Raw genomic sequence first — 72089 nt, 5'->3', positions numbered from 1 at the left:
ACCCTCAAGTGCCAAACTTGATGACAATGATAACAGATCCTCAAATCCCGACCCGGGGCTGCCTGCCGACAATCCCTCGCATAGTGTCCCTCCTTTCCGCACTTGCGGCATGCACCACCGGACCTAAAAACTCCGGTGTGACCCTTCCCACACTTTCCACAAGTGTGGCTGCTCTGATCTCCCAATCTAGAATCGACGGCTGCTGCGATTGCACTGGAGCCTACCTCTGCTCTCGCAACTGCAACTCAATCTCCAACTCACGCCGCCTGGCGGCCTCCTGCAACTCTAACAAGGTCTCGCACCTCTGCGTAGACACAAACTGCCTGATATCCCTCTTGAGCATACTCAGATATTGGGACATCTGAGCATGCTCCGAAGCAAACTCGGGGCAAAACATCACCCTCTCAGTGAACATCCTGGTGATCTCCGTCACCGACTCCGAATCCTGCTTCAGCTCAAGGAACTCCTGGGCCAATCTCTCCCTCTCAACCCGCGGAACATAACGAGTGCTGAACATCTCTCAGAACTGATCCCATGACACTGCAGCCCTCTGCGCATCCGAATATGACCCCGTGGTCAATCTCCACCAATACTTCACCCCAAGCCTCAACAGGTTCATAGCACACCTCACCCTCTGATCAGCAGGGCATGAACACGTGAAGAAACACCCTTCCACGTCTGACAGCCATCTCATAGCAACAATCGGTTCATGAACTCCATTAAAGGTAGAGGGCTTCGTATTATCGAAGTCCCGATACTGAAAGCCTCTACCAGCTCCTCCCCCTGCCGCTGCTACAGCCGCTGTAACCGCCGCGGCAGCCGTCTCTGTGAGAGCCGCATAGCGTTGATCAAAATACTCAACCATGGCGGTCTTGATCGACCTAAACAGTTCTGGCAGCTCGGCCCGGAACAATGCAGCAACCTCATCATGCAGGATCACGCGTTTGCCTTGCCACATACTTATCAGTTATGGGCCTTATGAAATCATGGGTGGGTGTGGAAGGTAGTATGGGCCCGTACTACTGAAAGCACATGACCCATACGCATATCAGGGAAACCATGACCTCTAGGGTTGAGTTGGGAGTTGGTTCCCGGGTTAGTGGGAAGTATCTGAGATTTTGTGGTGTTTTTCAGTATGGTGGTCACGAGGCATGCTGGGAGCGGATCCGGGTCAGGATCGGGAGCAAGAGAGGGAGGTCAGGGAATACTCTGATAATAAATGTATTGAAAACCTTTTTGTAAAAACTTAAAGAAATTGCGAGGTTTTTGAAAAGTTTAAATTGGCTTGAATTTATGGTCGGAGATGTTCGGTTTTATTAAGACCCCTAGGGTTGAGTATTTCGACGAGCACTATGTAGCACTTGCTGAGACGGCTGCCGCTGCAGCTGTATTGATGGCAGGGGGAGGAGCTAGTCGAGCTTTCCAGTATCGGGGCTTGTTGTTGGGACATATCCTGATGAACAGAGGATTTTAGTTACTTGAGATCAGGGAGATATTTTGTACTCGTTGCATTCCGCGGGTTGAGCGTGAGAGGCTAGCACATGAGTTCTAGATTTGAGGCTCAGGGACTTTGATCAAGGTTGAAATGCGAGTCGCATGGACTTCGGAAAGGAGCGATGATCATGCTCATCTGGGGTTTTGCAGTTGGAAGTGGAATGGCAAGTTGATGATTTGGACTGTCGTTTTATAGGGCAAGGATTTTGCTTTTCAGTTTTTCGAGCTCGATGGAGTGAGTAGGCTTGTGACCCCAGGATCAGGTTGTATTCCAGCTCGGGGTTAGTATTGCAGGGATTGGCGACATTATTTTAGCGTCGGTGAGCGCAGGTGCGGTCAATGTGGCATAAGTATTTTGTGAGGTTTGGTTTGCCTTGGATCTCTTGTATTGGGGGGTAAGGATTGATTATGCGATCTATTGCAGTTTTTGGATTGTAGACTATGCCTTGGGAGTAGTTGTAGCCCAGTTTACGGTAGAAAGGTTGCTTCAGCTACTTCAGTTCAGCTATGGACGATTGAGCTGGTGAGTGACTCAGGGTACGAACATTGAATGGAATAATTTCTAGAGCCCGAGAGTGGGAAACTCGTTTGGAGGATCTTGGGAAGAAGGGTATTATGTGGGAGGTCTGCAGATAGGGTCCCACATGATGCTTATTCAACATTGTCAGGATTCGGTGGTTTTAGTAACTGTTGTAGATTGGCGGATGAAGGGGCTAAAGGAAGTAACTCATTATTGAGATATTAGTTAGGCCATATATCCTTTGGCTTCAAGGTTGAGTGGGAGATTATTCAAGTATTAGAGACTGTCAGGTTCACTAGTATTCAGGAAGTGTTCATCCAGCTCTTAAGAAGTGTGTGATCATTAGGATTGGCTAGCAACGAAGCACTAGTTGGGAAGAGATGATTGTCATCGGATTGATCATTGGAAAGTGAGAAGGATCGGGAATTCTCCAAATTATCATGTATTGTGAACACTTAGGTGTTGTTTGACTTTCTGAAGCAAAAATTCATGAAGTCTACGGACCACCTCTACAACCCTCTGCAGTAGAAGAGGTGGACCAAACGGCTGCAGGCTATAATAAGAAGCGTGTTTGTTTTTTTAACATCTGCATACTGCTGCAGATATTAAAAAATTAAAATAAACTAATTTTATAAACCGAAAATAGCTTTTTAATACGTAAAATTTAATAATGTATAACATTTCGGTAGAAATTAATGATATTTCAGTAAAAAAAGAATGATATTTCAACAAAAAATAAAGATATTTTCAGTAAAAAATAATAATATTTCATCAAGAAATTATCATTATTGAATATAAAAAAATGAAAAATAAATTCAATAAGAATAAACGAAAAAAAAGGGAAAAAATGTGAAATAAAATTTTAATAACATATAATCAAAATTTCAGCAATAAAAAAAGAAGAAGAAGAGGTTGGAAGAGGCAGTACAAGTGTTGCGCCAAACAGAGCACGCACAGAGGTTTTTGACTCAGAAGACTTCTAAAAAACAAAAAACTGCGAGATGAAAAGTGTTGCGCGTGTGCTGCGCCGCGCAACAGTAAGAGGTTTGAAGAGGTTTTTTCCAAAAAACAAACAGCACCTTAGTCGAATCTAATTGGGGGAGAATCGTCTCGTGATAAAAAAGCAGGAGCAGTGTTGAAAATGGGATAAGTCTCGCATCGTTTTCAGGAAGGAGGATAACCCAAGTGGCTGTTTGGTTTGAGGGTTGTGTGAGTTGGGAGTTCGGTAAAATATCCCAGCATGTGTATCACGTCTTCTTGGTGCTTGATAGCAGAATTCGGGGAACCAGGTTGGAGTTCTAGTCATGAATTAAGTTCAGTTTGAATATTCGGTTGAGGGGGTGCTCAACTCTGAGAGTTTTTGGATTAATAGATTGAGGGTTTGTTTGGCTGCTAGGGCTCGATAATAGTTTCTTCACGGTTGTGCGGGTTATTTAGCGTATGTGGTAGACACGCGGGTCAGGGAACAGACCACAGATTTCCGAGAGGGTGGACAATCGACATGAGGCCTAGGGTTAGGCTGGGAGTTAGAGTCCACGGAATGGATCAAGAGTTCGGAACCCCAATTGGGTGGGAAAAGTCATGTTAAAGACTTTGTATGTGTTTGAAGATCTATGTGCGGGTATTGAGTATGTTGCTATGCTATAGCAATCAGTAGGTTTGTCCCCAAGTATTGAACACGCTGATGGAGTATGATGAAGACATTGTGTGGGTTTTGTTAGTTATATGATCAGGTTCTGAGAATATATGTGTTATGGGGGTAGCAACTTGTTCTACAATTGGATAGTGTGGGGTGAGGTTTCGGTACTGTGATGCTTGTTGGTGTTGTGAAGGACATTATTTAGGCCTCTTGGGCAATGGATGAGGTGTGAATCTCCAGGACGGAGCATTAGGACAATTGAAGTGACAACAACAATATCGATAGGTTATCAGGAGCATTCCAGTTATGAGCTAAGGGACGGAGAGGGATACCAAACTCATGTTGGGGGCGCAGAGGCAATCCAAACCTATGTTGAGGACCATGTAAGGGTATTACATTCATTGGCTATGGGCATAGAGATTGTGTTGATTATGTATTTTATAGGAGCGCGTTCATGTTAGATCTTTCTCCTGATCGTCTCTTGCGACACATTATATGTGGGTAAGGATGAGGCGGTCCTACACTATGCAGTAGGCCAAGATACATGGTGTGGGCCGACTGAAATTCGTAGGCACGAGGGCTCAAGAGGAGCGGTAGGGTTGAGGTGGTATGCCAACAAACCCTGAGAGTTTCAAATCGATGGTTGAATTGATTTGACATGTTGGTATTCCAATCTAGGGTATTCCATCACGAGGATGACCGGACCCTATGATCAATTGGACTTGGCATATTGGTATTCCAACCCGAAGGGTGGTATAGGCTAGATATGAGTGTTGTACTGGTTGGTCGGTAGTGGTAGGTATGATGTTGGTGGTAATCGCTTGCGGAATTGTATTCTATAGAAGTGGTGGATGGCAAGGAACAACATGGTAAATTATTGTTGGTATTATGTGGACATCTTTCTCTGATGGTCCATTAGATGCATGTTGTGCTTGATCGGGCTGAGGTGGTCCTGATCTATGGAGTAGTCCAAGATATCTGGTGCGGGCCAACGACGAGTTGTAGGGGAAAGGATTCAGCGGAATATGACCCATGGTTCTATTTCAAGTAGGAACTTCAGGTTCCAAGGGCTGAATAGTCTGTTAGTAGTAATGGGAAGAGAGCTAGTGATGGATAGTATGAGTGGTCGGCCACGGAGTCAGACCGAATCCAGGTTTCCAAATTGCGGGTTTTAGGTGGTGAAGGGTTGTGTGTCACATGGGATTGTGGAATCGTCTTCTCTGGAATAAGTGTTTGTGTTCATTAGTGGATTGATTATGTGTGATATTTTGGGAGCTAAAGGATGCTTTATCCTGTCAGCACCAAGGATTCTCAATTGTATCGAAGCATCGTGAGAGGTTACGAGGTAGTTGGCCGTAGCATATTTCCAGGAGGAAGTCTAATTTAAGTGGGGAAGAGTTGTAACACCCCATTTTGAAAAGCACTTTATGTTGGTCTCGGAGGCCCGTGGTATGAGCGATTCGGTCTTTTAGGGTCCAGGATTTATTCGGAAGGTTTAAGGCTTGGGTGTGTGGTCAGAAGCGTAGGGCTTCTCGCCACCTTTTCATGGATATAATCTTGTCGGAAACGGACTTAAATGGAAGAAGTTTTAGCACTTTTAAAGCATTTAGCATAAATGGTCCCTAATGGAAATGTTTGGCAAGCAAGTCCCATGCATGCAAGGGAAGCATGCACGTGTCCGGTTGGGTATGCCCATCGTAATCTGGTGTACACCCAACGTAATGTAGTAAATGATCACGAGTATGGGGAGGAGTACGCCCAACGTACCCCAAAGACCCTAAACCTTAATTTTTAAAGCATTACGCTATATAAAAAACATAACACCCCAATTATCAGCCTCCCTCTCATCTTCATACAACCACCACGAAACCCTAACCCTCCCTTGAGTGTTCTTGGAGCTTTGGAGGTCATTAGAGAGCATTTTTGTGATTGTGAAGCCATTTCCAAGCAAGTGAAGAGTATAGCAAGGTGGTAGATCAAAGGGGAAGCAGTAGATCCGAGTTTAGGGTTCCATTTCAGATCACTTGGAGGTATAAAGCTATAAACTTTATATAAGAGTGCTTAGATCTAGTGTGATTTAGTTTTGAAGTCATTTTGGTCCAAAGGTTGAAGTTTTTTAGACCAAATTAGACTTCTAGGCTAAGGGTTTCCACCCTTAGTGCTAAATGACTTCCTATAACAGAAAGTTGTCATCCTCGTGGTCTTAATGGCTTCATGCAAGAGTTAAAGACCACTTTCATGGAAGTAGAATATCATTTTTGGAGTTTGGACTTTTTTGGGGCATGAAAAGTCACCAGGTCAGTGACTTTATGGATTAAGACGTTGGAAAAGACTTGGATCTGAGATTGTAGCTTCTGAATCTGAGTATTAAGCACTAAATGGGAAAATGACTAAACAGGGGAGTACGCTGAGCGTACAAGCAGGTACGACCAGCATATGCACCATTTGGCTAGTACGCTTAGCGTACATAGGAGTACGCCCAACGTACTCATCAGTTATGGGCCTTATGGATTTTGGGCCTCAGGTAAGGCCCATAAGAGGGATTGGGCCCAATTTAGAAATTTGGGCCATTAGTGGGCTACTAGTAGGTTTGGGAAGCCCATCCAGTGTTGGCCTTTTTATATTATGATTTTGAGCCTTAGATATGGACCAAGTTGGACTAGGGGTAAAATGTTCATTTTACGTTAAGGAGGGTTATTGTTCTAGACTTATTGATATTTTGGTATTGATAGCTTTGGGAGTCGAGAGATCAACAGTTCGGGATTTTTTGTTGAGGCAGCGATTCGGGAGTTCGATTCTTCAGTTCAAATCGGTGGTGTGAGGTGAGTTATCCTCACTATATCAACAGGGTCTAAGGCACAAAGGTTGGCCCTTTATCTGATTTGTATCTGGGTATTTGCTTGATATGTTTATTGATCTGCTAGATTTGCATCCTGGTAGTTAGGATGGTATTATGTTTAGTGACTTGGTTTAGGTCATGTACTTTTGTAACAAGCTCGTGATTCCCCCACCAAGTTATTTTTTTATGACGAAGAACAAGGAAAAGAAAGAGAAACAGGTAACTTCACCAACTTTATCCAAACATGGAAGGCTCATGAAAATCCTGCATTGACAGGGCAACAAAGCTTGGGATGAAACTGAAATAAAATAGGAATACAACAATACTAGGTTTGACAAAGAGAGTAGCTCGAAAAAATGGTTCAATAATCTTGAATTGGGTTATAATGATGTAATTCTGGAGCTCTATAAGGGTGAGGCTATGGTAATAGCTTGGAAAAAATGTGATTTTTTTTGGTGCGGTTTTGTAACCACACCATTAAATAGATGTGTTTTTTGATGCCATATTTTTTGGTGTGGTTCAATACCCGCACCAAATAATCAATTTAATTGCACTATTAAATGTTTTTACTACTAGTGAATGTAAATTTTCAAGGTTTTATGTGAACATCAATATCTTGTGTTGTATTTCACACTTAACAATCAAACAATATGATAATTAATATTATAAACTAATATCAAACCGTTAGTAATATCAAAACCAAACGAATAGATAATTATTTGATTGTTCAAGCAAATAAACCAAAAAATATTATTGAAAATTAAGTATCGAATCGTTGCAATATTAAATATGATTATTATTAAAGAAATTCAATCCTTTAAAGGTTTTTCGGGTACTCTATATGTGACATCCCGAAATTTAGGTTTAAAACTATAGACAATCAATTCACCGCTAACCTCTTTATAATCTGACATATTGAGCTTTAATGCATATTTTGGAAAATAAATAGTGTCATTACAATTAAAATAAGATATGAGATGTTATGTTACTTTCAATTGTGAAAAATCTCAAACGAATCATACAACACAAACTGTAACGTAGTTAATACATCTAAAAAACTGAAATTTCATATTAAGTAGTTGAGAGCAAAACAAACACTTTAGTCTCGTAGTACGAGTTCACTTGAATCCGAAAATATAAAGAATATCTACAACGTATCTTGTATGCAAAAGATACGACCGTTATAAGAAAACAAACCAATATAATACTAATTTTCTTTAAACTTCATAAACCGTTTCGATCCATTGAGCCAAGAACATTTTGCACTCAGACTATGGTCTATTATTTGATTCTATACATGGAATTTTTTTAGCAAAAATATTTGTAAAAGTCAAAAAATCGAACGAATCGGGCCAATTAAACGTGATTTCATGGAGTAATTCGTTCGGGTTTCTGAAATCAGTGCATTAGACTCTATAATTCCCCACTTTCAAAAAAATATTAGACGTCGGGATCTTGACATGTAAAACTAGAAAGGTTTTGAGTACTTTTGAGAAATAATGACATCATCATGTACATACAAGAAAGAGTAGAAATCAACCATGGACTTCCTTCCCCAACCTATGTGCACCACCACCCTCTTTCACCACCTTACCTATTTTGTGTGTACTCTTACTCCATAGTACAAGCATGGTTGTGTTGGTGTGTTTGACTAGATTAGAAAGGATGGTGCATGGATTGCATTAGAGTCTTGTTACACTATAAATAGAGCCTTGGTCTTGCTTATTTTAACACACAAATCAGCCACAATAATCTCAATCACTCCCTCCCTTGCTCTCCTTCTCACTCTCAGTCTAAACACCCACCGGAGGTAGGTATTGACCATCGTAAACCACCACAGCCGATCACCCCTTTTTATTTTCTTGTTTTTCCAACCAGCCATCATCCAAATCCCCTCCACCATTGTTCGTTGTTGCTTTTGTTTCCTCTTCCCTTCATCGTTCACCGTCGGACAGAATTGAAAGCAGGAGCATCAAAGCTGCTGGAGCAGCCCACTGCCATGTTGTTGTCATCGTTCAATCTTCCCTCGATCACCAACATTTCCCACCTCATGCTCCATTTCCTTTTTGTGGTGTTTTCCAAGTTCAATGTCCAAATTTTAATTATTATTTAGTGGGATATTTCCATGTTCAAACTCGGGTTAAAAGATTGTCGTTGTGTTGTGTCATCTCGCAGTGCTTCCCGAACCCGATCACATCAACAAGTCTAAACCACATTCATGCATCAAGGGAGAGTGTTTACGACCCCATTTTAACTCTTATATATACTTCAGGTGAAAATACATGTGCAAAATCATATTTTGTTTATGATAAACTCTTACAAACTCATACCTAGTTTATAAATGTTATTTCGTCAAGTAGCATGTTATTTACAAATAAACTAGTCACAAACTTGATATATGATATATTATAGCTGTTTTATATAGGTACAACTAATAAAATTAATGTATCATCCTACTACAAAAAATGCTATGATTTTATGTGGAAAAAGAATGTTATAAATCTTATGTCATAAAAGGTTGCCACCTTTGTAGTATTTCAAAACCCATTTCAGGCATGCATATATATATATATATATATATATATATATATATATATATATATATATATATATATAAGTTATAAACTTTATAACTTAAATTTATACATGTACTTGTGTACACTACCATGAGATTTACCACTTATTTAAGCGAGTATCACACACTTTTACATATATACTCACTCGACCTTTATAGAAAAACTTTATCCTTTTACATTAGTTAATGGCTTTTATAGTGAGACACAATTCATTATCTAAGTATAAACACTTAGTATAGGGGTGACAATTGATGACATGACACGACAAAAATACATGACTTGAAACGAAATTGGGACGAAACTGAAATTCAAATTCATGTTCGCGTCGTTTTCGTGTCAGGTGTAAAAAACATAATGTTGTGTCGTATTTGCGTTCAAAATTCGATATGAAATTGACACAATTTAGCATTTGTATGTCGTGTTTTTTGTGTTTCCCGTGTTTGTATTGTTATATATGATTAAGTATTAATTAAATAAACAAAATTTATTTTAACTTTTCTTTATCGTGTTGTGTCGTGTTTGTCGTTTTTTAATTGGTTCGTTTTCGTGTTATTTAAAAAAAACACGGCATTGTGTTACTTAAAACCTTGTTGTGGCGTGTCGTGTTAGACAAAAACATGACACGATGGCCCGATTTGCCACCCCTAACTTAGTATATCCACACAACTATAACCATTAATCCTCATAGCGAGATACATACATATAGATCTTTATGGGTTGACACCCCACCTGCGGTTGCTAACTACAACCTCGACGGATCAATCGAAGCGGGTGATAAGTATCTTAAGTCTTTATCCACGACATCCAATGAAGCATCGTAAGGGGTTATATCTAGTTACAATGTTTAGTTAAAGGACTCACTATAAACATTAACTGTATCTCTCTCTCGCTCTCTCTCTCCCGCTCTCTCTCTCTCTCTCTCTTCCCCCCTCTCTCTTTCTCTCTAGAAACCACATATTCAATTTCTCTCATTACAAAACATTTTAAGCATGGTTTTACCTACAAAAGCAATACTTTTTGGTCATTATAAAAGTATCTTTATGCACTAGTAGAAAATTTGTAACTCTCGCCAACATTGTGTTGACCCTCAAAATTACATGTATTCTCAAAAGATCACTAATCAAGTTTTCAGACGAAAGAATAGTTATGGATTACATGCGACCTAGTTAGCTAGTTTTTGTTATATCTGCCTACATGTTTAAGATAATTCATGTACTCTATTATTATCTGTAAGAACCTTATATTCAAACTTCAAGCTGGAATACAACTTTTGTTTTGCTTATCGCTGTACTTATACTATATATTTAATTGCTTACAATCCATGAACTAAGTTGCACAGCCCGACATGTTCCCCTCGATGTCGTCGAAGTCATCAAGGAGGTTAAGGCTAAAACCCACATCCGATTCGAAAGTTCTTGGCCTTTTATTGGAGTCAGTGGTCGATTCCTAATGCACCATCTTCGTATTAAGGGTCCATTTTGGATCCTTACGACAAACATCCCATGTTTTTGGTGGTTGAATGGTTTAACATTGTTGGTAACTTTTTATTGGTAACATGCATTTGATAAAATATTGAAATCATTGCTACCACTTTTGTGCATATTTTAAATATTTTCAAATATGTCATTAAATTTTGTGCAAGTCGCTCGTATGTCACGTTATTTTCCATTGACCGCGTCGTACATCCGATCTGTTTGACTTCCTAATTGTGCGTGAAGTGGTTTAAAACATGATTCCAAAAATTTGACCGGATTACGCGTTGTCGGTTTGCGCATCTTGTGATATGAAAATCCAAGCTTTTGATAAAGCTTCATCCTCGTCTTTGCACCAAGCCATAACTCTTTTTTGTACTTTTTTCCTTTTTGTTGCCTTCTTCTAGCTAGATGGTGGTTGTGTTTCTTGGACCATTTCGTAGTCGTCATTATCGAGGTTTATAGGTTGGGATTTAGAAAATGGGAGTTGGGATGGTTGTGTTTGAAATTGTTGAGGTTGAGAATGTTGTTGTTGAAAATAGGGATGTTAATGGAGACAAACGAGACGGGGGTTGCATCCCCCCTCCAGCCCCGAAATTCGTCCATCCTCCCGCCCCCAACCACAAAATCTCTAGCCTCCCCACCCATAAATTCCTAGATTATCCCCCGCTCCCGCTCCCTTTTCCCCGTCCCCGATTGATTTTGGCTAAAAGAAACTATTTTTTGCGCAAAAAAATAGTATTTTATAGCATAATTTTAAATGTTAAAAACAAAAATGCGATGGCATCTCAAAAAATTTATACTAACAACTTAAAAACATGATTGGTTGTTGAACTTTGCAGCTCAAAATCATGTTATAGTTTATTATATTTATATAATTAATATATATAATATATTAACGGACCCCCATGGGGATTCAGGACGAGACTGTCCACCCTCATCCTCTTCCCCGAAATTAAAACGGGGGTTACCCATGCCCCCACCCCCGATTTTTTTAAATAAATACCCCATCCCATCCATATGGGATCAGAGTCACACAGGTTTGGGGTCTCATAGGACTTTTTTACGTTCATAGTTAAAAATATTGGAATCAAGGTTGATTGAATTGTTATGATCATTGTTGTTGGTAGTAGTTTTATGGTATGGAAGGTTGGTGAATCGTTGGATTGGGGATGTTAACAATTACATGTAATATAGATCATTTGGAGTGTTTGGGGGTGGTTGGGGTGTTTGAAGTGGGTGGAGTACTTTAATTTGGATCTAAAAAATATAAAGATGTGTGTTTTGTAGTGTGAAATATGTATAAAATGGTTGATATTTATAGTTTGAAGATGTATAGCTTAAATTTGAAAATTCAATATTTTTTTAAGCATAAACATATACATATTCAACATTCAATGGTGCATTTTTTGACCGTTTAGAAAGGTGTTCGCTCATTGGTCGTCTTCACACGTAGAGGGGATCACGTCACAACACATCCACCTTCTTTGGGGGCGGTGTTCACGCGTGGATAAAGGTGGCACATCGGATATCATGCACGCTTTCCTCTCCCATGCTAGACAGTCGTACCATATACGATGGTCTGACATTTTTGGATAATTATAAGAGGTTAAAAACAAATTTTATGAAATGGAGGTGTATCTCCTAATATACATGAGCGACATATGGTTTTGATGTTAGAATGGTTTTGTGGGTATAATGGTAATTTCTAACTTTTCTCGTTAGCAAGGAATTGATTCCATCTTTTTGTCGAAGGAAAGTATTTCACCTCCTATAACGAATGTTTTTTCATTTAGGATTTCTTTTCCTTCTTTAAAGTTGAACCAAACGCAAAAATTTGAAGGTGTTAGAATCATTTTCCCTCAAATTCAATTCCAATCCTTCCAAAGGGCCTTAGAGTCCATAGATTATTGGGCCGGCAAAGACTATGCGACCTATCTCAAATGGATATTCAAGCTTACTTTTGCGGGGTTGATATTTTAAGATAGGGATAATGACTTAAAAGGGTTATATATTTTTTGATTTGTACATATTTGGTCACTGAGTTTTTTTTCTTCCATATTTATCCCTTCAACTTGTTAAACTGTACACATTCATTCATTATGACCAGTTACTCCAAGTTATCCGGAAAAAATGACTTAATAGGCAGTGGCGGAGCTTCAATATTTTATTTGGTGGGGCCGAAAACATAATTTGTATAAAAATTGGTGAACAGGGGAGGTGTAATCAAAATTTTATATTTTTGGACTAAATATGTATAAAATTAAAGCATAGGGACTATTAATGCCAAAAAAATCAGGGGGGGCCACAACCCCTCCTAGCCCTTGAAAAGATCCGCCCATGTTAATAGGGTAATATATTTTTCATTTTGTACACATTTAGTCCTTAATATTTTTATACATATTTAGTCCTTCATATTTTTTTGTTTCAAAATAAATCATTTTTGTTTTTGTACTTATTCAGTACTTATGAATGATTTCTTTAGTTTTTTCTCACAACATCTTATGTGGGACAATCATTGATGAAGTGTGTGCGGTTGTTGATGTTTATGTGTAACGTCTCATTTTCACAAACAAAAATTTTCATTTTTAAATAAGGCAAAAGTCCCTAATTATAAATCTATTATTAAGAAAAAAACGTTTATTCCAAAATACATTTATCGAAAATCAGAGTAATATAAGAAGCACGAAATCTGTTGATGAGTATATATAGTCATGTCTTTGTCTTCCCACGATCAATGATATAATCTAAAAACATAAACAATTCAGTAAGCACAAAGTTTAGTGAGTTTCCCTCAAAATATCTGATACAACAAACGTATTATCATGCATAACGGGCCCATACTCATCAGATTGGAATACCTTGGCCCAATCAGTCATCAGACTGGAATGCCAACATGCAACATGTCCAATCAGTCATCGGATTGGAATACCCAGGGTTTGTCGGCATGTTGCCTTAACCTAACTGCTCTTCTCGAGCCTCTATGCCTACGGCTTACAGCCGGCTCGCACCAGGTATCTTAACCTACAACATATATCAAGACCACCTTAACCTATCCCACCACCATATGGCTATCTGTAAGAGTTAAAGTATGTTGTAATTAGTCGAAGTCTGTCAAATACCCTTCGTACGTTTTGTAATGAATTTACTAAGGTGCTTTTATACGAAGCTTAGTGTCAATGCCTTAGTATTTTTTGTACGCTTTCTGTTTCCTATAAATAGGGACATTTACTAGAGTTAGATAAGAGTTGTTTTACAGAAATCTGTCTTTGTACTCTGTAAACATTCGGAAGCGTAATAGAGCTGAAAACAAGATCATATTTACATCCGTTGTTCAATCTCGCATTCATACATACTCTGATTTGTTACTTACTCGATTCATTGATTCATCAATTGGTATCAGAGCAGGAATCATATTCCTTGATCTGATTTTCACATTATTCAAAAAGTTTTGATCGATTTATTGGTTCAAAAGTTTCCGCACTTTTTGAAAGCGAAAAATTCTCTTAGATTTGAGGTTGTGATTTGATTCTGCATCAGAATTGTTGAATCGGGTGTTCTTTTTTTCATTTCTGAGTGATTCAGGTAGCTTATTATCAAATTTTCAATTCTCATTAAAAATTTTCTTCCATACAACAATGGCGAGCTTCAATCTCAATTCGATGACCTCGTTTTCTCATTTATTAGGATCATTGACCAAAATTCCAATGCTAATTCCTGAATACTATGATCAGTGGGCTAATTGTATGAAGGATTATCTGAATGGTCTTGATGAAAAATTGTGGTCGTGTATCTCTGAAAATGTCAATCCTCCGGCGAATGTTCAACCAAGTGGATCATCTTCTGGAAGTTCTGTTGTTGAATATCAATATGGTCGTCTGAAGAAACTTGAGAATAGGTGTATAAGAGAATTACGAGGAGCTTTACCTCCAGTTGTGTACAATTACGTAAGGAGTTGTACAACTGCTAAAAAGATCTGGAACAATCTGAAAGATAAGTTTCAAGGAAGCGAGAAGACGAAAATTAATTCAGTCAAATAGTGTTTGGTTGAGCTTAAAGATTTCAGACAAAAAGAAGGTGAAACAATTGAAGCATACTATGATCGTCTGAACGAGTTAATCTATCGCTGCAATCGCTATGGTATCACCAGGACTTTAATGGAATTCAATCTCATTTTTGTAATTGGTCTTCGAAAACGTAAGATGTCGTGAAAAAAACTAAAGAAATCATTCATAAGTACTGAATGAGTACAAAAACAAAAATGACTTATTTTGCAACAAAAAAATATTAAGGACTAAATGTGTACAAAAATATTAAGGACTAAATGTGTACAAAGTGAGAAATATATTACCCTATCAAGTCAATTTTATCGGCTAACCTACAGTTTAACAAGTTGAAAGGGTAAATGTGGACGAATAAAAAAATCAGTGACTAAATGTGTACAAATCAAAAAATATATTACCTTTTTAAGTTATTATCCGAAGCTGTATATTCAAAGTTTATTTTTTGCCATGTTGATCTTCTAGGATATTGTTGCTTTTTTTAATATGTTTTAGGAGTTATTAATTTTAGTAAATGACTTGATTTCAGATAAGGACTTATCTCGCCAATATTATACGATTAATATCATTTGATTTTTTTTTCTAGATATATATAGGATGTGGTTTTTTTAAGATCTAATTTGGATATCAAGTTCCATATGCTAGAACTCGTGGAGATGTTACCGACAATCTAATACCACAATTATCCATTTTTTTTTTGCCCCCTTCAGTTTTGTTTCAACTTAAATATTCCAAGTATTCAATTCTTTGTAAAACTTAATCAATTTAGAAGTTCGAAACTCTAACTTGTAAAACTTAGTCAATGTTTATATGTTTTTCTCTGAAAATATTTCAAACCTATATAATAATTTCTTAATTGGGGCAATTATAAATTGATACTTATTTTATACTATTATTAAAATAATTGATCAAAGATAATATCGTCATTTTTAACAATATCTATTAAACAAATCATGTGCAAACAGCCGAACAGGACCATACATGAAAATCCATGAAGATAATGTGCAAAAGATAGACTCGGAACATTATGAACCATAAACGGAAGTTTACTGAATATCAGGGACTTTGAATGGAAACTTACTGAATAAGATGGATTATAAATGTAAAGTATCTAAATCATTAGGATATCATTTGTCATCTGACAGCTTCTTTTTACTCATATTCCCAAATTTAACTACGTAGCGTCACCGGTACGGACAATCGACATCTCTCACTGACAGAGAGTGGCCGTCACTCCAACGGACCACCGCTCGCCGCCATGAGAGCCGCAACAAGCGTCCCTTCACCGGATCACATCACAAACCCCAACACATTCATAAAAATTATAGTCCTGTCGTTCCTCTCCTTATCCCTCTTCTTCGCCGTCAAACACTTTTCCTCCGACACTACCTACTCTCATGAATTCTCTCTACCATTCTCCTCCACCATCAACACTACCACAGCCGTCCACGCCGATGTCAATTCCACTGCCAACAGTTCCACCACTTATTTGCCCTCACCGCCAAACGCGGTCTCTCCGCAACCGCCGCGTCTGCAGCCCGAGGATGTTATTGAGAGGACGGGAATTGTGGACGAGAACGGCGCGATGACGGTTGACTTCGTGATAGGGGATTACGACTCGAGTTTACTTGAGAGTAAGGTTAACGAAAGTTTGGTGGAGAGTGTAGTAGAAAGCGATCAGAATTGGGAAAAAATTGAGAAATTTAGGGTTTGTGATCAGAGTAAAAGAGAGTATATACCTTGTTTGGATAATGTAGATGTGATTTCTAGGTTAAATTCAACTGAAAAGGGAGAGAAGTATGAAAGACATTGCCCACCAAAAGGAAACGAATTGGATTGTCTGGTGCCCAATCCCAAAGGGTACAAAGACCACATTCCATGGCCAAAAAGTCGAGATCAGGTATGCTGATTTACATTTCTTTACCTAATGCTTGTTCTTTTTTGCTTGTTTTAGTTTCTTACGCTCAACTCAAAATAGGTATGGTATGATAATGTACCTCATACACGTCTGGTTGAAGATAAAGGAGGACAAAACTGGATATCAAGAAACAAAGACAAGTTCATATTTCCAGGAGGTGGAACACAGTTCATACATGGCGCAAATCAGTACTTGGATCAAATCTCCAAGGTTTTCTATCTTCAATTACTGTAGATTATAAATTAAGTATCCATCCCTTTGATTCCATCTTTCTACCAAATGTACAGATGGTTCCTGATATAGCATTTGGTCAACATGTTCGAGTTGCATTGGATGTTGGTTGTGGTGTAGCAAGCTTTGGTGCTTTTTTACTGGATCGAAATGTGACTACTCTATCTATAGCACCAAAAGATGTTCATGAGAACCAGATTCAATTTGCCCTAGAGCGTGGTGTTCCTGCCATGGTGGCAGTATTTGCAACACACAGATTGTTATATCCAAGTCAAGCATTTGACTTAATACACTGTTCAAGATGTAGAATAAACTGGACTCGTGATGGTATTCCCCTTTCAATTGTGTTTAGGTTTTTCTTAGTATTTAGTATTTACTGATATTAATTGTCTCTTTACCTTTTGTTGGTTTCTGTTTAAGATGGAATTTTGCTTCTGGAGGTGAACAGGATGCTAAGGGCAGGAGGATACTTTGTCTGGGCAGCACAGCCTGTTTATAAACATGAAGATAAGCTTCAAGAACAATGGAAAGGTGACATGACAATATGACATCTCTTTTTACAAAATTCAATAACATATATATGTTATATGAATAATGTAGTAAATAAAATACAGAAATGGAGGATCTTACTGGACGCATATGTTGGGAACTGATAGCAAAAGAAGGATATATCGCCACATGGCGCAAGCCTCTCAACAACACCTGTTACTTTACACGTAATCAAAACACACAACCTCCAATATGTGAAGAAAAAGATGATCCAGATAATGTTTGGTAAGTCATTGTTTTATCATCATCATCATCATCATTTTACAATGTTGTATCATGTAGGTATGTCCCACTGAAGGCATGCATAAGTAAATTACCAGAAAATGGTTATGGAGGTAATGTTACAGAGTGGCCAGCACGCCTTCATCATCCACCAGAGAGGCTTCAAAGTATAAAAATGGATGCTTTTGTATCCAGGAAAGATATATACAAAGCAGAGTATAAATATTGGAAAGAAATAACATTAAGTTATGTTAATGTTTTTCGTTGGAGGACATTGAATGTACGAAATGTGATGGATATGAGGGCAAGATATGGAGGGTATTAATTAATTATTAAATATTCAATCTATTTCTTTTTCTGATATATGTTATTATAAGCATGTTGATGTTGTGTATGATATGATATGATATGCTGACAGATTTGCAGCAGCATTACATGATCATGGGGTTGATTGTTGGGTTATGAATGTTGTTCCTGTTAGTGATACCAATACTTTGCCTGTTATCTATGATCGTGGACTTGTAGGGGTTGTGCATGACTGGTATGTAAGAAATAGCAACCTACTTTCATTTATTTTTATTTTTATTTTTTATTAATTAAATTTTTTATTTTTTGGTAAGGTGTGAGGCATTTGACACATACCCTAGAACATACGACATATTGAATGCTGCTGGGCTCTTCTCCATAGAGCAAAAAAGGTAAAATTTGTAAAATGTTAGGACTTGATGGATAATATAAAAGTATTTAATGATAAGTAACGAAAAGGGTTTTTGTTTTGTACTTTTGTTTTGATTGAAAAGCAGGTGTAGTATGTCTAGCATAATGCTTGAGATGGATCGAATCTTAAGGCCAAATGGGCATGTGTATATTCGTGATGTTAATTCTGTGATTTATAAACTTGAAGAAATAGCAAAGGCGATGGGATGGATGACACATGTGTTTGACAATGGTGAGGGTCCCAATGCTGGGGTCAAGCTTTTGACATGTGAAAAACGCCTTCTATAACACAAACAGACACTTCTCTCGTATTCATATTCCTTAAAAGTATATACCAGATAGCTGCTGCAACAGTTATAGCCTTAAACCTTAAGTTGATCGTTGGAAAATTCGAGTAGGAAGTTTGTTGATGAAGGAAAAAATAATTCTAATAAATAGGTAGATTTACTTGTATTCTTTATATGGATAAACGTTGAATTGAATATATTAATTGATTGTAAAATTAAAAAGATAAGACAAACGGGTGTTGGAATGGTAAAAGATGAGTCATGAGTCCAATCCATTTTGGCATTTACTAAAACTTTTATGTATAATTTATTATATAAACAAGGCTCAAAAGTCGAAACAAACTTTCAACTCCCAAAGCTAAATAATGAGAAAAAGGTTTCAACATGATGTGGATTATTCAATTAATTTTACTTTATAGATGATTGATTTTTATTTCTTGTTGTCTGTTACAATATTTTTATTATTATTTGAATAACTTTTCAGTTCCTTTTTGGCTTTCTTTTAACCAATCTAACACAACTTTTTATTATATATTAGAAAAAAAAAAAAAAAAAAAACTTCATTTTATGAATTTTTATTTTGAATGTTATTAAAAAAATGTGACATTCGTATATGTGATAGAAACAAAATAGAAAGATATAAAAGTCGAATCAAATTTTTTTCAAGTGGATTAATAAAAAAATATAAATTATAATAACACCATTTATCACAATTAAATTGACGGAAATTATTCTTGGTGGGCGTAAATCATCATTTCCATATATATGGAGAGACGACTCATAGTGAGTTAGCCCATCTTGAACTCCTGTCCAAATAACCATATGTTTTGGTTTAATTAAGTTTTTCTCATTAACATTATTTATATAATTAAGATATTGCCTAACCTAAACACATGCATATAAAAGCAAAAAACATGAAAAGAAAAAAAGAAGACAATAAGATGGCTTAGTAAATCAATTACAAATTTCATAAAGCCTCATCAGTTTGCTTCTTATAAGTATCTCTCAAATATGTTTGGAGTGACCCTGAATTCGACACTGATATACAAGCCAAGTGAGACGGTTTTTGAGGTGTTGGTTTTCAAGTCTTAGCCGGTTCAGCTCTTCTCTTAGTTCCTCTAAATGCCTCATCTTTCGTTGCCTGGATCGCCTGGCTAATTCACGGTTGGAGACCATCCGTAAATTACGCCTTTCTTCATTGACATCATAACCAATGTTGGTTGACATGTCAGGAGGCTCTGACCGGGGGTGGGAAGGTATCCCATGGATTTCAGCCGTGGTTGTGTTATTGGTGAGTTGTGATTCGCTTGGGTCCAACTCACTTGACGACATAACGCATGCTAATTTCTAACTTTTAAGAGTTTTGAGTTTTGCTTTTGCGGAAGAAATGGAAGAATGGAAGGCGTTGGGTTGGAGCCAAGTATTTATTGACGATGCACCATGTGAAAGTGGGTTCCACCAAAAAGTATTTCAACACATCTATCTATGCCTTTTTTTTTTTTTTAAACTATTCTCCAAAAAACAGTGGACATCTTTGATTGATTTATTTGATTAATCGCTAACATGTTTTTATCATATGGTTAATAAATCATTCAACTATTTTTTTTTTAATTGCTAAAGAACAAAATCTTGATTACTAGTAAAAATACGTTTATGTTCCTTTAATCCTTTTGCCTTCAATTAAAAAAAAAAAAGATGGACTTTTTTAAGAAATACACGCGGACTATAAAAAGAAGCGAGTGTGATGTGAGTTGGCAAGGTGAAATCAATGCCAAAAATTAAGAGCTTAATAGCTAAGGAATCAACCTTAAAAGTAAAGCACATTTCACCTTACCCAAAAACCCAACGTCATATATCCACTTTGTAAATTCTGTACACATAATAAAAATAACAATAACAATAAATTTAATCAATCAAAAAATCAAAAAGCCGAGAAAGGTAGGCATACCGCATACATACAATCAATCAAAAAATGCCCTTTCCAAAAAAAAAAAAAAATCAAAGACAAAATGAAAAATGGCAACACGGGTTGGGTTGTCATATATCCACTCTGCTGACATCACCAACTTTGCAAGTTGAGGTATGCATTTTCTCAGCTCTTCATAAAACTAAAACATGTCACTGTCGTATGCTGCATTACCAATCTATAAATAAAAAACGTCAGTTTATTATTATTTACATATACAAATAAAATAAGCAAAGTAAAAATGAAAATCGCAACGTACTGCAAAACAAACAAATTTACGAGTGCGTTTGTCCCCATCAGAACACCTATATATATATATATATATATATATATATATATATATATATATATATATATATATATATATATATATATATATATATATATATATATATATATATATATATATATATAAGAATGAATAATTTAAAATGAATCATTTTAGATGGAATACAAAGTTATTATCTTGAAACCCAACAGATAGGAAAATAAATTTCCCATAAAAGAAAAGAAAAAAAAAAAGTAAAAGCTTACATAAAAGAGTAGATCCCTCCAATCCATCTCTTTAAGCATTAGAAGTTAAGCTTTTTCATCGACACATCATAAACACCATCTGTGAATCGTTGGATGGTTTTTACCTTGGTTCATCAATCACCGATAGTTCCTTTTTGTGCATATATAAGAGCAGGGGGTGACGGTTCAGTGAGAGAATAAAGAATCAAAACCCTCAAATCACCCCAGTTCTCCGAAGCGAGTGCTATTTAGCACCTAACAACTCCAAATGTATGAAACCCATAAGAAATCCACATGTAAGTAAACCTATAAACTTGTTGAAATCTTTTTTTTCTTGACCAATCAATTGTGATTCTCGCCTTCAATTTCTATAGATTCCTCGTTGATGAGTGTAAACCGAAATGAGAAGAATTATAGACATGGAGTGAAAAGAAGGAAAGGTACATAAAATATTTGTTGATGTTGTTAAAACGATCTTTTCGAGCGGGTATTAAACCACACTAATAAATATCACATCAAAATATACCTTTATTTAACGGTGTGGTTATAAAACCGCACCAAAAGATAACAAAACCGCACCAACAGGCAATGAACCGCACCAAAAAACAATAAGCATCTTTCTTCACTTTCTCGATCAGAGTAACATCATCATGAACAATCGAAATGTTCTCAGCTCCACTTCCGCCAATTGATACTCCAAACTTTTCTTTCAAGGACATCATAATCTTAACTTGTTCAATGATATGTATTGAGTTATGATATAAATCGATGACTAGTGGTTTGAGTTTTGATTCGTTTCAAATTAAAACAAAACTTACACTGTAAAGAGAATCAACACCAAGATCCACGTTTGTGCTCTAATCAATCGATAAGACCGGAGGGTATGGAAGGGATGTTTCCCTCACTTTTTGTGGGCCATACTACCATTTCCCACACTTTCATTTCCCTCACCTAAAACCCAAGTAATAAGTGGGAAGCTTCCCTTACTATTTTTTTTTTTTTAAATATATTTCATACATATATTATACTTATTTTGTAGGAAATTAAAAACCATGAATTTTGATATATTTTTTATATTTTTTAGTAGTTATATAATTTTATAAATATTAAAAAATATTTAAAAAACTACCCAATAGCATGAAGAGAGAGAGTGTAGCACCCCTCCCCCACCTCTTTCCTGCGGGTTGCTTCCCTCACCCAAGTGATGGTGTTCCAGTGTGAGGAAAACTTCTCTCTCCCCTTTCCTGCTATGGTAGCATCCGGGCTAACCGGTTAGCAATGGTGGCATGAACTATTTTGAGTGTCTCAGGTTGAGCCTGTAAAAGATAACAATGATTATTACTTTTGAGTAACATATGATAAACACACTCAAATAAATAAAATTTAAGTTTTGTTAGATGTTAATCTTACAATGAAGCATGAAATCGTGGTCTTCAAGCAGTGAGAAAGTGGTGATGATATTACGCTGCCTTTAAGATCATAAATCTTTGTCTGACCTGCAATAATAAAAAGATACAACACAAACAAGTTTTAGAACAGGTGGAATTCATAAAGATTTAAACTGAATAGCACATGGAAACATGTTACAAAGATCATAGATTCTAGACGTGAAGAAGAAGGTTTCTATTTGAGATGGAGGAATGTGGGAGAAGAAATAAGTGGGAGGGAAACAAAAACTTAAATGAAATAGATGGAAGGGATCTCTAAAAATTTAGAGGATCTTACGCCTAACGAAAAATTTGAATGAAATAATATATTTATTGGTGTGTAAAAACCACAAAATATATATATATATATATATATATATATATATATATATATATATATATATATATATATATATATATATATTAGTACGGTTTAGGAAAACCACATCAAAAAATGTATATATATATATATATATATATATATATATATATATATATATATATATATATATATATATTAGTACGGTTTAGGAAAACCACATCAAAAAATGCATTGATTATTAGTATGGTTTTGGAAAACGGCATAAAAAAAATACATTTGTTAGTGTAATTTCAAAAAACCGCATCAAAAAATACATTTATTAGTACGATTTTGGAAACTCGCATAAAAAATGCATTTATTATTAGTGTGTTTTGGAAAACAACATTAAAAAATACATTTATTAGTGCGATTTTGGAATACCGCATCAAAAAATGTGGTTGTTAGTATGGTTCCTTGATTTATTGATGTGAAAGTGTTTTAGTGGTACGGTTTTAAGCTATACCGTACCAACAAATAAACTTCATCGCACAAAAAAATACGTTTTGTACTAGTGTCTCGTCATATGTCGCTCAAAATCTTTACCAATCAAATAACATGCAGCACATTTATAAAAGAAATAAGGGAAAATGCCTTAAAAGACCAATTAAGTTTCAAAAACGTTCATATTACCCCAATTACGTTTTTGTTGTTCAAAAAAAACCAACGACCTTATGTTTTTTATTATAAATCCAAATAAAGTTACGAATATAAATAACATTTTTTAATGGTGACCGGCATGTTGCAGGTAAACGATGAGTTGGCATATGTGTTGTTGAGTTGGCATATGGTTGGCTACGTGGCATTTGTGTTAGATAGATATAGGGCATAATGGGGGATACGACTCCTTAATCAATCGACTTCTTCAATCGACTTCTTCAACATGGCTTCGGGGGATACGACTCCTTAATCAATCGACTTCTTCAATCGACTTCTTCAACATGGCTTCTTCGTCTCGATCCTCCAACTCATGGTCAAGATCAAAAATTTCCAAGTCAAAAAGCACAATTGATAAGGCACATCCTTGTGATTGTGGGTTTCCTTCTCGCATCTGGATATCAACAACAAAGGCAAATCCTGGTAAAAAATTTAGGGTTTGCCCTAACTCTTTGGTAAGTATATATCTAAAAGCTTGTTCTTGTTTGGGTCCCTTTTTGTTTTTCATGCTACAATATTGTTTGTTTATGTTATAATTGAAGATGAAGGATCCAAAGGATAAATGTGATTTCTGGGAATGGGTTGATGATGATGAAGAAATTATAACCAAGAACGAGAATAAGAAAGATGAAGAACATGATTTCAATACTGAAGTGAAGATTGCAATATTGGAACATGATTTCAGTGAGTATAAGATGAAGACTGATAAGGAATGTAAGAGTTTTAGAAAGGAATTGGATAAAATGAAATGTTTAGTGTTAATGTTTGTTGTTTTGTTTGTAGTGAAGTACATGATTTAGTGTTAAGTTTATTATGTAAGGAAAATGTACTTTGAAATTATCAGGATATGTATATTCAAAGTGGTTGCACTGTACTCATGTAAAATGGTTACGAAGTGGGAATGAAAAGAAGGTATTTGTGAAGACTGATACACATAGAAGGTGTTTATGAAGGCTAATAGTCCATAAAAGTAACATACTTTTTATTGATTGATAATAGGAAGGGCAAAATAGTCCATAAAACCTGTGCACTTTATCAAATGATAATAACAGGGACAAAATAGTCCATAAAACATGTGTTTGACATTATGCATGTAATTTGTGTTGTAAATGATTTTTAAACACAAGGGCAGTTTTATTGAAAACACACATAATAGCAACATACTTTTTATTGATTGAAAATAGCAAGGGCAAAATAGTCCATAATAAGATTACACTTTATCAAATGATAATATGAAGGGCAAAATAGTCCATAAAACCTGTGTTTGCCATTATGCATGTAATTTGTGTTGTAAATGGTTTTTAAACACAAGGGCAATTTTATTGACAAAATAGTCCCACAAAACAGTTTTTACCAATTTTAACATAGTTTTAACAAATAGGGGCAAAATGGTACATTGTTATAATATGCATAAAAGGTAATAAACTACATATGAAAGCATAATTAAACCACATAATCAAGCATGTGCACATGGCACTAAATGTTGGTAAATGTGCACAACACCAAAAGATAAGCCTAAGCATCAAAAAGACAAGCCTAAGCACAAAAAGATGTGCACTAAGCACCAAAAGATGTGCCATTTCAAAGTATCTGACATAATCCTAATAGAACACACTTATCCTAGTTTATAGTACTGGATGTTCAGTACTTTCCCCACTTCCATCTTTTGTTACCACCTTCTTCCTTAACTTCAGTTTCGTGATCCTCTCAGAAGGTAATCGCCTTTTGTTCGCAACAAAATGCTGAAAAAAAAACAGGTTGATGCTGATGGTGATGATTTTCTTGATGGTCAATCTCATCCTCTTGTTGTTCAATTTCATCCTCCTGGTGGTCTTCAATATCGCCTTCTTCAACAGCCTCTTCTTCACCAATTCCAACTTCACTAACCCCATCTTCATTGATCCTATCTTCATTGACCCCATCTTCACTAATCCCATCTTGACTAATCCCTTCTTCAACATCCCCTTCACTAATCCCTTCTTCAACATCCCCTTCACTAACAGTTGCTTTATTTGCTGCATTGTTAAAACAAAAATAATAATTATTATACAAATGTAGATGAATGAATAATCAAAATAAAAACGAACCTTCTTTGAGCAATGGACATCGCCTCTTGTTGTGTCCTTCTTGATGACAATTACTACATCTTGAGATGGACATACCTGTCTTGTTAATTTTATGCTTTCCTTCATTTTCTGTAGGACATTTCATTCTGTTTACTTTGGGCCTTCCTGGCATTCTCCTACGCCGAGGTGGTAATATGGGATCAAATAGAACATCAGGCCACATGCTAGCTCCATTTATTGGTTTGACTGGATACCTATAGCAACTTCCAAACATGCTTGTTTTAAACCATACGGCTACATAGTCCTCTGCATTTCCATTCAGGTATAATATAGCAGCAATGGCATGCACACAAGGGATACCACTGAGTTGCCAGGCTCTGCAGCCACAAGTTTTGCTTTCAAGGTGAACAGCATAAACTTCATGGGCTAATTTCACTTCATATTCTTCCTCGCCACTTGGAATAACATCCCAGTACCTGAAATCATATTAAGAAGGTAAGTTATTTCATATTAAATCACTTACAATTAAATAATATACCTTTGTTCTTCTTTCATCTTCTCAATCCTCTTTTTAATAGAGGGGCAGATTTCCATGTCCCACTTATGCCCCTTAATCTTTTGATTGTACATCCTCTCCATCACGTACAATCTGATTTCTTCCAGCATTGTTATTATTGGTTTCTTCCGGGCCTCTACAATTGCTGCATTGAAAGATTCAGATATACCGTTTTCCACCGCATCACAACAAGTCTGAGGTTCAAAGAATGCTCTGCACCATGTATTTGGGTCTCTTTCTATCAGGTGCTCATAAGCTTCTGTGGACATTGTACGAATTTCCCTCATGTATGATCGGAAATTGGAATCGGTTGTAGCCTTTGCAGCACTCCAAAATAACCTCCTAAACTCAACACCCGTGAACCCCTTCTTCTTAAAGTTGGCATAGATGTGTCGGGCACAATTCCTATGCTCACATGATGGTGCCCTTTCCTTAACAGCCTCCATTAAACCCTACAAGGTGATAACAAATTTCAGTTTTAAAGTACATAATAACACATAATAAAGTAAGTAAAATGTAAACTATAACATACCTTGTGTTGGTCTGAAATAATTGTAAGACCCCTACCATCTCCCATCTCAATGTCCTCAAGTAGATGATCAATGAACCACATCCAAGTTTCCTTGTTTTCAACTGGCACAACAGCCCATGCTAGAGGATACATTTGGTTGTTTGCGTCCCTACCAACGGCTGTTAACAACTCACCTCTACAAATACCCTTCAAAAAACAGCCATCAACACCGATAACCCTTCTACATCCTTCAATCCAGCCATCCTTGATAGACTTCAGGCAAATATACATCCTTTTGAAGTAGTGTGTAGCATCAGGCGTATGATTTGTCTCGATCAAGACTGTTGACCCAGGATTAACCCTCAATAACTCAGCACCATAATTCCACAGTTTCTCATAATGGCTTACCAAATTGCCTGAAATCTCATCTAGTGCAAAGTACTTGGCATTTCTACACTGCCCAAGACTTACCTTGAGACCATAGTCTTTCCTAACCACTTCTGCCATTTTCCTATAGCTAAACTTAGGCCTTTCCAAAATGTCAGGTATTAACATTTTTCCAATCCACTTATACGTAACAATACAACCCAATTTTTGTTGTCTAGCACAATTATGTTTATCAATTAGTGACTTGATCTGGAATGAATTTTCCTTGTTCATGGGACTAGCCCATAGTCTAAAAGGGCAAGATGGCTTCCCTTTTTCATTTTTACTGCACCTTACTAACAATGCTTTTGCCTCATTTTTTTCATACCACAATGAATAACCCTTAGACACAGCATAATTTGTTAACATATGTTTCAGTTCATCTCGATCAGAGAATTTCATACCTAACTCAGGCATCATAGTGTCCCATTTTTGGTTTGGATCGTGAATAGGATGTTTTTTTACCTTACCACCAGCTTCTTCCTCTATGCCTCTTTGTGGAATAAGGTTCTTCTGTGACAAAAAAGGATCAACAACTTCAGGCAATTGAATGTCCTCATCATCAGCTTCATGGTCCACCGATAGATCATCCGATAATACCGAGTCCACATCATCTTCATATGTTTCAGTACCACTATCCCATTCTTCATCTTTTTCTTCTTCAATCCAATCTAGTAAGGGTTCATGATGGTCATCAATGTAGATACTTATTTGATTATCATCATCATCAAACCCAGCATCAACGAACCTAACATAATCATCTTCATCCCTGAGCTCCCTTAACCCATCTACGAGGGGCCGATTTTTAAGACAGTAATACATATCCCGACATCTATTGTTGATCAATTTTTGGAGATAGGTCTTGAACTTCTTGAAATCCATGTTACGTACATCTAGCCCCATAACAGGTACTTTATCAGGATGAAAGTAAACCAAGGGATTAGGAGAAAAAACACCTTGATGGTAGACATCAATGTTGAGTGAGTCACGAGACACGCTGGCTGCACGAGACATCAATGTTGAGTGAGTCACGAGACACGTTTGCTGCTGAGAACCCTTGCTGCACAATCGACTAACTTTCCTTCACCTTCTGTAAAAATCAATTTCACTTACACGAGTTCACCGTTCCATTATGTAAGAACCCTAGATATCGATAACTTTCCTTCACTGAGAACCTTGATGGTGAATCGATATCTTGTGGCTATTATGTGGCACTTATGTTTGATGTAATGTGGTTTAATAATCCACGTCAGATTATCACCGGTAAACATTCGAACGTAACCCACAAATGCCGGTCACCATTAAAAAATGTTATTTATATTCGTAACTTTATTTGGATTTATAATAAAAAACATAAGTTCGTTGGTTTTTTTTGAACAACAAAAACGTAATTGGGGTAATATGAACGTTTTTGAAACTTAATTGGTCTTTTAAGGCATTTTCCCAAGAAATAATCCATTGCCGAGAGATCCAGTTGTTGACAAAATTTTCAAAGGAAGAACTACCGACTTGGAAGTCATTATAACTATAAGTTTCTGATTATATGCGTTTTTCTCAAGGAAAGCTGGATAAAAAGGAAGGTGGAGAGGAATATAATTTAAATTTTAAAAGCCCTAAAATTACGATGTTGATTTTATGGTCGAATTATGTTTCATGATTCAGTAAATTGCACGAATGGTCCTTATGGTTAGGGCAGTTTGTGTGTTTAGTTCCTAACTTATTTTTTTAACTTGGAATATCCCTATTGTTTGTTTTTGTTACGTGTTTGGTTCCTGCCTTACCTAAAAAGACTATTTTTCCTTTGATTTTTTAATTTATCTAAATAAACACTCCCCCAAGCTCATCCCTCTAATCTTACATTGTCTACCCCACCATTTTTTTCATATTCAAATAATAGTTTTTTAGGTAAGACATGGACCAATAGCGTTACAAAAACAAATAGTCTGGACCAAACGCATAACAAAAATAAACAATAGAGATCTTCCGAGTTAAAAAAATAAGTTAGATATTAAGCATGCAAATTACCCCAAGACATAGGGACCAATCGTGTAATTTACTCTTCATGATTTAATGGAATTCTAATCAAGTTTGATTTTTTTTTTGGTTGCAGATTATGTTTATGATTTCATGCAATGAGAGTATAAAAAAATTGAAGATGCAGATTACACAATTACACAAAATGATTAAGTAGGGAGATATGGAAATGAAGATGGAAATGGTTGTAGATAACCTAGGAAATGATGTATTGTATTTGGATTCCAATAGTATGGATAAAGCATGCTTGTGGCATTGTCATCTTAGACATGTTAACAAGAAACGCATAGCCCAACTCCAAAAGGATGGAGTGTTGGAGTCATTTAACCTTAGGGACGATGACATGTGCAAGTCTTGTTTACTTGGAAAGATGACCAAGTCACCCTTCACTGGCACTTGTGAAAGGGGTGAAGGTCTATTGGATCTCATACACACCGATGTGTGTGGGCCCTTTAGATCCACCACAAGGGACGCGAACCGCTTCTATGTGACTTTCACTAACGTTATAGTAGATATGGGTATATCTATTTAATTAAGCACAAGTCAAAAACCTTTGAAAAGTTCAAGGAGTTTAAACAAGAAGTGGAGAATCAATTGGGCAAGAAAATCAAGATGCTTCGATCCGATCGAGGAGGAGAGTACCTAAGTCTTGACTTCCACGACTGCCTCAAGGAATGCAGAATAGTTTCGCAATTGACGCCACCTAGGACACCGCAGTTGAACGGTGTGGCTGAGAGGTGTAATCGAACCCTATTGGACATGGTTCGTTCCATGATGAGTCGTGCATCGCTACCTGTCTCACTATGGGGGTATGCCTAAGAGGTTGTCGCCCATATCCTTAACTTAGTCCCCACAAAGAAGGTTTCCAAAACACCTCACGAGATGTGGACAGGCAAAACTCCCTCGTTGGCACATATCAAGGTTTGGGGTCGCGAGGATTTCGTAAGACGAGAGACTCACGACAAGCTCAATCCTCATAGTGAGCGGTGTATTTTCATCGGCTACACGCATAAATCCTTTGGATATCTCTTCTATAGACCGAGTGATAATGTTGTCTTCATTGCGAGGAGAGGGGATTTCCGCGAGCGAGAACTCATAATCCAAGGGGATAGTGGGAGGCAAATTGATCTTGAAGATATTGAAGAGTCGAGCGATGAAGGAACCTCTAACGTTGGCGCTCAACCCGAAGAGGAAACTCCGGTTGAACCGATGGACGAATCCTTACCTCTTAGACGTTCTGAAAGAGTTAGAGTTCAACCCCAGTTATATGGCTTTCATATTACTACAGAAGGGACACGTATATTAGTGATGGTACACTAATAAATCTAGATGAACCTAACAACTATAAGGAAGCCATGGCGGCCCGGAGTCTGCGAAATGGAAAGAGGCAATGGATAGTGAGATTCAGTCCATGTACGATAACCAAGTTTGGAATTTGGTTGACCATGTGCCCGGACGTAAGACGGTTGGGTGCAAGTGGATCTTCAAGAAGAAGACCAAGATGGATGGGAATGTTCACATGTATAAGGCGCGATTGGTTGCGAAGGGCTTTACTCAAACTCCCGGAGTTGACTATGATGAGACCTTTTCACCAGTTGCCAAAATAAAGTCTATTAGGGTGATGCTAGCCATTGTTGCATTTCATGATTATGAAATATGGCAAATGGATGTTAAAACCACTTTCCTTAATGGGAAGTTGGCTGAGGATGTTTACATGGCTCAGCTAGAGGGTTTTTTCAATACGAAGTATCCCAATAGAGTGTCCAAGCTTGAGAAGTCCATTTATGGACTTAAGCAAGCATCTCGCAGATGGAATCTTTGCTTTGATGAGAAAGTCAAAGACTTTGGGTTTGTACGAAGCGAAGATGAATCATGTGTATATGTCAAAGCCAGTGGGAGTATAGTTAGCTTCCTCGTATTGTATGTCGATGACATACTACTCATAGGAAATGACATCCCGACATTGCAGGAAGTTAAGTACTGGCTCGGGAAGTGCTTCCCTATGAAGGACCTCGGAGAGGTTTCCTATATTTTGGGAATAAGGATAGTGAGAGACCGAAGTAAGAGACTAATAGCACTTAGTCATAATACTCACTTGGAGAAGGTACTAAAACGTTTTAGTATGGAAAACTCAAAGAAAGGAGAATTACCAATCCAAAGTAATGCCAAGTTGAGTAAGACTCAAAGTCTGAGTACCGAAGCCGAGATAGAAGAGATGAGTCTAGTACCTTACACTTCTACAGTTGGCTCGATCATGTATGCTATGACTTGTACTCGCCCTGATGTGGCCTTCGCTTTGAGCATGGTCAGTAGATATCAAGGGAACCCTGGCAAAGCACATTGGACCGCAGTCAAGAATATTCTTAAGTACCTTTGGAGGACAAAGGAATGGTTTCTAGTCCTTGGAGGGAGTGATGACTTAAAGGTGCGAGGGTATAGTGACGTCAGTTTGCAGACCGACAGGGACAACTACCGTTCGCAGTCGGGCTGGGTGTTTACCCTTAATGGAGGAGCAGTGACTTGGAAAAGTTCCAAGCAAGAAACCGTCGCTGATTCAACGTGCGAATCAGAGTACATTGTAGCGAGCAAAGCGTCAAAGGAGGCAATATGGTTGAAGAACTTCATTGGAGACCTTGGAGTTGTACCTTCAATAAAAGATCCTATGGAAATTTTCTGTGATAATGAAGGAGTGGTTGCCTTGACCAAAGAACCAAGGGATCAACAGAAAAAGGACTCCTCGTAGTAAAGAGGGTATCGTCATAGGATAACCCAGTAGATCCGCTTACGATGGGATTGAGTAGGGTTAAGCACTTGCAGCACGCTAGGAGCATTGGGATGAAGGATGATATTAGTTTAAATTAGATAGTTTAGAAATGTGTAATAGATAAATGAAATTGATATTTGATGATTAAATAAAGAAATATTATTTATAAGTAAAGTTATTGTCTTATGTTAATTGTTTAACTATTGTTTCACTTTGCATGTTTTGACTTCATGAATATTTGAGTTAATTAAGAATAATCGAATTATTCAAACGGTCCACAATCGTTCATATGTTGGAAGTAGGTATGAATGAAGACTGTCATGAATTGGTGTGTAGATTTTCTGAAAGGTATTAGACATAGCAAAGGTTTGCTACAACGTTCATGAGTGCTTATGAACAAGTTTTGAGCATTGGAATAAACCTGCGCTTGCTGAAATCACTTCATGGAATTTATCACGAGTGATCGCAAGACGATAATATCATATGGTCTTAAAACCAAGATATATGGTTTATTGCTTGCGAAAACGCAATTGTTGTGCATTCATAATGCGAAAACGCATCAGTAACTTGATGTCATAAAACGCATTGTTGTGTATAATTTGATTAGTGAATAGTAAATGCATATAAGTCGAAGTTTATTTGTTCCTTTTATCCTAAGAGGGTAAAAGCGATATCAGGGCCCATCGATGATTTGATTTGACTTATGTGTCGGGCCCGGTCAGGACTGAATTGATGTGTTCAATTAAGTTCTATGTCAAATGAATCTAAGATCGAGAAACAAACCGCTGGACCATACGTATGACTATGTTCCATGTGATTGTCCGTACGATATCTAAAACAGAGGACCGTCTGATCCCTTATCTAAAGGACAGGTTGCTGATAAGATCAGAGTTTGACAACGTCTTTGAGAGCTACGATTGCTAATCGAGTTATGCTTGCATTTATGCTTATTAGACTTATCCAAGTGGGAGACTGTTGGATTAGTGTCTAAGCTCGTAACTATGTTTGGTAAGTACTTGATCCGGTTGTGCATGGTCCTTTTGGGTTGCCCTCACCAAAGCAATTTGACTGGAGAAATAATAGAGAAAGAGGTTATTATGATTTATTAATATATTATAAGAATAATATATTAAAAGAGAAATCATATTTGTTTAATTAATATTGGTCAATAATTAATTAATATTTAATTCTGTGATCAAAAGTAATTAATTAAACTAGAGGGGTTGAATTGTAATTATGTGATAGTTGCAAATTAGGGCAAAGGATGCCCTATGGATAGGGTGGACGAATTCAAGGGGATAAGGCCCTAAAATTCGTCCAAGGATAAAGCTTCTAGACTTATCTTATGGGCTGTTTAGTAGGCAAGCAACCAAATGAGGATAAGGACTAAAACCCTAATCTCTACCCTATTTAATTACCCCTTGGCTAAGGGATATCGGCCACTTGATCCCTAGTAGACCTAGAGCCAATTTTCTGCCTCTCCCCCCCCCCTCTCTCTCTCTCTTGCCTCTCCATTTGCTTTTGGTGTTTGTGAGTCATTAGAGGTACTACATTTGTGGTACTTGCTTTCAAAGACAAGAAGATTGAAGATTTGAGTTGTCCTTACAATATAACAACAAGAGGTATGTAATCCCTTCTACTATCTAGATTTCGAAATACCTAGGAGCATGCTAGGGCTCTTCTTGTGTTCATAATGTTGTGTATCTAATAGTGAAAACATAGATCCAAATCTAGGGTTGCATGCACACATAGGATTGTTTGTATAAAAATCTAGGAAGTAAAGTGTTTTAATTTGTTTAGAATTTCGCACTGATTGAAAACTATGATATTTCTCATAGAATAGATGTATAAAAATCCAAGTCATTATAATTATCGAGGATGAATATGATCTTGACACACCAAATAAAGTTGTAAGAGAAATATCACCGATAAATATCAAAATGACGATAGAGATCATTTATTAGAAATTTATTCATATACATAAATATGTATTGGTTTTGTTAATAAATTTGTAATTAACCCTAATTCATTATATATGAAAAAATTACTTTTTTTTTTCAATTGTCGAATAATATAATTTATAAAGTTATTGTAATGAAAAAAATATAGATTATATATTTATTAATAGCTAATTCGTTAAAGATGGGTTTTATACAAGTTATAAGAATAAAATATAAAATGAAATATAAAAAATATATTTTTAGGTAAAAAATGAAATAGAATAAGAAATTAAACACTATTTTCTTATAATTATACTCTATTTTGCTTAAAATAGATATAAGTCAAGACTAAGATAATTTTCCCTAATAAATAAAGAACTTTTTGTCATATGTCACCCTCCCATTGATTTGACTACATGTCATTTTGTGGTTATTTTCAATTAGTTTTTTTTTTCATATGACATTTTATGTTTTTTTTTTCATTTTATTAATTTCCACATAATATTTAAATGTAATAAATACAATAAATTTAATAATAAATACATATTAATTTCATTAATTGATTTTTTTTTTAATTTCAATTTTTCAAAATTAAAGTTTCATTAGTTTCTTTTGTTTATTTATCTAAATTATTTGTTTAATTTAAAAGAAAAACAAACAATTTAACTTTAATAATTAATATTTTTCAATTTTTTTATAAATTTAAACTTCTCGTATGTTTAGAATTTTATATTTTTTTTCTTTAAAATAAACTCATATAATACATTGGTCTTACACCTACTAATACAATATATGACTACTTTTGCACTTTGACTCTCTTATAAATCCTTGGCCTATTTGGGCCAATCCCACAATGATGAATAGTTTTCATTTAAATCTCTTTGATCCATATAAATATTATAGAAACAGAATCATCAAACGTGGCTGTTGGTAGTCTTCTTCACCGGTCATTACCTTGAAGACCCCATTAATTCCGGCAATCATCTCCTTTATCTAATTTTACTTTTTCTAGCACATTCCTCCAATACGTAAACAACCAATAATTAATACATTATCCTTTTAAAAATGACGTAAAAAATGGAATTATAAATTGATATAGAAACCTTTGACCATATAGAAACCTTTAACCATATTTTTTGTAAGTAATGTGACCGAAGGCTGTTTCGAATAACGAGTCAGAAATTATAGGTATCTTTGTTTTTCCAACTTTGAAGTAATGATGTAATTCCTCCAAACATTACTATATATAATAAAGAAAAGCACCAGCATGTTTAGCGATGGATGAATCTGTTGATAAACAATATACCGCCCACGAGATAGATTTTTTGGTTAATTTTGTTAATTTATCGTCACTAATACGTCCCAAATTAACCAAAAATATATGTCGTGGGTGTTATATATTTTTTTAGTCCATCGCTAAACATACCTGTGCTTTTCTTTATTATAGTAATGTTTGTAGAAATTACACCATTACTTAAAAGTAGGAAAAAGAAAGATACAAATACAAATATATAGTAGATCATTCAAATTACATAGGATAACAACAATTTCATTCCGTTTTCACTTGTTTGCTTTCTTGATCAGTACTGACTTCTGTACCAGTAGATACCTTTGTTCTTCTCATCACCCTCATCCGGCTCAACAAACAGACAGTTCTTGGATTCTCTCCATAACGCCATGAAAAATGGAGTGCTATCTTTTTGATAAAACTCTCCCACAATTGGCCTGATCGCTTTGGTGGCTTCCATGGCATGATAATGAGGAATGTAAGAGAACAAATGGTGTACGACATGTGTGTCAGTAACGTTATGGAACACCTTGTTTAGAATTCCGTAATCCCTATCCATTGTTGAGAAAGCACCATTCATCCAGTTCCATTGAGAGTCGTCGTAGCGGGGCAAAGACGGGTGAGTGTGTTGAAGGTATGTGATGGTAACAAGAAACGCGTTCATGACCATCAACGCACCTCCGTAGACACAAAAAACATTAGCGAACCCTGCAAATGTCGCCATTTTATACAGCAACCAAGAAAAGCTGACAAGTCCGATGTCAGTGATGAGGATCAGGACTCGCTCGTTATCAGAGAAAATAGGGCTTCTTGGATCATAGTGGCTTGCGAATTTATCATAAGGTCTTCCGGCAGCATTGATGGACAAGTAGATATACCATCCGAGACTGAGTTTGACAGCAAGGGTTAACGTTCGACCTATTGGATTGTCGAGGTAAAACGCCGAAGAACCGAGTTTTGATTTTGTCTTTGGGACATATACTTCGTCACGGTCAAAAGAACCAGTATTAGAATGGTGACGACGGTGGCTTATTTTCCAAGAAAAGTAAGGCGTTAGAAGGCATGAGTGTATAACAAACCCTATACAATCGTCGACCCATACATAGTCACTGAAGGCATGGTGACCACATTCATGACCAATAACCCAAATTCCGATGAACACACAACCTTGAACGAACCAGTAAACCGGCCATGCAAGGTAAGGAAGAGGGTGAGGGAGCAGTGGAATATAAGTTGTGGCGAGGTAGTACAAGATCCAGACTAGGGTGAGGTCATACACAATATATGAAAAGGATCGAATCAAAGATCTTTCGAAACAGTGAGGAGGTATGGCTTTCTTGATATCTGCTAATGTAAAGGGAGGTTTCGTGGTTGGGGCTCGTTTGCTACTTTGTGTTTCAGATTTCTTAACATCTAGATCACTAGGATATGAACGACCATTACCAACCATGTTTCTTAAGAAATAGCTCTGGATATATATCACGGTATGCAATTAGCAGAGATGCATGAGCTTATATATATATATATATATATATATATATATATATATATATATATATATATATATATATATATATATATATATAATGCACGTATTTTTGTGTAACATATCGAATCTTGGTCTGAAACGAAAATTCGAGGACTCAATGGATCGACTGTGTGGTAATTTGGTATTGAATTTTTTAAATTAAATTGAAAATGGACAGCGGGTTGGCTTCTGAAGCTACGGTGGGGATAAGGGTGTGGTGTTTAATTTAACAAAACAAGTTTGTCTCATTGGATTAGTTGCGCGTCTCTCTTGTTTTTTTCCACCTAACTAATATACCCATTATTTTATTTTATTTATCTATATATTTTTTTTTAGTTCCAAGTGAGGCTTGATTTTCTCAGTCTTTGGTTTAGGATATTTTATTTTTCAACGGGCAACATGCTCTTTTGTTGAGAATATTTTATTTTCAATGGGGATTGCCCACTAGAAAAAAGAATATACGCGATTCACTTTAAATCTTAAAAAAATTAATAAATTTTTAATTACAATTTCATTCAATAATCATTCAACTCTACACTTTCTCTCCTCTATATGATATTCATATGTATTCTATTAAACCCTCGTACACTTTCATTGTGGAAGACTTATAAAGAGAACTGTTTTATAATACCAAATTCTACAAGATTGAATTTTCGGTTTAAAATTAGTAGAATTTTAGGAAGTCACTTCTAATTCACATTATAGATTAGAATATATATTTTTTGCGGTGAAAACTTGATAGTGATTTAGGAACCTTCAAAACCGTCCTTTCTACACTGCATCAATATTGGAATATTTAAAAACAAACGAAAATAAACGGGACAATTATTATATTGGACAAATTACACGAATGGTCCCTATGATTTGGGGTGATTTGCGCGTTTGGTCCCTAACTTATTTTTCTAACTCGGATCGTCCCTACTGTTTGTTTTTGTTTCCCGGTTGGTCCCTATCTAACCTAAAAGACTATTATGCCCTCGTTAATTTTTTTAATAAAATTTATTATGTTTTATTTATTTATATTATTAAATAAACAAAACCTAACGTTATCCCACCCACAACCCTCCTCTTTCACCTTTTTCATCTCCTTCTCATTTTCCACTTCATGTATCTCTGTATCTCTTCCCCTTGCAAATCCAGATCGATGATGCTTTCTTGTTCTTTCCAATGGCCGACGACCATCTGTTATCACTACTCCTCTGTCGTCGTTGCTACAACCTACAAAAGGGACACCGGCCGCCGCTACTACAGACCGGAAAAGAGACCCTAGCGATCTTTCATATCCTTTCAACTAGATCATCAACGACATGCAGGTCCATCTTTGTCGACGCTCCCACTGCCGCCCAATGCTCGACATCTTCACCCCTCAACCTCTGTTCCAAATTCAGACCATCCTTTCTCTCTCAAATAACATCGATACCAAAACCCAAAAAAACAATCTGAAAAATCAAACTGCACAATCACCAATTCAAGGATTTGTCATCTAAAATCAAAGATTCAAGGTAACAATCTCCTTTTCTTCCAAACTTCGGTCGACTCTCTCTCACTGCTAGCATCAGGTTTTTTTCTTGAAAATTTCTATGGTCACTGGCATTGATTTACCATCTAAAATTGATTCTCAGGGGAGATTGGGATAAGAGTTGTAGATCCAAGAGATCAGGACTGAGTTGCACATCCATGAAATCGGGTTAGATTTCATGGAAATTTCATATATTGGGAATGGATTTGATTCAGGTTTTTTATTACATTTATCAAGAAGAAAACCAAAATTTCTGATTTCGTTGATGATGGTTTCACGAGCTTCATCAGATTTGATTACAGAGGTTTAAGATTTGGTTGTATCTTTGATTAAATTGTATTTGATTTGATTTGATTGTATTTGGTGGCGGTTTACCCGAAGAAGACGTAGTTGTCGAATGGAAATTATCGAGCAAAAAGTAATCACATGGAAGAAGCGCATGAGGGGTGATTTTGGTAAAGGAATAAACAGGATGGGATCATTAGATATTAATAATTATATAAGTAATTATGTAAAATAAATAAATTATAAAAAAAATCAGTAAGGGCAAAATAGTCTTTTAATGTTAGAAAGGGACCGCGCGGGAAACAAAAACAAACAGTAGGGACGGTCCGAGTTAGAAAACTAAGTTAGGGATCAAGCGCGCAAATTACCCAAACCACAGGGACCATTCGTGTAATTTGTCCTATTATATTTTAAACAAAACATTCCTTTCTACACTGCATCAATATTGGAATATTTAAAAACAAACGAAAATAAACGGGACAATTATTATACTTTAAACAAAACATTTTAGATATGTCACTTGCTAAATCAAAAAATTATGAACAATAGATGAAAAAACAGTGGCTTAATATACTTTCTTTTCAGTGGCTTAATATACTTTTTTTTTCATGTTCTAGAATTGAGTGGTAAATTAATATCATTAACGACAAATTATATACACGCTTACATTTGACAAAATGATAGCTCCAGTTACTAAAATTAGTAACATTTGAGAAAATGATAGATCCTCTTACTAAAATTAGATCGACAACAATATAATTTTTTTTTTCATTTTGGTCTCCGTAGTTTTCAAATACAAATAAATAATCCATGTGTGAGAAACAACTTAATTAAATAGTCCATGTTTTAACTTTTTTCTTTCTAGAATTCAGAACCATGACAGCCACACAGAACTTCCCTTTTAAAAAAATCTTTAATTTCATTATAATTTTTAATTTTTTTTTTTGGAACGGCAAATCTATTTTATTCATAAACTATTATCCAAAATCCATCTATATTACTTGTTGGGTGCAAAGTTCTTTATTTATGTATGATTTTGTAGATGGTTTGACTTTTGTAGACCCACTTGCATGTGGTGCATTAACCTTATGATTAATGAGTATTAGAGAGTGAGAGAGAAACATGTAAACACGTTTATATAAGGTGGGTTCATACCACTTGTAGATGTGTGCTTGAGAGATGTAGTCATAGTGATTAGTGGGTGAGATATTTACGAAGTTCTAGACTATATCCCTTTTTGTACTCATTTATTATGATCGAATATATCTTTTAGCACCCAAATCACCATGTTCAATTGTGCAAACATTAATTCCGCATATCAAACCATGTTCTTATTTAACTACAATTGGTATCAGAGCGGGTCTTCAAGATCAAAGTGATTTTTGAAAAACGATTCTCGGTTTGACAATTTTTGTCGCAATTTGAGCATTTTTGGTAAGTCTCTCTCTATGATCTCTCGTAATATTTGATTCGTGATTTGCATTTTTCATTTTTGATTGATTTGTCTCATTGGATCAAATCCGTTTCAACCCCATTGATTGATCCGATTATTTTTGTTTAAGATCAAAATCATAATCAAACTCATTTTTTTTTTAATTTTGAGTACTGTTCATTCATTCGGCCCATTTGTTTTTTTTTTTTTTTTAATTCAATTTGAAGCCAATTCTAATAATTCGTTACTATTCACAACTTAATTGAGCCCAAAATATCATATAAGATCCGATTGTTGTTCCTTTTTGTGTGTGAATCCACAAATGTTTTCATTCGATCGATTTGTCAATAGTTGTTCACATTTTGACTTGTACACCAGCTTTGTCTGTTTGTACAATTGCATATGTTCTTCATCGATTCTTCATCTGAGCATCATATAATCAAATTTGTTTTGGACTATCGATTTTTTGAGTAGTGTTTAATAATGGATGTCGAATGAAGGATTCGTTATTGTGTTGTGTGTCGATGAATCATTCCGATGGTCAAAGATAAAAAGTCAAAATCGGAAATTGATTTGTTTCGTATACTGAAAACATATTTTGGAAATGGAATCAATTGTAATCGGATGTGTTCATTGTTCAATCGAGTCAAGGTTTGATTTGGAATTGAGATTCGATTGCTGGAATGGTTTGATTTTAGACTTGGATGAAAGTCGACGTCTTTGAAATTGACGATTCATGGTTCCTGATTGGAAGTCGATTGAGTCGATACTTGCTGATTCTAATCGAAGTACTGATGTCGATTTGGAATGTGTTGGGAAGAAGAAACCGATTGCAAGTGAAGTCGATAGATTGATGAATAGGTTTGATAGTCAAAGAAAAATGGAAAAAGTCAAAATTGAACATTTGGAATCGTTATTGATGGTACTTAATTGAGTTTCGAAGAAAATTTTCAGATGGTTGATGTTGATCTGTAATCTAATTTTGAAAGTTATGCATTTGACTTTGAAGAATTGGTGATATTGGATTCGAAAATTGAACAGATGGTTTTGAAAGAGAATGAGTTTGACAGTCGAATGATTTGGATGCCTAATTGATACTTGATGTCTTTTGCAAAGGTGATTTGGATTTCGAAAGATTGGAGTCTGGGTTTGAATTTTGATTTCGTTTGTTGAAAGCAGTGCTTGTTGCAAACGAAGACCTGGTGATATAGTTTTGAAGGAATGTTAATTGTTGATGTGCGAATGGTTTTTGTATTTTAGATAAGTTTGGTTTTTGGTGTGTGATGAAGGGTTAAACTAACAAAAATTTTGGTGCTGACAATTCGTATGAAGGGTGTTGTGTAGTCTCATACGAAGGGTGTGTGATTTCGTATGAATTGAGGAAGAAGAAAGAAATGTTACGAAAATGACCCCTAAACTTTTAATAGTTTAACACCTTTTGCAACTCTTCGTATGATTGGAATTTCGTATGATTGGAAGAAAGTGCAGAAGTTTCGTATGTTTTGGAAAAGAAACCAAAAGTTACAATTATTACCCCTGAAATTTTGACTGTTTGGGACCTTTTCAAAATCACATTTTCATATGATTTGAACAAATAACAAAAAATTTTGAATTCAACCCCTGTACCTTCGAATATTTGACACTTTGAAAATTAACTCAAGTTTCGAATGTTTGATACTTTTCACACAATTTCGAAAATTTTTGAAGCTTCGTATGTGTGGGGTGATTCTTCATATGATTTGAGCACAAATGACATATTTGTTGAAAATAGTCCCTGCTGTTTCAAATGTTTGGCAGTTCGTACCCAAATTCAAAAAAGACTGTTTTTGCTGAAATTTGAAGAGAGTGCATTTCAGGCCCCTACAGTTTGTGCAAATTGACGCTTTCTACCCAGCTTTGGAAAAGGGGGAGAGTTTTGCATATTTTGCTGTTTTAGGCGCAACAGGTCATTGCAGAATTTTGAAATTGACAATTTTTACCCATTTTGAGAAATTTTGTTAAAGGCGATCCGTAAACGAAGCTAAAAATTGAATGTTTTTTGGATTTTCCGGATTGAAGCACAAAGTTTATGCCACATGTTAAGGGGGAGTTTTGACACGAAAAATTCCGAATAGAGTATGTTCTTTTTCTTTGGAGTTTTACAATCAAATTTCGATTATAAAAAGAGGGAGAAGTTTATATGGAAATTCGAACTTAAATTTTTGATATTACGCGAATTTGAAGACCGAAGAGATCTTGAAGTTTTGAAGCTTACAAAATGATGCAATTGGAAGTTCGGAAATGATTTATTTTCGAAATAGGTTTGGAATTATTGAAGATTTTTGGGGTGTGTCTTTACGCTCAACTTTTGGGTGATCGATTTGGAGTTTGAGAAGCTCGTGATCATTTGTTGATGCTCGGATTGTATGGTCTCACACCCTAGAGCCTAAATTGAAGAATCATGGAAGAATTGAATATTGAAGTTCATTTCAACATGTGTCACCTTTGAGGCTCAAACAACGTAGTTGCTTATTTTTGGTGGGTAAATCACTTTACCAAATTCAATCACAATGAAACTCCTAGATCTTTTTAGATTCATTGAATAATCAATGGCGTGTTAATCTTGAATTATGCTTTTCAAATTGTGACTGAGATATAGAGGATCACAAATAATATGTGAATAACCATGCAAACTTGTGTGACACCCTTGATATTGTTTATGATCTCACATTAATGTGTCGGTTAACCACACACGCTTCATCAAAAATCATAAATTTCAAGTGTATACCACCATTTCAACTTTGTAGTCCCACATTAGTATGTCGGTTAGCCACATACGCTCCATTAATGATCTACAAAGAAATAATGTGCGTTTTCATGGATTAGCATACAATTTCATATTTTTTCTAAAGTAACTAGATTGAGATTTTTATAGAATGTTCTAGTACTTCTACATTATACTTTTAATGTATTTAGAGTCCTATCAAACCCTTTCAGTTAACAACCCTCCACCACATAAGGAAGCGGTGGGTGAAAAGGACACCCATTAAACGATAATTTTGTAGGTTGTTTCCTTATACCTTACTTATAGTGTGACTTCGTGAATGATGCATACTCTTGGTTTGACTGACTTTATGTTATACATATAATAATATAACTCTTACGTATATATGTAGGGTGTGTTTTAAAACCTTTCAAAAGTACAAAGTTTAAATTTAATTATCTTAATTAACTTTTAGACCATTTACATTTAATATTTATATTTTAATTAAACAATTAATTAATTTTGTATTAAATCTTTTAAATGATAATTTCATTACCTAATTATCTTATAATTGGATAATTACCTTTTTATAACTTCCTCAATTTTCAAATATGAATTTCTTAAATATCTAGTTTTAATATTCAAATTTTAACAATTTAAAATAATATTAAGTGACCAATAATTATCCTACAATTTGAAAAAGGCAAGTAAATCTCAAATCTAATTTCCAGGAGATTGCTACGATGTGGCAGAGGACTGACCACGTTGTTGGTTTAACAAATTATCGATTTTTAGGTTTTTGATTTCCAGTTTCATAACATACACTTATAACTGAAAAGCCTTCACTCTGATACCACTGATGAGTTTTCTAGATTACAACATAAATATTTGTACATCAGATTTACTCATAAACTTTTATGGGCACATGCAACCTAGAACTGTATGACATTTTCGCTATTACAACAACATACTTTATGAAACAACATTTACCTACTAAGATAAAAAAAAAAAATTACAAGGATTAGAATCATACATTTAGTATATTCAAATATACCAACTCTCGGGTTATTCAAATGCTCCATGGAAAGCTAACATCTGATAATGTGAATGTCTCTAATGATTCACACTAATAACCCTAGAACACTGGAACTTGAAAAATAGAGGTGAAAAAAGTGAAGTTCGTATTTTACAATCTAGGTATGATAAATCATAAAATTTTGATGCAAGGGTCCTAATTATAGTTTAGGTAGCTTGTAGATAAATCCAATTTTGAACAATTAAATATTAGATTTAATCATCAGTTCAAATCATTTTCTTATTAGATACCAGGAGGATTCCAGAAACCCTAGAAGCTCCTTTAAAATCGTCCGCAACAAGATAGGTTATAGAATTGCTTCTTTTGTTCAACTATTGAACAATTACAAATCACACATTGCACTTTTAATTAATTACAGTTAATCCCGAGTTAATTTCAGATTAATTCTTATTAATAAACTAATCAATTCCAACTATTTGTCTATTTCTAATTAATTCAAAATTAACTTTTAATTATTTTCAATTAATATATTAATCATATAATATATATTAATCAATTCTAGTTATTTTTGGTTATGAGGGCAACTCAAAAAGGACTTTAATTTTTTTCATTAAAATTATACCAATTTAATTAAGAACTTAAACACCTTAATCCAACAGATCCGTTCACCAAAACTCAACAAAAAAGGCCAACACTCTCTCGAGCACACACCAAGGGCTAGGGTTTCTCTTCTGGAAGGGTGGATACTGAAATGAGACGAAACCCTAATTAACACATCGCTTAAATATGGTCCAAGGCCCGGGATCTAGGGTTTAGTGCCCAGCCGCCACCGTGCCAATGTACATACCTTATCGCGTCGCCAGTTAAATGGTATGGCCGCAACGTGATACCCTAACTAACGCGTCAGCGACAGAGAAGAGGGAGAATGGAGTGAGGAGTGGTTGACGACATAGCAAGAGGAAGAAAGAAAATGTTTTTTTTTCTTTTTTCTTTTTTTTTTTTATTATTTTTAGGGCGAGGGTATCTGCAATATATTTTTTTTATTCAGTTCCCATTTCTTATTGAACACAATTTTTTTTTGTCATATTTAGGATTAAGATTTAAGAGGGTAAAAATGTGTCAACCAAATTCCTGACTAAAGTTCCTCCATCTTCTATTCAATTCAACAAATTATTGAATCACCCGCCTATTAACCTAGCCTCCTCCTCTGACCGCCCTACTCCTACACCGTCGACCATCGGTGCCATCCCCCCTCTGCTCTATGCCGTAATTGAAGCCAGGTAATATTCTGCCTCATTATTCCGATTCAATGGTTGCTTCTCGATTGGTATGTAGGATGTTATGCTGTTTTGGGGTTCTGCGATTAGGTTTTTGCTACTACTTCTATGGTGTGTTTTGCTTCACTACGCCGATTTTTCGTTTTTGTTTATGTGTGTTTATACTTGATATACCTAGAAGGAGGCATTAGTTTGCAATCGGTGCTACATTGGTTCAGGGCTAACGTTTTATAGTTGCGTTTACAAATTTTAAAACCCTATGTTTGTTCAGATCAAAGTTACTTTGATTACGATTCTCTTCCTAACTTAAGAGCTAGATATATGCACATTTGTTTAAATTTTAAATTGCAGCAGTCTTCGAAGGCACTCATGTCAAACATCTAAACTTCATAAATTAACAATCTCTATTTCGTATTTGTCTCGTTGATTTACTTACTTTCTCCATTTTTTTCTATTTTGTAAGTGGCGTTCGGATTGTTTTGCTCAAGAATTCTGTCTTTTGTATTTGATGCAGCTGTGAACTGGATTCTTGACTGTTGATCCAAACATGAGGAACTGTCATACTGAAGATCACACCAGGAGGAAAATGAGAAAAATGTTTGATATTAGAAGTTCTGAATTTAATTCTAGTAAAAAACAGTGTAAAAAAGTGACAAATGCCCCCAAATTTGGGGATGAAGTGGATCCTGACTATTCATGGCTTCTTAATTTCTTGAATGAAAATATTGAACAGACAAAACCCCCAATGGAGGATATCATCAGAGATGAAGATGAAGATGAAGATGACAATGAACATGAAGATGAAGATGAAGACAATGATGATGAAAAGTATAAAGATCCTCAATATTGCATGTTTTTGAAGCAACTCACAGAAAATGGCAAATCATATAAGCTTAAAATCTCAAAAGACAATGAAACTCCTTGTTTTCTAGAATACGAACAACCTTATGACCCTTCAACTGATATGAATATTACCTTTTGCAATACTATAATGAAAGATATGCAAATCGATCATAGGAGTAAAAGGAGCCCAAATGGAAAAAAGAGGAAGATTTTGATGAAAAAAGAAGCTTCATCAAAAATCAAGACAGAACCCCTGAATAATTTGGGTGTGGATTCTTGCTACCAGTTGTTTCTTAAAGGCTACATACCTTCTGAATATGGTGCGTTTGTTTATGAAGGAAAACAGGTGAATTATGAAGAGAAAGTTACTAATTCAAATTCAGATTCAGATACAGATACAGATTCTGATATGATGATTTGGGATAAAGTTCGGGATTTGAGTGAAGCAAACAAGAAACAACTAGTACCAACAAAAAAAGAACCATCTGTATGTAATAAATTTACATTTTTGGTCCCCGGGTATAGCTGATTTTTTTCAATTTTGGTCCCAAAAGCATTGTCATTTTACTTGGAACAGGGGTTAAAAAAAAAAAAAAAAACGTTACCAAAACCTCAAATAAGGACCAAAGTTGAAAAAAAAAAATCAGCAATACTTAGGGACCAAGTTATTCGATCTTTGGTGTATGCAAAAAGACATGAATGCCCTTCCGATCCTCATCATGGATATTTTTATTTATTTTTTCAGTTAAAGGAGAAGTTGATGCGTATTCTTAAGAAGCCATATAATCAAAAAGAGTATGAAGAACTTTCAGAATACATAGAGGAAAAAAAGCCAATATGTCGTCTTTTACCCTTGCGTGACAGGGCAATATCATCTGCTCTTGTTGGAGTCACAAAATCCGTGCTTGATGATGGCCCGTGTATGTCTCATTTTTTTTTATAAATGACTGAAATACCCTTTCTCTCTTTTCATTTGATTATATTTAATTTATTTTTTTTGCATTAATTTAATGACGCAGCAACTTTTCGAAGGAAACTTAAAGCTGTGAAGAATGATCGACCTCGAGCTCTTAATCTCTTGCGAATGTTTCGCTTCTGGTTAGAAGTAAGTATAATTATGTTCATTTGTTTATTATTACTTATAAGTTATAACATCTTACTTTGATTTCTTTATAAATCTACCAAATTTACCTTAATAAGAAAAAAGATTGAAGTTACTTTCATTTCTTTCATATAACCTGTAAATCTATACTTTATGTGTACAGCATCTTCCAAATGAAAAGATTTTCAAACCATGGTTACGTGAGGAGTTTATGGAAGTGTTGCCATCCAGCCGTAAAGGATCACACCTGGATAAATGATTTTTTTTTTTTTTTTTTTTGTTATTATAAACTTTTTTTTTGGTCATAAATGAAAGCGGCAAATGTAAAAGGTGGTTAAATGTCGGGTTTTTGGTAGTTAAATGTCGTTTTTAGGTGGAAGTAAATGAATGCATCCCTGATGAAATGTATTTTTGAGATGTTTGCTGAAAAATGCACCAAGGGTCTCACGATGTTATTATGTTTTTACAATGTTTGTGTATATAGTTTGATTGGTCATGCCACGTGTGTGGCCTTGTTACTGGTTTTTGTTTTTTTAACCAGATTTTGTAAATTACAAATTGGATTTTGTTTTTCTTTTAAATAAAAATCAAATTAAACTAAAAACAACCAGTAGGGATCTTCCGAATTAAAAAAGTAAGTTAGGGATCAAACGTGCAAATTACCCCAAATCATAGGGACCATTCGTGTAATTTACTCTAGAATAATATTAAAATAATAAAATTTAGTTTTTTTAAAGTAAAACATTTTTTTAATCTTGAAAATAAGTTGATTATAAATAATAGAGTAAATTACTGAAATCGTCTCTGTGGTTTGGTTAAAATTGCATATTTGGTCCTTAACTTTTATTTTGCATTCGGATCGTCTATGTGGTTTGATTTTGTTGCATTTTTCATCCCTGTGGTTTGGTTAAAATTGCATGTTTGGTCCCTAACTTAATGTATGTAAGGGACAAAAAAACGCAATAAAATCAAACCACAGGGACGAAAAATACAACAAAATCAAACCACAGAGACGATCCAAGTGCAAAAGAAAAGTTAGGGACCAAACGTGCAATTTTAACCAAACCTTAAGGATGTTTTCAGTAATTTACTCTAAATAATAATATATACCAATAAAACATTGTCTGTCACTTTCTTGAGACCCTGTGTCTCATTTTTTTTTGAGGGTTTCGAAAACGGGCAAGATTGTTTCGTTGGTTTACTTTTCCATAACACCCTAATTCTGAAGCTAGGATTAATTGGGTTGTGTGGTTACAAAACGCAATCATGTCTTAATTTGTTTTTGTTGCTAGCTTCCTGCTAGTTTTATTTCGTTTTGTTTTGTTTTGTGTTTAATATATTCGGATGCTGTTTAAAAAAAAAAAATTAAGTTTGTTTAGAAAAAACCAATAAAAAAGAAATGGTTGGGTTGTATATATGTTGATAAAAAAGGTGAAATAAAAGAAATGAATTTTATTTGTTAAACAATGTGATGGGCAGGTTTTTTTTCTAGGACACCTGACAAGTTGTAGATCCATTTGTATGTGTGTTTCATGATCATATTTGATTCATGTAAAGAAATTTTGTGAACTTTATATGATGGTGTATGATTTATGCAATATTTAGTTATACTTGATGAATCTTTTTATTCACAAAAATAAAAATATTTAAACATATATTTAACTCATTAGTCCCCGATATGAGCAGAATGAATAAACAATTCTATTATTAAGAAAAAGATTGTGATTTAATTGAAATTCTAAAAAAATTTGTCAATAAACTTATATAAATTAAAAAAAAAAAAAAAAAAAAAAAAAAAAGGTGCTGTTATAGTTTTTGCTCAATTCCTTGAAAAAAAAATCACATTTCTTCAGGAGATTTTTTTTTAACAATCTAATAAACCACTCCAGTTTTTTTAGTTTTTTATTTTTTATTATTTTTTTTTTCCAGCGCTTCATATATATACAACCAGCTTTGGAAAAAAATTATGAGCAGTTAATGAAAAAAATGCAAATTAAAAAAAAAAATCATTTGAGAGTATGCATTTAGAACTTTTATACGTAGTATTAAAAGCTTTTGAGTTATGTTTTTATGTTTTATGTAAATTTATACATTTTAAAAGCTTTGTTTATTTTTTTTAAATAAATCTACATCACTAAAAGTTAACATTTTCAACTACCCGTTATATTTGCCTTACATACCTTTATTGTATCCCTTAAGATATAAATTTAACGTCGAAAGTACAAAAAAAGAAAGGCATCTCATTATGAGTCCTTGCTCATTATATCTTTTGGTCGTGACTTGTGATGTTAATGTAATAATGTCCAGAATCACATTCTTTGATTATTTATGCTCCTTTCCTTTTTCATCATTATTTACTTTATCAATCCTAATTATTGGCGTACGAATCATATTATAAATACCTTTTGATATATTTTAAATGGTTACATATATATTTACACAATACTGTTTTAGTTCCTTTTTTTTCCAGTTAATGATTTCTTATATGAAACAAGACATTTCAGGACCAAAAGATAATATTTTACCCGTAACATGTTGAATCATGATCACATAAAATTGGTTATTTAAAAATAACAAAAAAATATTAAACGAGTTATTTTCTAGTAAAAACCATACAAAAACCAACGAATAAATAATAACAATTAAGATATTCTTATTTTAATTTTATTAGAAAGCATGATTCCATTTTTACACTTGAAATTTGATCTCACAAAAAAGAGACCATCCTAATACACTTAATTAATCCCAGTCAACACAACACCCAAAAAAAGAAAAAAAAAAAAAAGTTAAAAGAAATTTACACACACAAAGAGCACCTTCTGTCAGTCAAAACTGGATGACCTACTCCACCTGCCACGTAGATAATCCTCTAAAGACACACTTTCCTCGACACTACTCATTGAAAGAGAGGAATCCTCTACATCAAGCAACGCAAGGTTAAGATGTGACCTCAAATTCGATTGAGAAAATCCTTCCTCTTCCAATACTTGTAATCTCGCATCCGACCCACCCGTCGAATCCACCTCCAACCGGGCCCACGCCATCACCTCAACGTCCCCACCAAGTAGTTTCACCACCTGTGTTGTGTTAATTAATACAGAAAGAACAACTTAATACATACAGATATACTTTACATTGCCTATATTAGTTGATAACTAACCGTGGTCATATGGGGTCGAGCCCGTGGTGCACGCCTGATGCACAAAGTTGAAGCTAGAGCCATCCTCTCCATTTCATCAGCATCATATTTATTTCCTAACCTTTGGTCTAATAACTGAAGAAATTTCCCACTACTCAAAATTGGCTTCGCCTGCACAAATTCATCTGTCTTTTAGCACTGACACTGATACTGACACTGACAGACTGACAAATATGAACGTACCCACATAACCAAGCTCTCTTGGCCTTTTGGGTATCCACTGTTTATTGGTTTTCTTCCGGAAAGAAGCTCAAGAAGAACAACTCCGAATGCGTACACATCAATTTTATCGGTTACTTTTCCATACATGAAATATTCGGGGGCTAAATAACTGCACCATCAAAACAGTGGCATTTCTGTAAATTTGGCTATAAAAAAAATAAATAGAAGAAGAATTGAAGTTGATAAAGTTACAATTTACAAACCCGAAAGTTCCTGCGACATCTGTGCAAGTTATATGAGATGAGGTGGTTGAACCCCATTTCGCAAGCCCAAAATCGGAGAGCTGAAACAACAAAAATTGTTCACAAAATATAAAAATTGAAAATTAAGGAGATAAATGATTAATAGATAATAAATCACCTGTGGTTCAAAATCATCAGAGAGTAAAATGTTTGATGATTTAACATCCCTATGGATTACAGTTTGATCACAGTTGCTGTGTAGATAAACAAGTGCTTCAGCTACACCTAGAGCAACTTTATACCTTTCAGACCATCCAAATGCCGGATCTTTCTTGTTGCCTAAAAGATAATATTATGAAATAAGAAAAAACAAAATTCATAATTACATGTGTATGAGAATTGTTGAATGTAAATGAGCATACTGTGTAGATTGTCTTCAAGACTTCCTCTTGAGAGAAAATCATAAACTAAGAGGAGATTGTTGTCTTCAAAGCAAAACCCAAAAAGGGAAATGATATTTTGATGATGTAGAGCAGTAATAATCTCAATCTCTAACACGAATTCTTTCAAGACATCTTCAGATGATTTCAAGATTTTAACAGCTATTTCCTTCCCATCTGGAAGACATCCTTTGTAAACCTTACTATTCCCTCCTTTTCCTATCATGTTCTCTGAAAAGATTTAAGAAAACAGTAAATCAGCAATGAAAATCCACATAATAACATTTTCAAGATAACAAATAGAACACAAACCGGGTTTGAAGTTTGATGTTGCTGATAGAAGCTCTCGATACTGAAACAATCTACAAGTGGCTGAGTATTTTTCATGGAGACCCTCTAATTCTTTTGGTAAACGAATTGAATCATGATCTGGAGAAGAAGATAGATCAGATTGAAATTCATCACCACCTACACAAACAATTGCTCCATTTTCTGGAATTCCGTCTTTTTGATCATCATTTTGGGAATCTGAGTTTGTGATTTGAAAGCAATGTCTAGTGGGAAGCCTCATAGCCCACTGAACCACAGAGATCTGGTGGACACGGGATTTATCAGATGAAATGGCTCGTTGAAGGAGTGGCCAACCAGGTTGGAGTTCAGGCAACTCTCTTAGTAACAAAGAAGTTGAACTTGATGAAGCTTCTAGCTTCTGTACAGGTACTAGAGCCATGGAGTTATCTTCTTCATCATCACCATTACCACAAGTAACCTCATCAACTGGAAGAATGGAAGCCACTGAACAAATCGGACAATTATCTTTGAATGCAATTGGTGTGCACTCAGATTCAGATTTTACCAAAGCTAGATCCAGTTTCTTGCAATCACTTTGACTGCATTTTACTTCATCTCCATTGTTTAGTAATGTTGGATTCAAGCTCAACGATCTCTGAATCAAACTGAGTATTTGATTCTTATTGTGATCTGAACTCCCTATAGTGTAACGGAATCGATATCAAATGCGTTGTTTTTCTTCAAATTGAACACAAACGGTACGGAGAAAGGTTGGATTGATTACCTTTTGCACAAGATGTAGATGATAGGGATTGCCTATGGAACACGATTTTTCCGCTATTGACGGCAATTATAGAACAGTTTTTTGGTAGTTTTTTAGCACAGTATTTTGCTACGGAGGATGATGATCTAATTGTATGATGAGCTCGAGCTGTTCCAACGATAATCTCATTCGCATTATATGATTTAGCTTCCCGAACGAGAATTTTTCGAATTGAAGTACCTCTGCAGATCTTTAACTTAAGATCCACCTGCAAATCGAGAAAATTCAGATGAAGTGAGGAAGAATTTTCGATATTGATTCATTCATAATAAAATTGAACACGATAATTATTTCAGTTGAAAGAATTCAGAAACCTACCTGTTTGAGGTTACAAAATCCTTCGTATACAGCGAGAATGGAGTCAAACGAGTTTACAAGAGATAGCAACGACGATTTTCCTTCACGATCCAGAATTTCTTCACACAAAACAGAAAGTCAGAAACACATTCAGCTAATTGACAAAATAACAACAAAATTGAAGTCAGTAATCCTACCATTGTTGGTGAGAACATGAAGAGCGACAACACGGTCACCAGGTTGAGCTTGTTTGACTAAAGCCCAAGTGAGCAACTCTCTACTCTGTGAGTCTAGCTTAACTCCAACCACAACTGTCCGACCTCCGGCCACACTCCGGTCCCTGTACTCTCCGGCAAGCTCCGTTTGACTCATCTTAGGAAGAAGTTCACTGTTGTTGACTAGAGATTTGGAGGAAAATGTAGCAGCAAACATTGGGTTATCATGGGGAAATGTAGCTGAAGAAAAGCGTGACTGGTTGGGTCCCCGTGGAGGAGATGAACAGTGAATTAACCGTTGCCGTTCTCTTTGCCTTTATTAGGTTTGCCTTTCATGCTTTCCGGCTGTGCACAAAGAGGGGGACCCCAACCTCACTCACAAGTCACAAAGCACTACAAGCTTTTTTATTTGTCTTATTATTCAATTTGGAACACTGTATATAAATCTAAAATATATATTTTTATATTAATGGCTGATAATATAAAAGTGATAGTAGTTAAAAAAAATATGAACTGGCATTTTTAAGGTTTTTCTAAATAGCCAAGAAAATGATCGACTAAAGAACCTTAATTTTTGTAGGACATATTTGTGAAATCACAGACCTTGCAAATATTATTATTTAAAAGAAAACAAAACCACATCATTTTGTTGCCATTAAGGCATTCCGGTATGCCGAGCATGAGGCTCATCGTGGTCAATGTGGCTACGAACAACCGTACACACGTGTGCACCCGACCCTCTGTGGTTGCTCGTTATCGTGAAAGATTGTGATACCCCCATATTTGACCACCACTCTTCTTCTCTGCCTTCTTTCTCATTCTATGTCTTTTTTCTAGTTTTGACCATAATCTTCTCTTGTGCATACCATTCAGGTTGTAAGGGGAAAAGTTGTGGTGGTGACGTGGAGGTGGAAGAAGGTTGTGGTCATGAAGATAATTACACATGGCCTAATTGTAAAAACTATATTTTATGGGGTATGATCACTACCAAACCTTTAGAAAGTGTTGTCACTTATATGTAATATCATTTCCATTACATGTTTACTATCAAACCACTAGCTCTTGAAAATTATTACAACTCCACCATTTTATATTAGATTAAATAAAAACATAATTTAAAACATAAATAAATATTTTACATTAATTAAAAACTCATCACATTACTTAAAAAAACATAGAAATTTAAAATCTAAATTACTAAAAAAACCATAGAAAATACTACTCGTCTTCATCATCATTGGTCTCGTTTTCATCGTCAGCGTCCTGATCCTCCTCATCGTCATTGTTATTTTGTCATTCAAATTGTATTTGTCATATGTGTTCAATCAAATCATGACTTAGATTGTGATTTGTTTCACTGTTTTGTATTTCTAAAAGCATTGTGAAGTATGTTGGGATGTTGACTTGTATCACTGCAGGTAGATTAAGTGTATCGTTCGGACTATACATACAAATAGTCTTACCCTCTTATTCCATTATCATGTTATGATATGAGTCTTCAAAAGAGCCAAGAACACTCTAAGGGGCTAGGGCTTTCAAAATGGAGATGTTAGAGGCTGAAAAGGATGCCCTAAATTGAAGTTAAGGTGAATATATGGAGAAACCCCTAAAAATCATGGGCTTGGGTTGCAGCATTCATCACGCGTCACACCCTTCATGTTACGTCGTAACGACCATCCGAAATACACGTTCTTCATTTTGTATGCCACGTCGTGACACTCTTCATGTTACATCGTGACATATGGTTTTCCTTAAAAAAATCATGTATTTTACTCTTATATACCATCCACTAATCCATTTTGGAAAACAAGTGTTACAGAAAGAGTTATGAAGGTTCAAAGTTTGATTATTTTTTTTATATTTTCACCAAATAGCTTACATTGGAGCTAAAAATGTTTGAATTTCTGAGTTCCAAATTTGGAATATCATATATACATGGATAGGTATTATTACAAAGAACACAATGAAAAAAAACTCATCTCAAAAGAACTTTACATGAAAAAAATTATAAATGTTCAAAATTTTGCATGCCATATTTGCGAAAATTCATGTAGATTTTCGCAGAATACATGGATTTTTGCGGATGTAACCTGCAAAAATTATGACTATTTTGTTAATATTCCATTTTCTTGGCTATTTTGTGGAGAAAAAAAAAACTATTTTCATTTTCTCTTAAAAAATCTATCCATGCTTTACTTTTATAAAATTCCATTGCGACCATTGAAGTTCTAATTTTTTTGGCCCAAAATTTTGTTTTATATATTCCATTTTCTTGGCTATAAGGGTCTTTTTTTTTTCTCCTAGCGTGGTAGGATATTTGAATCCTCTGGATTGGCTTTTAGCATGATGTTTTAGTAGGTTCGGTCTTGAGAAATCACATATTCTCAAAGTTTCAAGACGAATAAGAAAAAAATAATCCTTAAAAAATTAGGCCCTATACAATTACCATTTTCCTCTCCTAAACCTAGACTGGTAATCGATGCACAATGAATAACACACTGTTTTCTTCCTTCTATAAACATTAGGAATAACTAAATAGTTTTTCATCTTAAACATATATTTGAAAAAAATATACTACAAATGGAATTACAACATTATATTTGAGAAATAAATTCCGAAGTCAATATATATAATACGGCTTTTGGTGGATGGATTGGAGCGAGCACGGCCGGCGATCTTTATGGTGGGGCAATGAGGCTGGAAGCCACGTGTGTAGAGAGCCTTTGTCGTGCTCTAACATGCCACTTGTTTGGACGTCGTAGTTCTAGAGATCACGTGATTCAAACTCACACGTTGACTCTACCTCCTTTCTTAGTTCTTATCTTAGACTTTTTGCATTCAATGTGTTGTTCTAAATCTAATTAGGTGGGGATTATACTTTATAATAGGGATTGATTGTACTTGTATCGATTATAATTCTGATTGTAATTTTATGTTATGACGTGACAAAATTGATATTTCAGTTTAAGTATAACATTACTTATAGTTATTCATTAAAAAAAATGATTATAATAACTATTTTTCTTATTATTTGTCGAAATTTATCAGAAATACTCTCATTAGTACCAAAAAAAAAAAAAATCCCATGTGAGCTTTTATGATTATGTGGAAATCACCAGTGGGTCGGGGGAAATCGTAAAGCCTATATGCGATTTCTTAGGTAAAAATTATAAAATTCAATATATATATTTTTAAATATTCTACATGAATGAGGACCTGAAATCGCGACCTATTAGACGAAATTGCAACCTATAAATCACCACCTACGATTGTAATGGCTATTTAAGTCATTTGTTAATTTTTTTTTTGTCTATATCTTAAAAGATGATTTGAAAATTAAGCTATATTTGTTTTTTTAAATCATTAATAAATAAACATTTTACTCAAAAGAAAAAAAAAAGTATTGCAAGAGGGCTGGACATGTGATCGGGAGTGGAACCCCACTTAATATTCACTACATCATCAACTCCTGTCGGTTCCAACTCTTACTTTTCACGTGCATCTTCGCCTAGATATTTTTAGTTCTATACCATACGAGATTACGATCAATTCATGATGGAATAAATTAATAAAGTTTGAATATATTAAAAAAAAAAAAAAAAAAAAAAAAATTATGCAACATATCACCAAGTTTTATCATTTTATCAATTACAAATAACTTACAAATTGTGTAAAAATTATTGAAGGTATAAATCCATATGCAAGATGTATTCTCAACACAAAAGGTATGGTGGTCATTCGTAAGCTTTAAGACCAATGGATGTAGTCTCAACACAGGATGCGGTGGGCTTTTCTGGCATTACAATTGCAACGAGTGGTAAACACCGTCGGGTCATAAACTTGATGTGGCAAAAAAAAATAATAATAATAATAATAAATAAAAATAAATAAATGATGTCTAGTGGGAGGTTCCAAAGTGGGTTGTTTGTGAGTTGCACTCTGAAAATTACAGAACACCCATATAAATAATCATGTATGTTGTATCTAATAGATAAATAAGTTATTGTAAAAAAAAATCCCTACATTTTATTATATTTTTGATAAAGCCGTTTTTTGTTCTTAATGGAAAATGACCTAAAAACTGAGAAAACTTAGAATTTTAAGATTTTAGTCTGGTAAAAAAAGACTCATCTAGTTATAATTGTTTGAAAAAAGAGAAGTTTTTATATTAATGGCTTCTTGGAAAATAAAAATGAGTGAAGATTTGCACAAAAAAAAAAGAGAGAATACAGTAAAAAAAAATTATATTCGATCCTGATTATTTTGTATCATTTTGAGAAGATGCAATAAATTATTTTGTGTTGAAAGTGATAATAAAATAATATAATAATAATAATACAATAAGATAATATTCATTGTATTGTGTGGTCTAGAGATGGAAAAAATTAAGTGTGTTTATAATAAAAATACAATAAGATAATGCTCTAAGTTTTATTCAAATTATTTGGATTGATTAGACAAAAAAAAATGAAATAGTGCAATAAAATGACAATAAGAGTACAAAATAAGATTAAAATAACTTAAAAAGTCAAACAAGATTTCATTAAGATGGTTAAATAGGAATAAAATAAAATTATAAAAATTGTAAGTTTTTAAAATGGTTAATGTTATAAAATGAAGATATATACGTATTTGTTTTTTTATGTCACTTATCTTTTAATCGTATTCAACATGTTATTATTATTATTTTGGGTTGTTATTTTAATATTGTGATAGATTTCAAACGATACAAAATTATACATAACGTGTAGTGCGGTATTGTAACACCCAAAGTTTGGAAAGCCGAGAAAAGAATGAAAACCCCAATTCTATGGGGAGACTCGGCGAGTCCAAGGAGGGACTCGGCAAGTCCGAGCGGGATTCGGGTCGAGGTGTAAGCGACCGACTCGGCGAGTCAAGTCGCGAAACCACAAACCCTTCGAGTCAAGGCTCAGATTAGTGAGTTGAGTGGGGACTCAGTGAGTTGGTCAGGACAGAACTCGGGAATCAGTGAACTCGGCGAGTCAGTAGGCTGACTCGGCAAGTAGGGTCAACATGGAAGGTTGACTTTGGCCAGGACTTTGACTTTGTTCGGAGTTGAGTTAGTTGACTTTTAGAGGACTGTCAGGCTAAGTGTCGTTTTGTTATTGGTAGCTCGGAGAATTAGAGGAGCAACGTTTCAGACGGTGGTTGGTTAGCAGTCTGAGGGTTACCAGCAGAATTCAGCAGTTCAGGTGAGTTTCCTCCCAGTAGGAACGGGTCTAAGGCCACAATGTCGGCCCGTTCAGTTAGCAGTAGTCTCCGGACTTCGGTCCGATGCAGTAGTTAGTATGTTTGATGCCTTCGTGGCTCAGATAGGATTTATGTGTTATGTGTTATGTGTTATGTGTTATGTGTTCCGGGCTACGGCCCAATCCAGTATGCAGTATATGTGTTCATACTAGTCGATATGTTATGCTATGCTATGTTCAGTCAGTTAGTCCGGACTTCGGTCCGATGCAGGGGACAAGGTCCCAGTCAGTTTCCTGACTTCGGTCTGATGCAGGGGCAAGGCCCCAGTTAGTCTGGACTTCGGTCCGATGCAGGGGACAAGGTCCCAGTCAGTTTTCGGACTTCGATCCGATGCAGGGGGTAAGGCCCCAGTTAGTCCGGACTTCGGTCCGATGCAGGGGACAAAGTCCCAGTCAGTTTCCGGACTTCGGTTTGATGCAGGGGGCAAGGCCCCAATTAGTCCGGACCTCGGTCCGATGCAGTGGGCAAGGCCCAGTATGTGCTTTATATGTTATTGTATGTTGTAGTTTGGGGGAGCTCACTAAGCTTCGTGCTTACAGTTTCAGTTTTTGGTTTCAGGTACTCAGTTTTCAAAAGAGGAGCTCGGAAAGATTGCAGTGCACACACCATAGTCAGCTAGTCTGGGATGTTCTACTCTGATAATAAGTTGTATTTCAAATTAATGCTACGAAATTATGTTATGATTTATGTTACGGTTTTTTTATGAATATGGTTTTACTAATGTTTTAAAAAGAAAATTTTAGTCGTGAGATTTGGGATGTTACAGGTATTCAACATAATATAATTTGTTTATTTCGATCTATTTGGCATTAACATTATGTCTACTGTGGTATCTGATATAATAGAATATCCCGATTTGAAATGCACTATAATAGTGTATTTAAAATCCAGAAAAAAAGTTTAGTGACATGTGGATTCATTTAAAAGATAAATGACTTAAAATGCAAATTGTGTATTATTAGTTGTCATTTTAAAACATTAACCCATTTGAAAAATCCCCTTCAATTTTGAATGTTATTTTGAGAAAACTCTTGTATTTTGCTTTCAAAAAACTGAAAAAGTCTCTCAACAGGCTAATATGCTATTTCATTTCATATCAAATCTTATTTTTGTACAATTTCTAACAAATTTTGTATTTTATGTTAAAAAAACGAAAGCTAGTTATGGTACGAAAAATATAGTCTAGATGATTACGATTATGAAATTTAAATTATAACAAGGGTATACGAGATAAAACATCGATTTTGGGACAAGACTAACATTGCCGAATCAAACCTAGGAATAACTTAGGTATAACAAGGCTAAATAGTAACAAACTGTTTGTGAACAGTTTGGCGGAAAGTTCGTTTATTTAATAAATGAATGAAGATGAACGTGCTTGTCTGTTCATTTACGTTTGTTAATGTTCGTTTATGTGCATTTGTTTACGTTCGTTCAATTTACAATTATAATGAAATTTACTTGTTTTTTGCTTATATTATAATAAATAAAGAATGTTATATGTAATTTTGCTCTTTTGTGATGTGTGATAGTTTGAAGAGTGACCATCTTCAAGGTAAAATCATGCAAGGAAATCATAATAGAGTGTGAAATATAGTCGGTAAAGCAAATCAAAAGAATCCCTAATGATTTAGCTCCTTGTCCTTCATATTCCTGCTCCTAATCAACATTTCGGACTTGAAATCGCCTTTTGGACTCTCAAAGTCGCTCCTCTTTTTTGCATCTCCAGTGTATAATATTTTTAGGTCAGATATTTTTTTTTTGGAACGGTCAACCATATTACTAAGAAAAAACTCTAACAAGGAGCTAGAGAGCAAACAAAAATCATTACAAATTGTTTAAGGGGAACTGCAACAAACAATTCCAAAAAAAAAGAACATATTTTCTAAATCTATTGCTAATCCTGAGAAAAAAGAATTCTCTAATAGAATCAAAAGGAACATTTTTCTGATCTTGGCACCACCAAAAACTTTATCATTATGAAATTTCCACAAATACCATATCATCGTGTAATGACCTTGAACGCAATGTGTGGGTGCAAGTGTCGATGTATAACTCTAAGTCATAAACGTGATGTGTGACTTGTATGGATCCGATGCATTCACTTCGGTTCAACACTAGCTTGTTTTTGCTTCTTGTGTTCCAACTCTGCTTCGGACTACGTTTCGCTTTCTTTTTCTTTAGCAAATCAAATTCTGTATAAAAAAAATATATAATTTCAAGCATATTGAGTACATTTTATCTTAATTAAGGCCAAAACAAAGCTTAAAACACTAAGATATCGTGTAAAATATATTCATAAATATAGCGATAGAAGCTAAAGGTCAAGGTGTCAAGCTATGCAAGTTTTTGTTTTGGAGAAAATATTTGTAAAAAAGGACTATTCTAAGGTTTTTTTATGATTTTTTACGTGTGATCTACTATAATACATGTATTTATGTATGGTTCTTTATCCGGATGTTAATGGTCATTTATTTGTATTTATCTTTGGTTCGTTCATTTAGAATTTTATGATTGTTTGTTTATGTTCATGAGCAAGGGCGGAAGCAAGAATACATAATAGATGTTTACAACGTTAAAATAGGTTTTGCCGATGTAGAAAAATAGGTAAAAAAAATCAAAAAATTTTCCACTGAAAGTAAGTGTTGCCGGTGCCACACTGGGTTCGTCCTTGTTGATGAGCTTACTAATCTAGTCAAATTTATTATCTCTATTTTTAGCCAAAATTTAGTACTTACCCAAAATAGTCATCAATATTATAGGTCTGTAAAATGGTTTATTATTTCAGTTTTAATCTTTAAGGAATTTTATTTTTATAATTGAAAACGAAACTGTAGACTTTAAAATGGTCTACGGTTTCTTCTGAATGATCTACTGTTTTTCAAATCGTAGACCTTAAAATGGTCTACTGTTTCATTGTTTTTTAAATTACTATTTGTTAGAAGTTGAGTAGTACTTCATGTGTTTTGATTACAATACCCTTCCTAGTGTATATTACTAAAAAGATCTTTTTTAAAGTAAAAGTTAGTGGTTTTGATCTTATTCTCTCAAAAATCATAGTATGAGTTCAAATGAGTATATACTAGGTACATAAAGTAATCAAAATGCACGAAATAATAGTTAACTTCTACCAAATAGTAGTCAAATACCTAAAATATTTCAAAACCTTAGCTGTTTTGACGAAACAGTAGACCATTTTAAGGTCTACAGTTTAAAAAACAGTAGACCATTCAGAGGAAACTATAGACCATTTTAATGTCTACGGTTTCATTTCGAATTATGAAAAAAAAAATCTTAAGTATTAAAGCCGAAACCATAGACCATTTAAACGAAACAGTAGACCGTTTTACAAACCTATGATTTTGATATCTATTTTGGGGTTAAGTCCTAAATTTTAGCTAAAAATAGATAAGTCATTAAGGAATTTGGTTATATTAGTAAATGTTTCTATGTTCATTTATATTCATTCATTTAATACCTTAATGAAAATGAAAAGCAGTTTCTTAAACAAACAAATATAAACAAAAAAAATCCATTCGTTTGAACGTTCATTTATAGCCCTACCTTAAAGACATTAGTAATAACTAATGTCAATGAGGTAAAAATTATGCATCAAGACGGAACAAGATAGGTCACACAGTGGGATTCAAACAAAATATTTCACGCTCTTAAGTCTAATACAAGAAAACCAACATGATAGTATAGAAATAAAAAATAATTTAACGGGAAAGAAATAAAAAACAATTGTAAATTTTTATTGGATGACACCTCAAAATAAATACGAGTCAAAGAAGCACAAGGAGTAAAAGCTTTACCTCTTCGAGGTGAACAATCAATCAATCAATCAAAATACCCAAGCACAGGCTCACAGTAGGCATAAGCTCTATATATCTGTAACAACCACTATGATGACCCACTTTTTTAACCCTATAAAAATTGAGGTCAACCAACCAACCAACCAACCATAAATAAAACAACAACCAAACAAACATCCAATTCCTCAACTAACAATTTTCACTACACATAACAACTTAACAAAACACCACCGCGAATCACCATTTCACCTCTGTGTGTGTGCGTCTCCTCCTCCCCCTCCCCCATAAAAGCTTCCACCCCCATTATTATTATTGTTGTTATTATATCCTTCATTCCCTCCATACCCCTGGTTTGGGCCCACATAATTGGGGCCTGGGCCATACTTGTTAGGGCCCCACTGAAGCCCGGATCTCGAGTTATTCCATTTATGTTGCTTGTAGTATCTCCGACCCAATGTATTCGGGTTCCTAAATCTTTGAAAACCGGGGGGGTCGTTATCTGTACACCCCCGCCATGACTGTTCTTCGTTTACATGGCGGGGATACATGGGCAGCGGTGGAAAAGGGTGGAAAGTCATCGCCGGAGCAACCACCCAGCTCTCGCCGGAGGCGGCAGGTACCCCGATCTGTCGGAGGACGGAAGATGGTAGACCAAAAGCGGTGGGTAACCAGGAATTGTATCGGTCTTGGAGGTGGCCCTTCACCGGATCGCCGGAAGTTGATGCAAACAACAACTGGTGGTTGACCGGAGATGAAAATCCCGGAGGGGCATCTTCGTCCATATCTTCAATTTTTGTTTCTTGATTTTCATTGGTTACTAATGCTATATTTGGTATTAATGCTGTTATGTCACCCGGCTGGTCCCACCTGCTTTTACGTTTCCGGGTCCGGGTGCGGGTCCCGTCCGTGCAACTGCTGACACATGAGGCGGCGGAAGCTTCTACTGGCAGTGTATGGACCGTCGGCGGCGGCTTGATGGAGTTTTCGGAAACTTCCGGAAACCTTCTGTCGGTGGAATGACTGTTTTGCCCTTGAAAAGATTTGAAGTTCGAGATCGGTTCCGTTCTTTCCTTGTCCCTATCTGCCCGGATGACTTTTCGGGCATACCAGGGAATCCACTTGTCACGGAAATTTCTGGCGATTTGATGGACCTATTGGACGATAAAAAGTAAATAAAAAATAGAAAAAAATAATAATAATAAGTTGCTATTTTGGAGTATGTACCTGTTTGTCTGTATGCTCTGTCAATGACAAAATTGATTCCTTGAAGCTGAAAAAGAAGCCAAGGGGAATTTCATTACACTTTACACAAAACTATAAAATATTTTATGGTTTAATATGAAAAAACTAAATGCTGTGTTCATAATTTCTTTGTTCGGAATTCAGACCTTATGGCTCCATTAGGAGAAGGTTTTAAGATATTTTCCAGTGTAAGAATCTTTCCTTCAGCTAGAAACTCCAAGACCTGTCATGCATGGATAATATAGTAATTTAACAAATTGCGCTGTATAATATAACTTTGCCTCACTTTCTAAAACTTACCTTGAGAAGCTTTCGCAATATTGGAATCTTAATGAACTCTTTTCTATAATGTTTAATTAAGTTGTGTAACATCTGTAAACCTGTAAATTCAATTAAAAAAAAATTATAATCGCTAATAAGGAACACATAATCATGTGTATTTAAAAAGAAGCAAAAATAAAAACAATACCATTCTTGTTAATTATGTCGAACAAAACCGTTCGAGATTTTGTTTTCAGAAGTGCATCCAAGATCATAGAAAGGTCTCGATTACTGAAAAAATTATATCAACACAAAATCAGTATTTTTTTTTCCAAATATATTGATTATAACACTAAAAAATGTAGAAAATAACCTTTGAATTCCTTCACCATTGCCACTATGAGCAGTTAGACATAAAAGCTTCAAATAGCCCTTCCAAGCATCCTTCAAGATTAAATAAAATACACCAAACAATCAAAAGCAAATCAGATGATAAGACATATCAGAATACATATAAGAAAATAAAACATTTATTAATTTTGAAGTTATAAAAGAGCAACATTAGTACACAATGTATAGTTTTAACTCTCCTCTATATGTTTACTTATTTGTAACTAATGAGATTTTCATTTACAAAATTGTTTTTTGGAGCATAAGGGTAAAATAGTAATTTAGTCTTCTCTTATTCAGACAGTTTAGAAAAGAAAAAGAAACAACCATACCATTACCACTAAAGACAGAATAGCAAAGCATTATAAAATACACATGTACAAGTACTACTTACTCTTCGTTTGCTTATCCCTCCATCAGCATTTAGCAGAGTATTAAGTGCTTCTTGAACTGCATTGCAACATATCAAGCATATTATTATTATTATTTTTTTTTTTTTTACCAAAAGATGGTTTATAAATGAGAAAATGTTGAGTAAAAATACCTGCTTCAAATCGACCAGTTAAGGTGGGTTCCCCTATCCTTTTAGGTTTGTGAGGTGGCAGTGGCAGGGGTTTGGTATCTATGATCTCTGGTGGCTTATGGTTTTTAGATTTCCCTCTCTTCACCAATGATGATGGTTGCTTTGGGTGTGATTGTGGCTTTAAAATGACACACTTGTTTCCATTTTTATTAGCTTTTGGTTTCTTCTTTGATTCACTGTGCTTCACATCAGTCGCTTTATTAAAGGAAACATCTATTTTACTTTCTGATGAAGATCTTTCAAAGGAAACTTCTCTTTCTGTTGACCCAATAGGAACAACTGTATTTTTATCATCATCAATGGCTAATAAAGAATCGTTCTCATTCTCCACATCCTCTGAGTGTCCAGGAGTCATAGAAAACTTGTCTGTTACAGGACTATTATTTTTAGAAGCACTTTGTGTCTCGGTTATTAACAAATTATCCAACTTATTATTGTTATGGTTTTCATAAAATGTAACAGGTTCAGGAAACTCATCATCAGAATCACCCGAAACCACTGTTTCAGAACTTAGTGGATCCCCACCAATCACGCCTCGACACCTGGACGACCCACACACACATTTTTTGGCTGCAGCCCCAAAGACCCTTACATAGTTGTAATCAAATGTCAGCTCTTCCCCCTGAAACTCAACAAAATTAAGATATAAATAATATACCATGACATGTGATGTGAATAAAATAGGCCTAAGTGCAAGATATAGCAATTTCGTTACATTTATGTGTGTATTATAACGAAAGCAGATTTTATTTCTTGCATTTAAGCCAAGAAAGTAATAAATAATACAAAGCAACAGATGTGCATACCTTCTGAATATCTCTTATTGCAAAGAGTCCAATGCAGACTTCCCCATTAACCATCCACTGGTCAGATAGAACACAAATTAAGTAGTAAGTTGACAAATTAAAATACATTCAAGTAATATTTTCCAGTTATGATTTAATATTCAAATAAATTGAATTCAAGTATATATTTTCCAGTGAGGTTTGTTCACATAAAACATTGTGCTTGTAACTTGTTAGTAAACTAACCTTTTCAGTGCGACAATTTGGTTGACAGCTGTGATTTATAAAACGGCCCAAGTTTCCTTTAGCACAAGCATCTATAACCTGAAAATAAAAAAGAAACAATGTCAATAGAGCTTTATGATAGGAATCACTAGTTCTATTTTCAGTTTATTAAAGTGCAGACTAACCTCACTGCCATTCAATGTCATGAAATAGAAATGCTTATGACCCTTTCGAGCATATTCTTTTTGTCGAGCCTCATAAGCAGGCATATCAAGCACCTACAAAAAATTAATAATATGTAAAAAAAATATATGAAATTGTATTTGTATAACTTGCATTATAAGCAAGTTATATCTTGCAACAAGAAGGTTCCATGATCTTATTGTATAGTGCCAAATGAAAAAAAAAATGACAAAAGTAGACATGTTACCTCCCCCACATATTCAATTAGGAACCTTCCTTTGGGAATATCCTCTTGCAACTGAAGCCCAAACCCCTTCTTTCCACATGGAAAACATTTCAGTTTGGAGTACTTGCGTTTTTGAAACTGCAAATCAAAATAAGATGCAAATGTCAATATGCCATAACCTCTTTGAATAAACACATACACTCAAAATTTAAATTACAAATAACCTGTTGATTTGAACACAAATCTCCACAGGGGCATGTTCCCTTTACACATTCTATATTCAGCATCCTATTAAGACATTCATCCCGACATCCCATGCGCCCATCTAATGAAGGTTTACAGTGGCAAACCATGATCTAATAGTCATTTCAAGAACACACATTTTAGCAAACACACTACATGTTAGATTTAATAACTAAATTTTATACATCTAATAAATAATAAAACAAATAACCTCATCAATAGTCTGATTTTTACGATTGCGATGCAGAAACATGTTTGTCTTTATAAGCTTCCAAGAGAGTTGTGGAGGATCTGCAACAATGGCATGATTAATGAGGAGATGGAAGTTCAAGCAAACAAAAGATTGTCAGGTCAACAAGTCAACACGTACCTATTTGCTGCTTTTGTCCCGATTGACTGGAATTCAACTGTGTATTAGAAGCATCCTCCTCACCAGATGCTTCAGATAACTCCAACTCCTCGTTTATATCAGCATTCGACTTTTCTTGTGGAATTGAACAATCCCCAAAGCTTTTATCCATGTTGTCCTTACAAATCCTTCACGTTATAAAAAATTTCAAGTATTTAGACACCAATATATATATATATATATATATATATATATATATATATATATATATATATTGTTGTATCATAGGTTGAAAAAAGATAAAATCATACCATCTGCATTCAGTGGATTCAATAGAATCTGCAAGTATAGCTGATATACGTCTCCATTTATGACAATCATCACAACACACCCAAGCACTTCGTGGAGATCCAGACCCTTCAACTTGTTTCTCACCATGGTCAAACTTGTCACATGATAAAACATCATTGACATTGACTATTTCTGGACTAGGAATTGCACTTCCAACACCACAATCACTTGATTGATGGGAAGAATGTAGTCCTTCTGCAGTTCCACTAATTTGAGTCTCTGGAATAACATTAATAACTTCAGAATCAGGTGAAGTTCCAGGATCTGAACACCTGTTTTCAACTGATTCTCCTACTCCTCCCAAATCATCACTTCTTTTATCAACATTCTCATTCGAGGCACTAGGCGCCTCCTTTTCATAATTCTCCTTTATATCACTTTCAAGGGTGGAAGCTTCTATTTTGACCTCAGTGTAACTTTCAAGATCATTATCTATGCTAGGTATCGTATTAAATTGGCAATTTTGAATAGCTTTTGTCCCGACTTTGAACTTCAAAAGAAGACCCTTTTTTGTATTCCTCTTTCCTCCCTTATTTCCTGTCCTTCCCCTTATTGATGACTCTTCTACATCTTCATTTGCATTGACATTGACATTCTTTTTAAATATTTCATCTATTTTTCCTCCAACTCCCCAAGCTGAAGGGCGGGCCCGGGAGATCAAATTACTTCTTCTTCTTCTTCCAACATCAGCAGATAACAAATCTAACATTGGCTTCTTTCCAGAAGCTCTTCTGCTTTTTCTTGCAGCCAATTTGGTATCAGTTTTCTGATTCGATGTAACCTTTCGTGTACTTCTCCGAGTTGATGAACATCTGATGTTTTGCACATGGTTATCTCTCACCTCAGAGGATTCAGTTAAGACAATAGAGTTAAAAGGGTCAACAAGGGAATCAGTATTTGGTTCATCTACATTGTGAGAAGGGTCATTGTCAGTAACTGGTAAGGGCTCACATGATTCTAAGTATACTGATAATGTATCAGTTAAACAATTTGACTGCATAGTAGACACAAGTTCATTGAAGTCACATGGAGTGTCTTCTGCATCTTCTGGCAATATCTCAGAATCTTGATTTGCCATCAAAGATTCGTGCATAATGTTGAAATCCCTTTGATTGGTTTAAGCACTAAGAACCATCGACCATCAACTTTCCTGCAATCATTATTATGAAAGATGAATATGAATATACAAAGAGAAGATAAACATATGAACATGCATCAGGAAAATGCAATCCTAGGTTTCACGCCTATTATATCATAAGTGATGCCTCCTACAATTATATATGTTGTTATGTAAAGTCATAAAAAGAACACTGAGGGTTTCGTATTTCATTTTATGAGAGAGAATGAGCAATCAAGTGATGTTTGGTGTTCATAAATTTACAAAATCCATCACAAAAACTGATAAGAGCAATTTAATGCAGACATAAATGTAGCGATAACTCTGTCACGTGCTATAGTCAGGGGCGGCTGCACGTGGGGGTGACGAGAGCAACCGTCTCCAGAATTATGGGCTTTTTGGTAATTTTGCCCATAAAAAAGTTTTGAAAATAAAAATTATAGGCACAGACAAATCTGATAAAGGATTGGTGAAATTTCAAAAAGGGTTTATGAAGTTAACTGATAGTCAACGATTCGTTATACTTAACTTACTTGGAAACTATTTGTTGACTTGTTGTACTTAAATTAGGTACTGAACCTTGCCGGGAGGAAAACACCATAAAACCATTATCTAATGGAAAAAACAGATAAATCTTTCAGCATACATATGGTATATATGTATATACTGCATTAATGCTTCCAATTCAAGTTTATCTCGATAAGTAGACACGCAAATAAATACAGCAGATTTTTATATCATAAAATTTAACTTGAAGGTTTTTGCCTACTGTTCATCCAGTAAACCAACCTTCAATTCATACATAATTATCTGTAAATTTAGGGGAAAATGGTAATTTGCGAATATTTACCATCTTGTATGAGAAAAGAAAGCGACAATCAACAATAAAGTAGGCGCTGCATACCAACTGATTCAATGGAAACGTCCCTGAAACAATAAAATGCAAGTCAAGGCAGACACAATTACACACATACCGCAAACAAAGAAATTAAAATCGCCTCAATCATTAAGAGGGAGAATGGGATGAAATAGAAAAAAAAACGAAGGAAAGCAAAAACCCTAATATTAGAGAGACAAATTCTTCAAATTAAAACCAAAAAACCTAGCAGGGAGACTGCACTCATAGGTCAATGCAGTAGCAAATTAAATAATACGACAAACAAAGCCCCACCGACAGGTGACCTTAACAATTTGGCGCAAGAAAAAGAAGCAAAAGATCATCATATTCATACCTGAAGAAGAACGATTCAGTGAACAAAATAAAAAAAAAACGGGAGGCGTCGCGAGAGAGCAAGAATTTGGTGATTATATCAACACGCAAGAGGAACAGTTTAGAGAGAGAAAGGGGAGAATCGATATGGCGCTGCAGAGAAACACGTTTGGTTTGGGGGAAATTTAGGAGAAAGGTCTGCGACCCCAAAAATATTATTTGGGTTTGTGTGTGTTTCGTTTTCGTAGGTGTGTTGTGCTTACTACTTCTTATATTGCATCCAAAAAAATAAACTTGTTACTTTTAATGTTTACATTAAAAAAAATCATGTATAATTTGTAAGATTAAATTGTCTTTTTATTGGTATATTGGACTGAATTCATGATTTCGAACCAAATGACCATTTGATTTCTAATTGCGTTTTTAAGAATCTTTGATAATTTACTTGGTAATAAATGAATATAAGATTTGAACTTTTGATATTTAGTTATATGGCAATAGTTAACGTCTTCTAAAAAAGATATTTGGCATATTATAAAAGATAAATTGACTTGGTTGCAAAATTTTAAAGAATGTAATTTTGGTAATTATTATAAACATTTTGAGAAAGACATTATTATGTTAGATTTTCAATATATCAATTAGGTAAGTTTTGATACGTGTGACTGTGCAAGGTATAATCAAAAGAAATACATGGAGGGCTCTAAACTTATAAAAGAAATCTAAGATTTTGGTTTCAAAGCTTCCTCAATCAATATATTTGAAGTGTTTTATTATTATTATTATCTTCTCTTATGGTAGAAAAATGTTAGTCATAATTTAGGAGAGTGAGTGTGATATGGGAGTTGGCTTAAGAAGCAAGGTTTTTATGGATTTTTTATAAAAACTAGATGAAGATCAGTCGCGCCAATTGTGTGGGTTTGAATGGTCGGTAATTTAAGGGAAATGGAGCGTTCATGTTTTCTTGAGATGTTTGTTGACCTTTTTCGTACTTGGCATGTTAGTGTCTTTTTTTGTATTATTGTTGTTGTTTGAATTCAATACTTAAACAGATTGAGGAAAATTTGACAGAAAAAGTTATCATTAAGATTGGTTATGTTTGTATGTAAGTTAATAATTATGAGATAGTTGTTTCAATTCATTTATTTGGTGGTCATATTAAAGTTGTTTACTATGAGGGTAATTTGGGGAGTGACTATATTAATTTTGTAATATTCGAAGAGTCTGGTTTGAGTGTGGTTATAGATCTGTGATAGTTATAGTAATATTTTTTAAATTGGTCTTTGTGCTAGTAATGAGTATTAGGCAGAAAAAAATATTCTGCTTCATTAAACGTAACCCAATTTCACATTGCATGATGAGACATAAATAAAAAGGAAGAAAACTTATTTGTGTTTATTATAGCATCCTCTGTATTGTTTTTTTTTTCATTACAACCCTTGTATGTACCTTTAATTTTTTTTTTCTTATTAAGATATTGCATTTTAACATTTTTTCAGTCTTGTTTTATTACGAATTAGGATTTAGGTCAAAATGGGTATGTTTCTTTAAAAATACAACGTTCTAATAAAAAAAACTATGAAAATAGAATGCTATCATAAACAAGTAGTTGAACATATGTTACAATTAACCACTTAAAAGTATATTGTTGTTAGTTAAGCTCCGATGAAACTTCAGACCAAGGATTCAATCAGATTTTAGAACAAAGTATTTTACTTTTTTTACAGTAAAAAATTATGTGGGTCCAATTTTTAATTCAATAAAGTTTATTCTTTCTAACAATAAATTCTCTTTTCCTGTCATCCCCTTAAATCTACTATTTAATACACATAAAATATTTATTATTTTATGTCAAAACGATACTAGTTTATAAAACATTGGTTTGACACTTATAGCCCCTTAAATCTACTATTTAGTACACATAAAATAATAAAATATTATTATTTTATGTCAAAACTATACTAGTTTATAAAACATTGGTTTGGCATTTATATGTTATAAGTGTAACACCCTGTTCTGAAAATATTTGTTTATGGATTTCAGAGGCCAAGGCCAGGGACTTTGGTCTTTTATGGGTATTAAAGTTTTTATTCGAGAGGTTTTTGGGCCGAGGTGTGTCGCTAGAAACGTAGGGCTTCTCGCCACCTTTTCGTGGATTTAAAGTTCGTTGGAAACGGACCTCAAATAAGGAAGATATAACACTTGGAAGTCATTGGCATTAATGGTCCCCGATGGAAAAGGTTGACAAGGAAGGACCATGCATGGAAAGTGGAAGACGCGTTGGAACACCCAGCGTAAGCTAGGTTACGCCCAGCGTATAAAGGGAAATGGTCGCAGATACCTTATGCGTACCCCCAACGTGCAGGAAGTACGCCCATCATACGTCTAGTGTCCGAAAAACCTAATTTTAGGGCCAACCACTATATAAAAAACATAATGACTCAAACCCTAGCCTCCTTATCTGTCTTCCAACCTCAGAGAAACCATAGAACGCCTCATTCTTCATCTTTGGGTGATTTTGACTTCAAGAAGCTCATTCTAGGTGGTGAAAGCTTGGAAGAAGAAAAGAAGAAGTTGGCAAGGAAGAACTTGGGAAGTTGGAGCTCATAGATCTGGAATAGCATCATCATTTGGAACTTTTTGGAGGTATAGAGTTCATAACTTTACCTAAGAATACTTAGATGTAGTGTAGTTTGGTTTTGGAGTCATTTTGGTCCCAAGAATAGACCTTTATGATGAAATCTCGTTTTTTAGCTTAGGGTTGCCACCCTCAGAGCTAAAAGGATCCCATAAGCAGTAAAGTCTCCATCTTGAATGTCTTAATGGGTTCATGCATGAGATCTAGCCCTCCTCATGCAAGTAATGCATCATTTTTTGGAGTTTAGGCTTGTCTGGGCCAAGTAAAGTCACCAAGTCAGTGACTTTATGGATTAAGTCGTGGAAAAGGATCAGGATTTATGATTATAGCTTCTGAAGTGGAGTATTAAGCCCTTAATGGGAAAAGGACTTAACATGGGATTTACGTTGAGTGTACGTGCATGTACGCCCAACGTACACACCTTCTAGCCTGTACGCTTAGCGTAAGGCATATTAAGGGGATTGGGACCAATGTAGCAAATTGGGCCATTAGTGGGCTTGGGAAGCTTACCTAGTGTTGAGCCTTTTTATATTGCAATTTTGGGCCTTGGAAATGGACCAAGTTGGAAAGGGGTAGAATGGTCATTTTACCCTAAGGAGGATTATTAAATTGGACTAAGTGGTATTTTGGTATTGGTAGCTCGAGGAGCCGAAGGATCAGCAATTTGAGGAATTGTCGGTTAGCAGCCAAAAGTGTATCGACAAGATTCGACAGTGCGAGGTGAGTTTCCCTTTG

At 35.0% G+C, this 72089-nt stretch overlaps 5 protein-coding genes across 8 annotated transcripts; 2 read left to right on the top strand and 3 right to left on the bottom strand.

The window, feature by feature from the left end:
- Positions 1–15719: 15719 nt before the first annotated feature.
- Positions 15720–18778, top strand: LOC145000531 (putative methyltransferase PMT10). Its single transcript, XM_078959769.1, has 9 exons — positions 15720–16501; positions 16580–16729; positions 16807–17077; positions 17171–17281; positions 17365–17524; positions 17582–17839; positions 17940–18062; positions 18142–18219; positions 18325–18778. The coding sequence occupies exons 1-9, from the start codon at positions 15860–15862 to the stop codon at positions 18524–18526; spliced, it is 1995 nt and encodes a 664-aa protein (XP_078815895.1). The 5' UTR covers positions 15720–15859; the 3' UTR covers positions 18527–18778.
- A 16382-nt stretch (positions 18779–35160) lies between these two features.
- On the bottom strand, positions 35161–36524 carry LOC145000545 (delta(12)-fatty-acid desaturase FAD2-like). Its single transcript, XM_078959784.1, has one exon. It carries the CDS (start codon positions 36479–36481, stop codon positions 35324–35326), a length of 1158 nt encoding a protein of 385 aa, XP_078815910.1. The 5' UTR covers positions 36482–36524; the 3' UTR covers positions 35161–35323.
- An 8159-nt stretch (positions 36525–44683) lies between these two features.
- LOC144999655 (uncharacterized) lies at positions 44684–47333 on the top strand. 3 transcript variants are annotated; one of them, XM_078958780.1, is made up of 6 exons: positions 44684–44854; positions 45366–46014; positions 46084–46181; positions 46440–46614; positions 46714–46799; positions 46960–47333. In XM_078958780.1, the coding sequence occupies exons 2-6, from the start codon at positions 45399–45401 to the stop codon at positions 47053–47055; spliced, it is 1071 nt and encodes a 356-aa protein (XP_078814906.1). In that variant the 5' UTR covers positions 44684–44854; positions 45366–45398; the 3' UTR covers positions 47056–47333. The 3 variants fall into 3 exon arrangements, with proteins under 3 accessions (XP_078814906.1, XP_078814905.1, XP_078814904.1); XM_078958779.1 differs by having other exon boundaries at positions 46078–46181; XM_078958778.1 differs by having other exon boundaries at positions 44685–44854; positions 45366–46181.
- A 2111-nt stretch (positions 47334–49444) lies between these two features.
- LOC145000900 (protein kinase STUNTED-like) lies at positions 49445–52851 on the bottom strand. The gene is made up of 10 exons (XM_078960203.1): positions 52448–52851; positions 52272–52369; positions 51915–52161; positions 51152–51829; positions 50822–51070; positions 50578–50738; positions 50421–50500; positions 50179–50326; positions 49957–50106; positions 49445–49873 (listed from the first exon to the last, which is right to left on the bottom strand). The coding sequence occupies exons 1-10, from the start codon at positions 52680–52682 to the stop codon at positions 49619–49621; spliced, it is 2301 nt and encodes a 766-aa protein (XP_078816329.1). The 5' UTR covers positions 52683–52851; the 3' UTR covers positions 49445–49618.
- An 8619-nt stretch (positions 52852–61470) lies between these two features.
- Positions 61471–68965, bottom strand: EFS (histone-lysine N-methyltransferase). 2 transcript variants are annotated; one of them, XM_078962492.1, is made up of 19 exons: positions 68739–68965; positions 68357–68433; positions 68040–68118; positions 66350–67539; positions 66060–66226; positions 65901–65980; positions 65671–65802; positions 65468–65584; positions 65223–65315; positions 65059–65136; positions 64834–64890; positions 63989–64649; positions 63839–63894; positions 63428–63498; positions 63263–63345; positions 63094–63173; positions 62940–63016; positions 62776–62821; positions 61471–62702 (listed from the first exon to the last, which is right to left on the bottom strand). In XM_078962492.1, exons 4-19 carry the CDS (start codon positions 67480–67482, stop codon positions 61797–61799), a joined length of 3837 nt encoding a protein of 1278 aa, XP_078818618.1. In that variant the 5' UTR covers positions 67483–67539; positions 68040–68118; positions 68357–68433; positions 68739–68965; the 3' UTR covers positions 61471–61796. The 2 variants fall into 2 exon arrangements, with proteins under 2 accessions (XP_078818618.1, XP_078818617.1); XM_078962491.1 differs by lacking the exon at positions 68040–68118.
- Positions 68966–72089: the final 3124 nt, after the last annotated feature.

The sequence above is a fragment of the Lactuca saligna genome, chromosome 6, assembly GCF_052625555.1.
Source record: "Lactuca saligna cultivar CGN05327 chromosome 6, ASM5262555v1, whole genome shotgun sequence".
Lineage (NCBI taxonomy): Eukaryota > Viridiplantae > Streptophyta > Magnoliopsida > Asterales > Asteraceae > Lactuca > Lactuca saligna.
Note: the sequence above shows the minus strand (reverse complement) of the source record. Positions and strands in the feature narration are given on the sequence as shown.

Bases quoted from the DNA above. Each gene is read 5' to 3' on its own strand.
- LOC144999655 (XM_078958778.1), top strand. From the start codon at position 45,399: ATGAGGAACTGTCATACTGAAGATCACACCAGGAGGAAAATGAGAAAA. The intron at 46,182-46,439 runs GTATGTAATAAA...TTATTTTTTCAG, and splicing joins CAACAAAAAAAGAACCATCT to TTAAAGGAGAAGTTGATGCG. The intron at 46,800-46,959 runs GTAAGTATAATT...TTATGTGTACAG, and splicing joins TGTTTCGCTTCTGGTTAGAA to CATCTTCCAAATGAAAAGAT.
- LOC145000531 (XM_078959769.1), top strand. From the start codon at position 15,860: ATGAGAGCCGCAACAAGCGTCCCTTCACCGGATCACATCACAAACCCC. The intron at 16,730-16,806 runs GTTTTCTATCTT...CCAAATGTACAG, and splicing joins ACTTGGATCAAATCTCCAAG to ATGGTTCCTGATATAGCATT. The intron at 18,220-18,324 runs GTAAAATTTGTA...ATTGAAAAGCAG, and splicing joins TTCTCCATAGAGCAAAAAAG to GTGTAGTATGTCTAGCATAA.
- LOC145000900 (XM_078960203.1), bottom strand. From the start codon at position 52,682: ATGTTTGCTGCTACATTTTCCTCCAAATCTCTAGTCAACAACAGTGAA. The intron at 52,370-52,447 runs GTAGGATTACTG...TTTTGTGTGAAG, and splicing joins TCATGTTCTCACCAACAATG to AAATTCTGGATCGTGAAGGA. The intron at 52,162-52,271 runs GTAGGTTTCTGA...CTCGATTTGCAG, and splicing joins GATTTTGTAACCTCAAACAG to GTGGATCTTAAGTTAAAGAT.
- EFS (XM_078962492.1), bottom strand. From the start codon at position 67,482: ATGCACGAATCTTTGATGGCAAATCAAGATTCTGAGATATTGCCAGAA. The intron at 63,346-63,427 runs GTTATTTTCTAC...TAATTTTTTCAG, and splicing joins AATGGTGAAGGAATTCAAAG to TAATCGAGACCTTTCTATGA. The intron at 63,017-63,093 runs GTAAGTTTTAGA...CATGCATGACAG, and splicing joins TATTGCGAAAGCTTCTCAAG to GTCTTGGAGTTTCTAGCTGA.
- LOC145000545 (XM_078959784.1), bottom strand. From the start codon at position 36,481: ATGGTTGGTAATGGTCGTTCATATCCTAGTGATCTAGATGTTAAGAAA.